The 53,416-nt window shown below is 38.2% G+C and overlaps 6 protein-coding genes and 2 long non-coding RNA genes across 11 annotated transcripts in view; 5 read left to right on the forward strand and 3 right to left on the reverse strand.

Annotated features, from left to right (window-relative positions):
• The window catches only part of LOC104725653 (23.5 kDa heat shock protein, mitochondrial), a 934-nt gene extending 14 nt beyond the window's left edge, over positions 1-920 (forward strand). The window contains exons 1-2 of the mRNA XM_010444340.2: positions 1-274; positions 414-920. The exon at positions 1-274 is cut by the window's left edge and continues 14 nt beyond it. Of these exons, the coding sequence (XP_010442642.1) occupies positions 79-274; positions 414-850 (633 nt within the window). The 5' untranslated portion in view covers positions 1-78 and the 3' untranslated portion in view covers positions 851-920. The remainder of the gene's footprint in view (positions 275-413) is intronic.
• Positions 921-1,306: 386 nt separating this feature from the next.
• Positions 1,307-6,075, forward strand: LOC104725655 (E3 ubiquitin protein ligase RIN3). Of its 2 annotated transcripts, XM_010444342.2 has the most exons (13): positions 1,307-1,464; positions 1,754-2,078; positions 2,510-2,593; positions 2,885-2,971; positions 3,067-3,188; positions 3,477-3,573; positions 3,680-3,785; positions 3,911-4,068; positions 4,180-4,317; positions 4,396-4,463; positions 4,552-4,770; positions 5,002-5,368; positions 5,567-6,075. In XM_010444342.2, the coding sequence occupies exons 2-13, from the start codon at positions 1,842-1,844 to the stop codon at positions 5,624-5,626; spliced, it is 1,743 nt and encodes a 580-aa protein (XP_010442644.1). In that variant the 5' UTR covers positions 1,307-1,464; positions 1,754-1,841; the 3' UTR covers positions 5,627-6,075. The 2 variants fall into 2 exon arrangements, with proteins under 2 accessions (XP_010442644.1, XP_010442646.1); XM_010444344.3 differs by lacking the exon at positions 2,510-2,593.
• Positions 6,076-6,248: 173 nt separating this feature from the next.
• On the forward strand, positions 6,249-6,699 carry LOC147935249 (uncharacterized). The gene is made up of 2 exons (XR_015571692.1): positions 6,249-6,387; positions 6,508-6,699. It is a non-coding gene; the product is annotated as an uncharacterized LOC147935249 (long non-coding RNA).
• A 7,072-nt stretch (positions 6,700-13,771) lies between these two features.
• On the forward strand, positions 13,772-17,660 carry LOC104725656 (trehalose-phosphate phosphatase A). Of its 3 annotated transcripts, XM_087470903.1 has the most exons (12): positions 13,906-14,181; positions 15,101-15,528; positions 15,627-15,770; positions 15,879-15,950; positions 16,035-16,157; positions 16,244-16,300; positions 16,386-16,487; positions 16,574-16,651; positions 16,758-16,827; positions 16,911-17,077; positions 17,165-17,240; positions 17,538-17,660. In XM_087470903.1, the coding sequence occupies exons 2-11, from the start codon at positions 15,241-15,243 to the stop codon at positions 17,213-17,215; spliced, it is 1,152 nt and encodes a 383-aa protein (XP_087327029.1). In that variant the 5' UTR covers positions 13,906-14,181; positions 15,101-15,240; the 3' UTR covers positions 17,216-17,240; positions 17,538-17,660. The 3 variants fall into 3 exon arrangements, with proteins under 3 accessions (XP_010442651.1, XP_087327029.1, XP_010442648.1); XM_010444349.3 differs by lacking the exon at positions 17,538-17,660 and having other exon boundaries at positions 13,772-14,181; positions 15,630-15,770; positions 17,165-17,511; XM_010444346.3 differs by lacking the exon at positions 17,538-17,660 and having other exon boundaries at positions 17,165-17,511.
• Positions 17,512-18,149, reverse strand: LOC147935250 (uncharacterized). Its single transcript, XR_015570415.1, has 2 exons — positions 18,027-18,149; positions 17,512-17,785 (listed from the first exon to the last, which is right to left on the reverse strand). It is a non-coding gene; the product is annotated as an uncharacterized LOC147935250 (long non-coding RNA).
• A 964-nt stretch (positions 18,150-19,113) lies between these two features.
• Positions 19,114-22,685, reverse strand: LOC147935251 (uncharacterized). Its single transcript, XM_087472919.1, has 7 exons — positions 22,680-22,685; positions 22,421-22,624; positions 22,228-22,347; positions 21,379-22,152; positions 20,783-21,327; positions 19,424-20,583; positions 19,114-19,310 (listed from the first exon to the last, which is right to left on the reverse strand). The coding sequence occupies exons 1-7, from the start codon at positions 22,683-22,685 to the stop codon at positions 19,114-19,116; spliced, it is 3,006 nt and encodes a 1,001-aa protein (XP_087329045.1).
• Positions 22,686-33,173: 10,488 nt separating this feature from the next.
• On the reverse strand, positions 33,174-33,646 carry LOC104728797 (uncharacterized). The gene has a single exon (XM_087472920.1). The coding sequence runs from the start codon at positions 33,624-33,626 to the stop codon at positions 33,174-33,176; it is 453 nt and encodes a 150-aa protein (XP_087329046.1). The 5' UTR covers positions 33,627-33,646.
• Positions 33,647-45,792: 12,146 nt separating this feature from the next.
• LOC147935252 (uncharacterized) lies at positions 45,793-48,053 on the forward strand. The gene is made up of 5 exons (XM_087476502.1): positions 45,793-45,857; positions 45,950-46,047; positions 46,122-46,196; positions 46,261-47,601; positions 47,678-48,053. Exons 1-5 carry the CDS (start codon positions 45,827-45,829, stop codon positions 47,858-47,860), a joined length of 1,728 nt encoding a protein of 575 aa, XP_087332628.1. The 5' UTR covers positions 45,793-45,826; the 3' UTR covers positions 47,861-48,053.
• The last annotated feature ends 5,363 nt before the right edge of the window (positions 48,054-53,416 follow it).

Raw genomic sequence — 53,416 nt, forward strand, 5'->3', positions numbered from 1 at the left:
TCTAGCAACTTTTTGTTCCGTTCAAAGAGTCAAAAAAATATCTAGAGCACTCGCTTATTCTTCTTCTAATCTGGAAAAATGGCGTCATCGTCTCTAGCTCTCAGGAGACTTCTCTCTTCCTCCGTCGTCCCTCGCTCCTTAAGAGCCGTTCGTCCGGCGGCAACTTCTTCTCGCCTATTCAACACCAACGCCGTCAGAAACTATGAAGACGGTGATGAAAGGAACCACCGCTCAAACCGACATGTTTCTCGTCGCGGCGGCGATTTCTTCTCAGGTAAATCGTCTCCTCCGTCCAATTTCGCTTTATAATTTCCCGATCTGGTACATGTTTCCGATTGATCCACGAATAGATCTAAGTTTCCTCGCGGAGATATTTGGTAATCTGAACATTTTGGTACGTTTGTTTCACGCAGACATGTTGGAGCCGTTTACTCCGACGAGAAGCTTGAGCCAGATGCTGAATTTCATGGACCAGGTGAGTGAATTCCCTTTGGCGTCAGCAGCTACGCGTGGAATGGGAGCTTCAGGAGTTAGACGTGGCTGGGACGTGAAGGAGAAAGACGACGCGTTGCATCTAAGGATCGATATGCCTGGACTGAGCAAAGAAGATGTGAAACTTGCTTTGGAACAGAACACTTTGGTGATCAAAGGAGAAGGTAAAACAGAGGAAGGGGACGGAGATGTTTCTGGAGATGATGGGCGGAGGTTTACGAGTAGGATTGGGTTGCCTGAGAAAGTTTACAAGACTGATGAGATTAAAGCGGAGATGAAGAATGGTGTGTTGAAAGTGATGATTCCTAAGATTAAAGAGGATGAGCGTAACAATGTTCGTCACATAAATGTTGACTAGAGTTTTTCTTGGTGAATCTAAAGCAAAATTACATTTCTTCAATGGACATCTTAAAAGCATTGCACTTTAATTGCTCCCTTATAATTCTAGACTTTGATGTATATCACTCAAACATGCCGAGCAACAGAGCCACGAACAACTATGACATTACATGATTTTATTAACTTCTAACAGGGTATAATAGATGATCCACCAAATTTTGAGGGTGCTAAATAGAGTCAAACAATTCAAATTGTTGAATCTCAGAATCTGCGTAAACTTTGTCAAACTAAATGATCAATCAAGTTCTTTTCATTCATAAAAGTGTTGTAAGATGATGTAACAATGATAAACTAACACTACTTTGGACAGCCGTGGGCCATTCTTTAGCGACCATAGCACACGGCGAGCCGTCGTCGTCATAAAATTTTAAGTAACTTTTTATTTATATACCGCGCGGTCTCAAAACTTTCCTTTACCTCTATTATTTTATTTTCGTATTTATTTCCTTTTATTTTAAAATAATATTTTTTTGCTCTTTTTAACATTTTTTTTTTCCTACTCCATCGAGAAAGAGGACGCAATTGCCGGTTCTGAAGAGAATTTTACAATCATCGACGAAGAGAATTTTACAGGTTTGATTGAAATCTCTTTCTGCAGACTCAATCATTGTCGTCTTGTTTGATTCTATCGGCCTCGATTTGTTCGTTGAATCATTTCATTCTCTCCCACCTCATCTCTCTCCTTTTTTTGTTAATTAATTCCCCAGTTCCTTCGATTTTTAGTAATTTTATGTTTATGTTTCTCAATTGCTCGATCTTGTGAACTTGGCGGATCATGTTTGTGAATTGTACTTGCTCTGGTTGACCTTCTCGGAGCCGACGTTATAATTGTCCTGCTTACATAAGCTTCATGTTGATGCAGGGGAGTAAGGGGACTTCATGCTAATTTTGATTTAAATGAGAATTCTGCGGGTTAAGTCTGAGTGAGAAGGTGCTGTAATTAGTTTCTAATGGGGATAAGATATCTGCACATATCTGTGGCAACAACAGCTTTGAGCTTTGTGGGTTTACAAGTGTGGAGTGAGTTGTCTCTTGATAGACATAGAGCTGATGGTTTGATCACCAAGAACGTTTCTTTAGGAGATTCTGATGATGCCCTTGAGCTTCTTCTGGGTTCTCACATTACTATTTCCTTGCTGACAAGTTTTGTGCTCAATGTCTACATTCTTCTTGTTCTTTATCTCAAGGTATAACTGGTTCCGAGGTTTAATATTAAGTTATTTTCGTTGATTTGCTTTCTATAAAGTCTAATCAGTGTGGCCTTCCCACAAATTAGTGAGTTTTAACTTTGGTCTTACGTTAGTTAGATGTCTCAAGTGCTTTCTTTGAATGTGCGTGTGTATGTGTCTTTTCTTGGAATGGAATTCAGTCTATAGCTCTTAGTTTGGTTTATTAGAAACAGCATGAAAAATGTTAGTTTTCACCTGCGAGTTTTGGTGTGTGAAGCAAGTAAATCTGACGCGAAGGAGTTAAGACTCTAGTTTTTTCGCTAGTTATGAAACGAAATATATCTAGTAGTTGGAGCTCCATACTTGGAGGGTAACAATAGACTAGCTTTTTCTGGGAATGTCTTTCAACCATTTTGTGAGGATCTAATAGCTTTTTAAATTCCCTGCAGACTTTGTTTTTCGGGGATCTATATGCCATTGAAACTAAAAAGCTGGTGGAAAGACTTGCCAATTACATCATTTACAAGCTAGTGGTTTGTACTTTGATGAAAGACAGTATATTGCAACCCAAACCAATCCACATTTTTTTATCACTTACATAGTTATATTATATCTGGGATATTCTGTTGTCTCCTTTCGGGATATCTGAATTGTTGCAAAAAAGGACGTAGCCGAGATTCTACTTAAAATGACAAGCAGTAATGTAGAATAACAACTATTTCCACCACTTTATTTGATTGGCATGTTTATTCTGTTTGTTGTAACTTGCAGATGTTTGCCTTTGTTATGTTAATAACTAGAGTCCTCTTTATTCCTGGGTTTAGGGCACTTTTCTGCCGTTGGTGGTTCCACCAACTGTATTTCAGGGGGTCCTATGGACAATATGGTTGACTGTTCTATGTACTCTTAAGGTATGACATACTTTCGTGTGACTTTCGAAACTTATGATCAGAAAATGCTGAGTTGGATATTTTAGACACCTAACGAGTAGTGAAATGTTGTGTAGATGTTTCAAGCTTTGGCTAGAGATCGGCTTGAACGATTGAATGCATCTCCTTCTTCTACTCCTTGGACATACTTTCGTGTGTATTCAGCGCTGTTCATGGTTCTCTCTGCTGTTTTGTTCTGGTATATCCTAAACTTTGTGGCACCATGTGAAATTATCAGTTGCGGCTTTTTCATCCCATTTTTTTTCTTCCAAAATATGACTGTTCTGACGGCGCATATGCCAGGCACTATTATATTGAGCGGAGGAGATGTTGTGTCTAGAGTTCTCACGTTTATTAGACTGCAATTCAATTAGAAGAATAGTGATATCTTTGATTCATACACCAGACCTCTGGTGTATGAATATCTGTTCTAGTGATTGAAGACTGAGCTTGTTCTGCTCTGAATGATTTTTGTCCTATCTTGCAGGATAAGGCTTTCCCTTATGATATACAATAGAATTGGTTCATCTCTGTATTTGTTGTTACTTTTTGAGCCATGCAGTGTAGCTTTTGAGACCTTGCAGGTACTTGAGTAAGATTAGCTGTATTCATTGTTTATGTTGCCCTTCTTTGTAACCATGCCTGACGAAAATAGAGGTTTTATCAATCGCATAATGAATAATTTTTCAGGCATTGTTGATTCACGGGTTTCAACTCCTTGATATGTGGATTAACCACTTAGCAGTCAAGAATTCAGATTGCGAAAGATCAAAGTTTCTTGATTCTATGACAGCAGGTTTGTCTTGTTTTGGCGTATGATTGTACTTATGTCTTCTGTTAGACTGCACACATGTCTCTTGGATTATCCTTTGTGTATTTGATGTTTACATTACTGACTTTGACCTCTTACCCTTTAAATAGGCTCATTATTGGAATGGAAAGGCCTACTTAACCGGAATCTTGGTTTCTTTCTAGACATGGCTACCTTGGTAATGGCCCTTGGTCATTATTTTCACATCTGGTGGCTCCATGGAATGGCCTTTCATATGGTGGACGCAGTTTTGTTTCTCAACATACGTGTAAGTCCCTTGATCGACTTTCTTCGTAAAAAGTGCCATTCTACTGGTTGCTTCATATGCACAGATCTAACTATTGAGTTCTTTGTGTGTTTTCCCGTCTGATTTTGCCAGGCCCTGTTAAGTGCAATTTTGAAACGGATAAAAGGATACATTAAACTGCGAGTAGCTTTAGGTGCTCTTCATGCAGCTCTTCCTGATGCAACTTCGGAAGAGCTGCGGGCATATGATGACGAATGTGCTATATGTCGGGTATGCTTCTGCTAGGTAGTTATTAGCGTCGTTGCATTTTTCAGTAGCTAACCAGTCTTTGATTATTACGAATGATAGGAACCAATGGCTAAGGCTAAAAGACTTCACTGCAACCACCTTTTTCATCTTGGATGCTTGCGATCATGGTATGCTAGCTCTTTCAATGCTGCCAGCTTTGTGCTGTTACGATTCTGTGAGAGCTGTTAACCATAATGATATTTTGACCCCCGGCAGGTTGGATCAAGGTTTAAATGAGGTTTACTCTTGTCCTACATGTCGTAAGCCACTTTTTGTTGGTAGAACTGAAAATGAGGCGAATCCTAGCAGAGAAGAAGTCTTAAGAGATGAACAGTTAGCCCGTCAATTTGAGAGACAAAACAGTTCTGTGCATGCACGAACCACTGGGATGTTTCCAACCGAGACGCCAAATTCCACTGAAAGTGATCCTTGGAGGTTGGGTTCATTGTTTTCTTCATAAGTGCATTAAAGTAACAGTCTGTCCATAACAACATCATCCACTTCCTGTGATTTTGTCTGGCTAAAATACTATGCATTGTCTAATTATACTTGGTTCTTTTGATAGCAAGTAATCGTTGGTTTTTGAGAGAACCAAGCTTGTGTCCCTATGGGTTTTCTAACTAAAGATTGGCTTACTTAGAATCACCTTTTTCTCATGCCATATAGGAATTCAGGACTGGACTCAAGCTGGTTACAAACATGGTCAGATCAGGGTGTTGATGTCGCGGGTCCCTCTGCAGGCTCCAGATCCGTTGGACTGGGGCAGGTTCAAATGATGATGAGACATCTTGCATCTGTTGGGGAAGGTTATGCTCAGAATGCACTTGACGATGCTTCTTGGGGTCTCTGGCCAATGAATCCTTCGCAAGTATCGATTCCATCTTCAAATGTTCCTCCTGCTGGTGGTGGAAGAACAGGTGGTCTGCATCTGAGAACTGTCTCTCGTGCAGAAAATAACATGGCGAGTATACCAGCTATGTTTGAGACAGTGAGAGAAGTCCTGCCACATGTGCCTGATGAAATAATTTTCCAGGTATATATTAGATCCGCAGTCGGTATTTCTGCGTACTTTGATGAGCAAGCACTATTTCTGGCTGAATTAGTAGGTCATTTCTGCATCTTCACTTGTTTGCACAAGTGATTAATGCTACGACATGCCAAATTGTGTTAGTTGTAATATTGTTTTGACTTGATATTAATTGAAGCCTACTACGATTCAATTTTCTTGTAGGACCTGCAAAGAACAAATTCCGCTGCTGTCACAGTGAACAATCTTCTCCAGATGTCATGATGGTTTACCTAAAAGTAATGAGCACTCATATTTCGAGCTCAGGTTTTCCAGCACAAGATAAACGGATCGGGCAACATCCTTGTCTAGTTATCTTTCACTCTCCACCACACATTTAGAAGCGTTGTTCTTCTGTAAATAGGAGGCATTCTTGCAACAGACTTTGCAAGAGGAAGAGACTCTAGAGTAGCTTTTGTTCATTTGCTATTGTGTGATAAATAAAGCTCTGATATTTGCAGAGTCCTGGCGGTCATGAAATATTTTGTTGGAGGCTTCGTTCTCTGGAGATAGAAACCAGTCTATGTGAATGCACTTCTGGACTGATGCTACCTTCAATTGTATTAGAGCGTGTAATATTTTACAATAACAAATAGAAGTAAACTACAAAATGGATTGTTATAGATCCAATAGATTTTATGTGGTATAATCAATTGCTCAACTGTTTCCTTAAAGCTGGGTCCTCCTGTCTACACTACACTGGTTTGCTTAGGTTGAAGTTGCAGCCTTGCAGGTTTGATGGCTTCTTGGAACAGAAGAAAGACATTCTCAGGGAACATTCTTGGTCCAGATGTTGGGTTCTTGGTTCTTGAAGCACTTTTACTTTGAACTAACATGTGTTATTTGTTTTAGAAACAGGCAGGATTTGGGCAATTCAAGAGGACTTTTTGGAGACAAGATGTCTCGGGGATCGTGTCAAAGCTCAAAAAGTGGTGTTAACAGTCATCGTCAACCTCCAAATTCTCGAGGCAGACAAAAACATTAAGGTAATTAAAAACAATGCCTTCAAAAAGTGCTTTAAGTTTTTCACATATCATATAATAATGATACAGTTCGAAACTAGCTTGCATTTTCTTAATAGAATATTTACCTTGGTGGTCGGTAAGATTTGGGGATTGTTCTCAAATGAGATGGCATGGAGACATGAAGCAGTAAATCACTCGTTTTTCACCGAGGTTTAAATGTCCTTTTCCTTTTGTTGTTTCTTTCTCTCTTTTTTGACTCATCTCTGGCTTTTCCCATGAGCTTTTCCAGAACATTCATTTGGATTGATAAAAAAAATAAACACTTTTTTCAAATACTTAAGTGTGAACTTGCTCTTATTATATAGTGTCTACTACCTACCAATTGCTTTTAACGTTCCATAACCCTTATAGTCGTTAAGCTTTGTGAACTGTTTCTGTTGTGACCAATGAGCTCAATTGCCGCTTCAATCCTTCTTTTGTTTCTGCTCTTGCACCTTTCTGATTCTCGTCACCTCGACAATGTTCACATCACTGCCAAGGTTCTTTTTTGATCCACATTTCAATTTACCAGCTTGTAAAATACTTTCATGTTGTCCGTATTACCGGAGTCTGTCTTTGCACACCTTCTCATAACTAAAGGCTTCTTTTTTCTTTCTGTGGTTCAGGATCAAAATGTTGTCTCTGGTTTGACACCTAAAGAACCGGTAGAGGTTTCTCGGTTTGTGCCGCGTGCAGTGAAGCACCGCCGTCATCGGTCGCCGCTCTTATTCGCAGATTATCCGAAGCCGTCCACACGGCCTCCGCGTCATAACTGAAACCTCTCTCTTTTAGTTTACATCTTTAGAGTTTTTTTTGTATGTGAGAGAGTAAATAGGTCCTTGACAATTTTCTTATTATGTTTCTAAATATGGAACTTTGTTTTTTTTGTGGAGTATAATAGATTCATATGTTAACAAAAATCTACCTATTTTGAGTAAGTTTTCCGAAAAGAGATGCATCCATGACTGCTCTCAAACTATCTCGAATCTGACTATCTGGGCCTATTTACTGGGTTGAAGCCCAATTTTGGCTCATTTACAGTCGTCTCCTATCCTATCAGTTTTGTTTCCAGTTTTTTTGATTATTTCACTTCGCAATGTTTGTCCACAACATGAATGATTAATATTGTGTTCTGTCTTTAAGTGAAACTTGTTTTTATATAACCAGAATAGTTCGAATAAGTTTTCAAACGTTATAATCACAAACTATATATTTATTATATTTTAAAAATAATAATCGAATTTTGACACAGCTATAAATTACAGCTGCTATAATAACTTCACTTAATAGCAACGTCTTTATTGGGTGCTGGTTTTAATCGTTTTCGTTCCACTTTTGTTTTTGTTTAACTCCATAAAAAAATGTATCACTCGAAGATTAAGAATAAGGTGACCTTTTACATTGCCTTGATAAGAATGTGAGAATAGAATATTAATCCGTGTGAGTATACATATATATATATATAAATATAATACATGATTCTGTTTTTAACAAAAATAAAAATACATGATTCTGTATCTTTTTGCACGGTTGTTTTTCTTTTTAGATTCTACTCCAAATTCTCTAAAATATTATATAATTAGATGAGGACCCGCCTTGCAGGTTTAAAATTATATAAATTAAATTAAATTTAGTAAAAATATATTAAAATTTGTTGTATGTTATTTGTAAATTTTATTTTTGTTATGATAGACTGATTTATATCTACTTACAAATCTTTTATGTATGATACTATTAAAAGTATATTTTTTACACCTACATATACTCTATGTCACAAATATATTTTTTATCACCACCTAAAAGATGTCTATATAAACACATTAACTCAACTATTTTATTTTCACTTCTGCATAGTTTTTTAATTACTAAAATTGTTGGTTCAAAAAACATTTTTAATAAAAAATATATTATATAATATATTAATCAATGATGTATCATCACAATAATGTATGACCACTATGGAGAAAACCTCGGCTCCGTTCTCATCTCTTATGGAGAGAACTTTGCGTCAAACTTCCTCCACCATGGAGAAAACCTTGGCTCTGCCTTCCTCCCTTGGGGATAACCTTGCGTCTAACCTCCTGCACCTTCTTCACTTGAGGAGATAACCTTGTGTTCAACCTTCTTCACCATAAAGAGAACCTCGGATCTGCCCTCCTCCTATGTGGAGAGAACATGTTCATGTCCTTTTGCTATCTCAAAATGGCTTGCTCTGACAACCAATGAAAGTAAAAACCTTTTTCTAACGTCACAAAATCTTTTGATAGTAACTAATGTTAAATTTTCCAATGTATTCGTGATAGTAACTATGCCAAAGTGAAAGTAAAATAGTTGGCTTAATGTATTAATATATTATATAATATACTAATCAATGATGTATCATCATAATAATGTATGACCGCCATGGAAAAAACCTCGGCTCCTTCCTCATCCCTTATAGAGAGAACCTTGCGTCCAACCTCCTCCACCATGGAAAGAACCTTGGCTCCACCTTCCTCCCTTTGGGAGATAACCTTGCGTCCAACTTCCTCCACCTTCCTCCCTTGGGTAGATAACCTTGCGTCCAACTTCCTCCACCTTCCTCTCTTGGGTAGATAACCTTGTGTCCAACTTTCTCCACCATAGAGAGAACCTCGGCTCTGCCCTCCTCCTGTGTGGAGAGAAAATATTCACGTCTTTTTTGCTATCTCAAAATGGCTTGCTTCGACAACCAATGAAAGTAAAAACTTTTTTTTAACGTCACAAAATATTTTGATAGTAACTAATGTTAAATTTCCCAATGTATTTGTGGAAGTGTCTTTGACACACCATGACAAAGCCTCTGTCTTTGTAACGCCTCAACCGCCACATTGCTTAGTGAGCCCATGTCCACTCTCAGTACATTGGCCCACCTTCCTAAGTGTGCCTTACATCTATTTTCGGCTCGTGAACCCACCCATATTCGATGGCCGGTTTGTTACGTATGAGAGGCTTTGAAAACTTGTTTACCGAAATTACAAATCAACAACTGATATTTTCCTATGTTTTGTCATCACTCGCACAGTTCCGACAATCACTTACAGGAAGGTCACCCATCAAGAAGTTCTCTGAGGACCTTTGACCAAAAAAATAAGTGCATTTTGGTGACGTATATGGCCAAATCAATTCTTTTAAACCTTTCTGCAAACCAGGGTGTCAGAGTGTTTGAGCTCTTATGGATCTATCAACAACGATTTATCTTTTTCCAATCTATCTATCTATGCTTGTTGTACGCTTGTGTTTGATTAGCCTATTTATCCATTCATTAGGTTGATGAGCTTCTACTTGTTATCTTCCTTTGTGATTGAATGAATAATAGTAACAATTATGTTTGCCAAAAAAAGAAGGGTTTATGACCAACCAATCAAGGTTTAAAAATTAGAAAAAAAATTAAATTGGCATAATTAAAGAAACAATAGAAAATTATAAGCATGGTAATATATGAATCCCAAATAATTCAATGATGAAAATATAAATTAAATAAAATAATCTAAAAATACTACAATAAATTTTAAAATATAGTATTAGGAAAAGAAGACGCATATATTAATCTTTTTTTTTGGGTCAATATATTTATCTTACTTATTCCCAAATGAGAAAGGAGAAAGTATGAGAAAATTTTGGTATACAAAAATAAGAAACATTTACTTTCCCTTTAAAAAAATTTCCAATTAAACAAAGTGGAAAGCAATGTTTTTTGAATAAATTATTTAAATATGAGACAATATATGTTTATATGGATGTGAGTATTTCTAATATTTAGAATTAATAATTATCTATATATTTTCCTTAATTTTTTTCTATATTTTTTTTGTAGAATTAGTAATTTACAATTAAAAATAAGGAAATAATAATATAACTTCGACTTTTATGAAATATATATATATATAATCTCCTTATAATTATTTTAATAAATTTTGTATTTTTTTTATAAATTTTGTAATTTTTGATAATTATCTTTTTACATTATTAATATTTTTTAAAAACAAAATATTTTTTTTTGTAATCAAATTTTTCCTATTAAATATTAACTTTTACACATGTCAAAATCTGAGATTGATAACTTGACACATGTTAAAATCTTGTTAATGACTAACTTTCAAAACCCAACTTTATATAATAAGATTCATTTTCTAGCTACATAATTAACCCAAAGTTCCATGACTTCCCTAAACTTATATATTAATAATTATTATGACATGAAAGAAAAAAAAGTATATGGGCAAATTGACGAGTTCGAGTTCGATCGACTTCTACACATTTTTGAGAGACCGATTCAATGGGGGAAAAAGGACGAGCGCATAGGACTTGAGCCGCATAATGAATAACATTCTTGCAAAACTGGAGGCGCAATAAAAAAAAGCGGACGAACTTGTCTGAGCATGTGTTGTACAACTTAGCTGGCGAGTAGTTTGTATTTAGTCAAAAAGCTAGATGTTTTTTTCCATTGAACTAGTTTATTGTTTTTTCTTATCGCAACAATAAATTATTAACTATTCAAGTGATTAGTAATTGAACAAATTAAAAATTGGCAAAAAAAATATCCAATACAACCACAATTAATTATATCTATACTAATGAGAACTACCTTTACCTCTAAAAATTTGATCGATTCATAATATTAGTTACTAATTAGGTTATATCTTTTTAAAAGATTTTCCTAGGATTATTTTTTGTAATTGGTAGATTTTTTTTTTAATTTATGTAGTTAATTCTATAGTAACTGTATATGTGCAATATATACCAAAAATTTATGTTTTATTTTACATTAGAGTCTAGCGTATGGATCTAAAACCAAATTAAATCGTACTATTTACAATTACAAGTGAAATCTTTTAAATGTTTAGCAAAGTTGTGAAAGTTGTTACTGCATCGTTTGCATGTTGACCCTTATACAATGAAATCTTAATTGATACTAGTACTACATTAAAACCACTATAAATTAATAGGCTGGAATTTTATAATTTTATTAATTTATAAAGGTTTTAATTTATCGATAAATTATTAATTATTAATTAATTAATTAATTAATTAATTAATAAATTTTATGAACAGATTTTCTTTTATAGTTATAATTTTTTTTTAAAAAGAGAAAGATTAGAGATAACTTCCAACAATAAAATTTCATTTTATTAACATAGTATCTCCACTATTTTGTTGATGCGATTTGAAAAGACAACACCGTTAATTTTTGATGCAATTAGAAAAATTAGAGTTAAGTTCCAAAAAGAATGTAAATTCAAGAATAGATAAACAACACTAGAGTCATATGTCACTAAATTTTCTTAGATATAAACATATAAATATATTTTAGTTTCTATCGTTATTAATTCTATCACTATAATTATTTGTTATTAAAAAATATTATTTTATTATTTTGTTGAATTATATCATTTTTTATATTAGTTCAACTTGGGAGTAGAAAAATTTATTAATTTGATAAAAATATTAATTTGATAAAAATATTAATTTATAGAAGTTTTATTGTAATATTTATATAATATAATTAAAAATTCTAAAAAGATCCTCAAACTAAACGAAATTAATATTCAAGAAAAAAAAAAGAGTTGTTGAGACACGAGGGGATGGTCAAAGGGAGGAGCAGAAACAACGGCGTCAAACGAGAAGATTCTGACTGCTAAAATTTCAATTTCCAAAAGATCTTCTTCCAATTATTTTATTAATACTCTACTACTAATAGGATTAAACAATAATCTATATAAACATAATTTTGTTCATTGATAGATTTAATCAAAGATTAGTCGGGAAGCAATGAGAATCCAACTGTGTGAAGTGGTCCTACAACTTTCCCTCAATTGGTACCGAAGGCGAACGAACCCTTACACCTCCTCGAAAAGCCAAATCTCTTTTTTTGTTTTTCTTTCCCATTTCAATTTTTTTACAGTCTCTCGTTTTCGACTTCCAAATTGGTTCCTCTAATTTGTCGTCTTCTTGTCAGAATCTTTGACCGTCTTCTTCTTTGTAGTATATGGCTTAAATTTTACACTGCCCTCTCGTCAAAACTAAGTTTGAACCAGACTTTTTTTTTTGTCAACACTTGAGACCTTCGGCTGTTGTATTCATTTGGAGTTGTTTCTTTTTGTTTTATCATCTACTTTGGTCAAGTTAAGTAACACGTTAACAACCATATTTTTTAGTGGTTAAACTGATTATTCTTTTAGACCCATCAATGATATCTTTAATGATATTGGTGACCACATTATTTGATTTGGACTGACTGATTCTTTTTATTTTATTTTATATTGAATTTCCCAATATTGCTAGTAAGTTATGAAATGAACTGAACAACAGGTACACCAAGCAGTCAAGCACCACATCACTTCACATGTTTGCTAATCTCCGAGTATCTATAATTTAGTAAACTGATCGAGAAAGTAGATATGCCATGTCTTGGAGCTAGGTTATTTTATTTTATTTTTTTTTTTATCTTGGAGCTAGGTTTACCACCCTTCAACAAAGCCTATAGTGAAAACATGAGTTAAAGAAATTTGTGTGAGTTAAACACACACACAAATTTGAAGTAACGAAATAACAATGTGAACGAACGATTCGTTATCCTTCATCGTCATGCTTATTGATGATATAAAAGTACAAAAGTAATGGTAAATCATAAGAAGAAAGAAAGTAAAACATAATAAAACACGGGGGTTGATCGATGCTATTGCTACTAAACTAATCGCACAACAAGCCACGAGTATCCCGTCACGTAAGCGAAATCGTATGGTCAGTATTACATATTGCTCAACGATCCACGTGGATCCTATGGAGAAGAAAATGACTTTTTATTATTATTAATTAAAGAAAAGAAAAGAAACAAACCGTCACCGACCTAAATGCCACCAACAGCTGTGTCCGAGAGCGACCGCACCCAACACGAAAGCCATCTCATCAACAACATCTCACGGTGGCGGGACCATCACCAACCCCAATTCAATTCGACTTATCCACGTCAGACCTGACTCACGCTTTTATAAACCCAGCCGCCACGTGTCTTCCGCCTTTGTTTTGAGATCCACTTATGGGCCCCCATTTTCATCGGCGGTTTCTTTGGAACTAATTTATTAATCATAATAAACCCAATTCTACTTAAACAAATATAATTAGGCACGTTAATCTAATTAATTAATTTAAATTGATTAATAACGAACCAATGTAGTAATGTAAACTTAACCAACCACAACACCGTGCGAAGAAACTCTTTTTTTTTTGTATATCACGGCGTCACTACACGCGCTAAACATTTAATCTAAATGTCACGCGCGGTTTTCATTGGCTACATGAAGTACACGTATACGTCACCTGTTTCTCCAAAATTTTCTGGCGAGTCAACAACCGTCGGGAGACAACAACGACAAAAAAAAAAAAACTTTCTTTCGTTCTGTTTTTTTTTTTTTTTTGTTTTTTGGTTACATTCTTAGATTTTATACTATAATTTTACTAATACCACAGAAAAATTTGGACTTTTATATATTTTGGGAGATAGTTCTCTGCGATTTTCTCGGGGCACTTATATTCACCATTTGGGTTCTTTTTGGCAAATCTTCTTCTTCCCCATTTATTTTCTGTGTCCCTTATTTGGTTGCCGAGAAACCGCGAGAATTAGAAAAAAAAAAAAATCAAACAAATTCGAAGAAGAAGAAGAGAGAAAACGAAATTAAAAAAAAAAAAAGTCTCTGTCTTTTAAAAATCATTCTTCGTTTCCGGTTTCGAAACTTGTTGTGTCTGCATTTTTCTCAGGTAATTTCTTAACTCAAAAGCTTCGTCTTTTATCCCATTTTGCGCATAAATTAGCCATTTTTACAATCTGTTCTTCGTTATGAGCTGGGATTTTTCAGTTTTTTTTGGCTCAAGGGTTATTGTAGTTTTGTATTGGGGGATGTTTGTTTGTCGTATGATTAAAATGTATGAACTAGTTTTTTTTTTTTTAATAAGAACAAAAAAAGACAGGATTTTGTTTTCTGGGTTAAGGAATTTGGTACTTTGTTTCTTTTGGGTTTGGAATTTTATGAGAGAGTGACAATGATTTGTCAAGCTTTACGAGCAACACATTTTGAATTTGGTGGTGGTGGTGGCTGGTGGGTCTAATATGTTTTTCAGTTTGTCTATTCTGCAAGTGTGTGTGTTACTAAAACTTTTAATGTTTCCTTCCATACCATACTCTGATGTGTCTTCTTTTGTTCTATTAGTGGCAATTTGTCTCTTTTTTTTTTTTTACCATTTTCTGAAATGTAGTTTTACAACAGTAGTTAGTTTCTATACAACCCATTTGTATCTCTGATGCTTGAAAATGTGGGGTTTGGTCAAAAATTGTGAATGATGAGAGAGTTTCTGTGTATCACTCAGAAACTCTATCTGGAGATTTTAGTCCCTTGAATTGACATAGAGGTTGTTCTATATTCACCATTATGCCATATCTCTCTCTGGCAATACTACAAAGTAAAGTCATTTCATGAATAATGTGTTTTCTTGATTACCCTTTCGTACAACTGTCAGCTAAATAAAGACAAAGAAATGTTACAAACATTTTGTTTCTTTCTCTTTGGATAATAGCTTTCAGGTCAATGTGTATTAGCTTTGGTATCCAATGTTTTCCTGTTTTAGCTTCAGAGACTTATAGTGATCACACCTTAACTGGTTCTTGGCATCTACATTTCAGGGTCCAAGTTTCTCTGAGGAATAGGATTCTTTAAAGAATTTGAGTATATAAGTGAAGTTGTAGAGCTTCTTCTATCTGAGAATCCTCTGAGAAACTTCGATATATTATACAGTTTGCTTGTAACAACATTTGGTGTTGTTATGGACATAAAATCTGGTCACTCATCTCCTGTAATGACTGATTCTCCACCGTTAAGCAATGCAAGATTAACCATTCGTCAGAACAGAATCCCTTACTCATCAGCTGCAGCGCTGTCACAGAACAGTAACCTTCTTCTAACCGTTCCTAGAAAGAAAACTGGTGTCCTTGATGATGTTAAGTCTAATTGTTGGCTTGATGCAATGAAATCTTCTTCTCCTCCTCCAACACTAGTTAACAAAGATAACATCAGCAGTGAGGCCACAGATATGACTTATCGCGAATGGATGGTTTGTCCCTTACTGTCCCTCTTTATATTCTTTTCTGAACATTAAGTCGTTATTTTGATCTTGCTAATCTTTTCTTTTGTCTTGTAACTATGTTTTAGCAGCTCAAGTATCCATCAGCACTTACTTCTTTCGAGAAAATCATGAGTTTTGCAAAGGGTAAAAGAATAGCATTGTTTCTTGATTATGACGGGACACTTTCGCCTATAGTTGAGGAACCTGATTGCGCTTACATGTCAAGTGCTGTAAGTGTTTGACTTCCCCCTACTTAACTCAATTGCTAAAACAGATCAAAATTTTGCTTCATCATTCTAATGAATACTATATGGTTTGACGCCTTTTTACATGTGTAGATGCGTAGTGCAGTGCAAAACGTTGCCAAGTACTTCCCAACTGCGATCATAAGTGGAAGAAGCCGTGATAAGGTTAATGTTTTACTTGTTACATTTCCATCATCAAGAACAGTTTCTTCTGTAATCTAGTGTTTTTAATAATCCATTTTTCTTCAGGTGTACGAGTTTGTTAATTTGAGTGAACTTTACTACGCTGGAAGCCACGGGATGGACATCATGAGTCCTGCAGGAGAATCTTTAAACCATGAACATAGCCGTACTGTATCAGTCAACGAAAAGGTTTATTTTTCTTGCCTTTTGTTTGTTTTCTGCAATATCTGTATGCTATACATCAGATTCTTGAATGTGATTTTGGCATTTGTCAGGGGAAAGATGTAAATCTATTCCAGCCCGCTAGCGAGTTTTTACCAATGATCGATAAGGTATATTTACAAAACATCTTCTGATGTATACATATATAGTAATAGCGACATCATTTTTGATTGTTGAGTGAAATTATCTTCTTAGGTGCTTTGTTCTCTTATAGAGAGTACAAACGATATCAAAGGGATCAAAGTAGAAGACAACAAGTTCTGCATCTCTGTCCATTACCGCAATGTAGAAGAAAAGGTTTGAATATCTCTCTATTCAATAACCGGTTTGCTTCCTTTAAAACCAATACACTTTTCTTTAAAGAGTTGTTATATTTGTTACAGAATTGGGCATCGGTTGCACAGTGTGTTGATGATGTTATCAGAACATATCCAAAACTACGGCTAACACACGGTCGGAAGGTAAAACATCTCAATTTTTCTTGAAAATTTCAAGACAAAAACAAATTTGAAACGTTTTCAAAGTTTGATTTTTTTTGTTTCTTGGTTGGTTTGTGTTGCTTTAAAGGTTTTAGAGATCCGACCAGTGATTGACTGGGACAAAGGGAAAGCTGTGACATTCCTACTCGAATCTCTTGGTAGTTAAAAAAAACACTTTCTTCTCTGCTTCTGTTATGAAATCTTGGTTTGGTCATTGACTCTTGAAACATTTTTTTTTAAGGCCTAACAAACTGTGAGGATGTTCTTCCAATATATGTTGGGGATGATCGAACAGACGAAGATGCATTCAAGGTATTACGAGAAGGACCGAATCATGGTTATGGTATATTAGTCTCTGCTGTACCCAAAGACAGTAATGCCTTTTACTCGCTTCGTGACCCTTCTGAGGTAAACTAATACATCACTCTACTGAATACTCCAGCTATGTCATTTTGATCTATATGAGTTTTGATTTGTTTGTAATCTATCTATCAGGTGATGGAGTTTCTGAAATCATTGGTCACATGGAAGAGATCAATGGGTTAAGTAGAAGAAGAAGTAGAAGAAAATGGTAAACGTTAATATATATATATATATATATATGATTACAAATATGGAAGAAGTTTTGAGGATTATTATTGTTACTTTCGGCTTTATACAAATACCGTTGAGATTTAACTTAACGGTATCGGATCGGAAAAGAGATCACATGAAGGCTTCAAAACATGCCGGAGATCCTCTTTTTCCGATCAATCTCTTTATCTTCTACAACTGTAAATTCTTCTTTTTATCTTGGATAAACTGTCTTTTAATCTCCGGATTAATTCAAATCATTTGTCTCATTTTGGTTTAATGCTTTTATGTGAAGGTTTATTAATAGGACAAAAAGGCACATAACTTTTACATTCTTCTCAATCAAAACTTGAGTTAACATATTATATAGTAGAACTTACTATTGCTAAGGAGGTTTACAACGTCTTCGGGAGCCTGGTATATCTGATGCGCCTGGACTTCTGGGTGGCCCTTTACCACCTGCACGTGGTGAACAACTTCCACCAACCTCAGCCTTGATCTCTTTAATCACCTTTAGATCCCAAACCCCTTCTTCTCCTATTTCTTACCAAAAACAAGAAAACAACAATTTGAGTATATATTTAGAGTAAAAATATATATATATATATATATATATATATCATTTTATATGATGTAGTAGTTGAACCAATCCTAATCATTGTATACACTATACAAAAACTAGTACAAAAATCTAATGGAAAGAAAAAACTAATTTTTTCAAGTTCGATTTTCTTAAATTAAAAACTGAACTACAAAATCGTATTGGGCATATATAACCACTTACTGGGGTTTGGAGATTCGTATGGTAGTACTCGAGCCTCTGCTGTGTTTAATAATCCAGAGAGCACCAGAAAACTCAAAGTTAGTAAGCAAACCTTATACATTTTTTGAAATAATTTTAAAGGATGAGTTTTAAAATGTGAATGCATGAATATATATATAGAGAGCGAAATGAACTCATGTTGAGATGTAAATTTCAATGTTTTTTCTTAGAAATGAAATAAGGTCATTGTTGAAAAATGCTAGTTGACTCTTGAAATGTTTTTCTCTAAATATTAATTTTAATTTGTTTTAAATTCTTCGGGAGAACAACTTATTTGACTATCATTAGTGGAAGGAACCGTGTAACATTAACATTAACATTAACATTAACATTAACATTAACATTAACATTAACATTAACATTAACATTAACATTAACATTAACATTAACATTAACAACTTGTTTCATTTTCTTCATCTAGAACGTTTTCTTGTGTGGTCAAATATAACATCCATGTCATCATGTTTGTTACGCTGAATATTAATCTTCTTTTGCTTATGTTAGGAATCTTTGTTTTGTTCTATGAAACATCTATTCAGGCGTAAACAATTGTGACTCGATCTATGTCGGGGGATGATCGAAGAGAGGCAGATGCAATTAAGGTTTACTCTGATCATAACCCATTTAGCTAAAACACTTAGTTAAGAAATAGTTTTGACTAAAGGTGGAAGTAATGTCACGAGATGGACGAATCAATATTGCATGCCTTTTACTCGTTTCTTGACCCCTCTGAGGTAAAACTAATAAATCACTCATATTTGTGGTTAAACAACAACTATTAGTGTATTTTAACCAAAAAATTAAACAATGTTATACATGTTCTTCTTCAACAAAAGGTTTATCACAATGAATGTTGGTGTTATTCTTGTATAATCTAAAACCTTAGGTTATTAAGATTAGATAATTAATTAAATGTAAATACATGTTACGTATGTTTTGTGTAATGGATATTTTTGATGATTTATGCAATAAAAAAGTTATATAAAAATTCATTTAAATAAATTTTGCAAACAAGATTTTTTTTTTTTGTCAAATCTTAGATTAAAACTTAATCAAATGTTACAAAGGAAAGAGACATCAGTGCCTCTTTAGCTGCCGTATCGGCTCGAAAGTTGTTTTCACATTTTAGAAAGATGAAATCGCAAACTAAGAAATCGAGAGATAGAGTAAGGATGTCGTGTTGAATCCCATAAAGTTCCTTCATATGGAACTCCGAATTGAGTGCTTTGATCAACTGCTGTGAATCTGAAGAAAAAGAAAGTTTCTGAAAACCAAGCTCTCGGGCATGACGGAGAGCATGAAGCAAGGCCAAAGCTTCCGCCACTAGGGGGAGCTCACATTCGCCGCCACCGCTTTACCTTGTCTCTCAGAGGAGGGAAGGTGTTGCTCAAACAACCATCCAAAACCCGCTTGATTTGTTTCCTTATTCCACGCTGCATCAGAGAAACAGCGGGTAATGTCGGGATTTGAAGAGTTAGCTTGGGTCGGTGGGGTTTGGGGATTGGGGCTTCTGGGGTAGATCTGAGCATTTACCCAGTTTCGGGCTTGGCTGATCACCTGAGTGGCAACCTCTCGACTAGGTGTTTGGATCTGCTCAAAAATTCGCCTATTTCTATTGGTCCATATCGCCCACAGGATCCAAGGGGAGATGACACCTTTCGGCAATCCTGTCGGAGGTAAACAACTTAGTTTATTCGCCATCTCTAGTCCTTGTTGGAAGCTTAACAGATGGGAGAGATTGAGATGATGCACAACTGGAAGCAAATCCCAGATTTCAATTGCAACAGGACACTGAAAGAAGAGGTGCAAAAGCGATTCCTCTTGATCACAGTGTGGACAGAAAGCCAACTGGTTGATGCCTCGGATCTGTAGGTTCGTTCCCACTTGTAAGCCGTTGTTCATAGCTCTCCAGAGAAAGGTTTTAATCTTTGGTGCGCATTGTAGGTTCCAAATGTCTTGAAGCCACTTAAAATTAGGATGGGTGGGTGGTTGGGGTGGTTGGGTTAGAGAGTCTTTCAACATTAATGTTGAGTGGTATCCTGTCTTTACACTGTACTCACCATCCTTAGTAGGCAACCATAAATGTTTATCCTGAGCCCCCAATTTACTCAGTCGGAGAGAGAGGATATAGGATTCATACTGAGGAAGGTTTTGGCGTATAAGATTTGAATCCCAATCTTTGGAGACAGGACACACCAGATCCTTAACAAGCATCTCTCTATTATGCTTTGTAGGTGGTCCTACTGGTATTAATGGGGAGGACACAGATAGCCACAGATCTGACCAAACCCTAGTAGTGTCACCTGAGCCTAAGCCAATCCCCAATTGAGATTTGAGTAGATCGCGTCCAATACAGATGCCACGCCAGCCGTGAGAAGCCGTGGAGGAGACTTGGCATTCAGGAAGGGTGCGGTGGTACAGTACTTGCCTAAGAGGATTCGTGCTAGCAAAAACGTCGGATGTGTAAGTATTCTCCAACTTACTTTTGCAAGAAGAGCATCGTTGAAAGCTGAGATATCTTTAAAACCCAAACCTCCATCCCTCTTAGTTTTTGCCATTTTTGACCAGGCTATCCAAGTCATCTTCTTCTTGTCTAGGGAGGAATCCCACCAAAACCTGGTTAGAGCTGATTGGATTCTTTTACACAGGGAGACTGGGAGTTTGAAGCAAGTCATTGAGTAAGTTGGTATAGCCGATAGCACAGATTTTAACAATACGGTTTTCCCCGCAGAGGACAGGAATCTTCAGAGCAACTCTTAGCTCTTTGGTTTATCCGAGCAATGATTTGGTTGAAAAGATCCCGTTTCTTTCTTCCAAACATTTCAGGAAGCCCAAGGTATTTACCTAAGCCTCCCACTTTTTGTGTAACAAGGATTTGTTGGGCCTCTTGTTTGATGTGTTCTTCTGTCTTGACTGAAAAAGTGACTACTGATTTAGCTTTATTTATCATCTTACCAGATGCCTCTTCGTACTGATGTAGTATCTTCATGAGGACTCGACAACTCTGAGCGTCCGATCTACAGAAGAACATGGTATCATCTGCAAACAGGAGGTGGTTAAAGCGGGGACTGCCCATGGCGACTCTAATGCCAAGTAAGCTTCCATCTAGTTGAGCTTTTGCACACATTCCTGCTAGTACCTCAGTACATAGGATAAATAGGTAGGGGGACAAGGGGTCGCCTTGTCTAATCCCCCTTGTAGGTAGAACTAAACCCTGAGAAGAAACGTTGAGTAGGAACGCATAGGAGACCGTAGAGATACACTGCATAAGCCATCATATCCAAACTTGGTGAAAGCTCATTCTCTCCATTACCAGTTCTATGAAATCCCATTCAAGTCGGTCATATGCCTTACTCATATCAGTTTTTACCGCCATGTAGCATCTCTTAGTAGCACCAGAGGTTTTGAGATAATGCAGGGCTTCATGAGATATTAGGACATTGTTAGAAATAGCTCTCTTAGGCTCAAAAGCAGAATGAGTCTCCGAAATAATGTTTTGCAGCACCGGTTGGAGTCTTCTCAAAATTAATTTGGATATGATCTTATAAAAAACAGAACAGAGGGCTATTTGTATGTAGTCCATCATTCTTTGAGGGCTTTGGATCTTAGGAATCAGTCTGATGTGTGTTTTGTTAATGCTATGTTGTAGGCACGACGAGGAGAAGAAGGATTGGATCTCCAAGACCACATTTGGGCCCATGTTTTCCCAGTTAGATTGAAAGAAACTGGCAGAGAAGCCATCGGGACCCAGAGCTTTCTCTGCATGAATAGAGAAGCAAGCTTTTTGAATTTCTTCTGGGGTTGGATGAGCTATAAGACTCTGATTGATTTCTTCTGTTATACACGGTGAGATTGAGTTCTCTACTAAACGACGTCTCTCTCCCGGCTTGGTGGAGAATAACTCAGTGAAATAGTCAGATATCACCTTCAGGATAGCTTGCTCTTCATAAGTAGGTTGACCCTCCTTATCCTCAATTACTGCAAATTTATTAACCGTGGTTCTCCCTCTGGTAATGGAGTGGAAATAGCTCGTATTCTTGTCCCCCAGAGCTAACCACAATTGTCTACTCCTTTGTTGCCAGAATTCCTACTTCGCTTTGTAAGCTAACAGCAGTTTATTGTTTATCGAGGATATCAAGGTTTGATCAGAAACTTGGCTTACCGTAGCTTCCTCTAGCTTTTCTTTAAGTTCCTCAATAACAAGCTTACTATTTTGGTGGTTTGTCTTAGTCCAGGAGATGATCTCAGTCCGACATCGGCTAATCTTTTCTTCCACCAATTCCTTTTCATCAAAAGACTAGGCCGCTTTAATTAACTTCGTGATTTCTTCATTTTCTTTAAGGTGCCTATCGTACATGAACACTCCCCTCTTTTTCTTTTTTTGTCAGGTCTAGATGAGTAAGGAGCGATCTGTGATCTGAGCCCTCAATATTCAAGTATGCACTTCGGCTCGAGGGGTACTCTACAGCCCAAGCAGCATTGGACATTGCTCTATCCAGACTGCAGTGTACTAGGTGATCATTTCTTTCCCCCTCCAGGATAGGAAATTGCCAGAGTGCCTTAGATCAAATAGGTCGCATTCATTCATAAAGGTTCTGATGTCAACAAAAGTACCCTCATGTCTGTATGCTCCTCCTTGTTTCTCTGAGGCATCAATTATATCATTAAAGTCACCAATTAGGAACCAAGGGTCGTCTCTGTCTTTGCCCACAGCTGTTAATTGATCCCAAATAATCTTTCTTTTGCTTATGTCAGGTTCACCGTATAAGAATGTGGCAAAGAAACTCTTACCATTAACTCGTATTTGTGTGTCTATGGTTCTGGCAGCTTGACAGCACGGTAAGTTCCGTTTCCTGATTTCAATAAAGTGCTAAACCGCCTCCACCAGGGCTGTGGGGGGAGATTAAAAGTTTATTAGGGTAATGGAGCCAATCTAACTTCTTTAGGACAGTTTCATCAGGGTTCTTGGTCTCCATGAGGAAAATGATTTTCGGAGAGTCCTTGGAGTGGATCTCTCGAAGCCGCTGGACTGTTATGGGATTCCCCAGCCCACAACCGTTCCAGCTCAGGAGCTTTAAGGAAGAGGAGGAGGTGGGTTTTGAAAATCCACCTTCTTCCTTATCATTGCAGGTATGAGGGCATCCTTCCTGTTTGGGCAATTTTGCTGTTTTTGCACGTCTCCTTGGGGAAGGGATAATCATTTCTTAGCTGAAACTCTGTTAGGACCTTCACTGCTTTCTCCCCTTTTATCGATACCCAAACTAGCATTGTCATTGGTCTTAGGTGAGCTTTGGAGTAGGAATTTGTTTCTCTTGCATGATTTCGCACCGTTTAAATGTAGAGGGCTCCTGTTTATCTGTTTTGCCAAAGGAGGTCGACCTCTCTTTTTCTTCGTAGCGGCCACTAGTGTTGCCTCTCTAGTTGCAGGATGAGGGGGAAGGTCAACGTTTTCCTCTAAAGGAGCATTATGAGGAGATGAATTGTCAGCCAAATGGCTTGGTTAGCCACCTTTGCGGCCTCAATGATTTGAGCTGCTGTTTCTGCAGTGAACCCTTTTGCCTCTTCTTGAATAACTCTACACTTTCTAGCAGCACTTTCGCTTGGGTTGGAGCAGCTTATGTATTGGACAGTGACCTCCCTTAATTCTTCCAGAACTTCTTCAGTTGTTGGGATCAGAGGAGGGGGTGGGGTTGCAGTCTCTACAGAGGGTAATGATCTCTCTAAAGGGGGTATTCGAGGGCGAGAGGATTCAGAGCTATCAGAGCGGGTGATTACAGAACATGTTGCTCTCTCCCTCCATTGTAAATTTGCTAGGTACGATCTCTCCTTAGTCATGTTATGAGCATTTCCAGACACATCTCAGGGCGAGTAGTAGGATCTAGAAACCTGACCTCTGGAAAGTGAGGGTCTATGTTCTTCTTGTCTGCTAGGGTATCTTTGGACCTTTCGGGTTAAACCTGACCTCTGCAAACATGATTTTAATATGCAAATTATATACAAATTCAATTTAATTCATATAGCAAAAAAAAAATTATGAATAATTTTGTGAGGAAATTAGCCACAAAAATTTTATAACATTTTATAACTACAAGTTACTGATATAACTGATGCAATTTTTAACTGATAGGTAAAGGAAATGTAACAATTAGTAGCAAATAGCGATAAATTAATTTGTATCTGATTTGTGGCAATTTGCGACAATTTATTATAAAAAGTTATTTTACGACGACAAAATAGTTACTAATTTTTTTGGTCTCAAATCTGTAACAATTTTTTTTAGCTACATAAATCTAGTTATACCTACACATTTTTTAGTAACTATACAAATCTTTTTTACTAGTGGTATCACAACATCACCTTCACAACAAGTAGTACATTGAGAATTCAATCTATATTTAATGGTTAGTATTATATTTATTATATTTTAATGAGTCTTTTATCAGAAATATTGGTTTACTCTAGTTATCCAATTCGAAAGTGTTATTCTAGTTATTTTTACAAAGATTTGTGTAAAATTAGGTAAATCTCAGTTTTACATACCCACAAGGCCACAACTAAACATAAAAAGGTGCATCTTATTTTACGGGTTCATTTCGAAGTATTTGGAATGTGGTGGCATTCCAATGAGAAATAGGCATATTAATTCCTGGATACACATGAATTGGATAATTAGACTAATTAAGTTGAGAAGTTTTGTTCTAAGAAACACATTAACAAAATGAGTAAAAGTGTTTATCTCTGCCATGGTTAAGGAGGTTCCAACTATTCCCCGAGTCTCAAGTATTGACATCGAGAACTAATATTAATAACAAAAAATACAGCAACTAATTGACATCTAAAATGTTGAAAGTATATAGTATACCAAAAAAATAGTTTAAAGAATTAAGTTACCACTGTATTTTGAGTTTTTGTTAGTCAAATGAACATTCAATGATAAAAACAAAATAAACTACTACATTCTAACTAATGTATTCCATCCTATGCAAAAGCAATCTTGCATGCATTTGGGGATGCAATGCTTTTAGAAAATAAATGTTATCTTAAAATATTTATTTTCTAAAAATAAAGAGTATTTAAATGTAAATTTGGATATATCTAATTTTTTTTTTTGGTCAAAAGGATATATCTAATATTAAAAACATGATAGTTATTAATTATGAGTTTTTTGTTAGATTGTTATTTATATCTATTGGAGTTTTATAGTTGAACACATACAAACAAAATTAATTGTCACAAAAATCGATTTTAAAGTCTCTTTTTTTTTGTCGTCTATTACATTTTCTAATCGATCTTAACGTCATAGTGCTCCATGCCTCCACCATTCATAACTCAAAAAAAAAAGGGAGTATTTAACATAGATATATATGTAAATGCAAATTCTGAAACAACTCGCTGTGAGGAACAAGTCGTTGTGCCGAACAGAGCCTTGTGTCAATCAGGAAACTGCATCAGATCACAGACGCCTGAGTTTCTGACATGGATGTGTGAGCTGACGTGGCAAAACGTGAGTGGATGTGATGATGCGTCAAAGAAGGTTGTTGACTTGGCATTGAAGATAGAGACGGGATTGCACTTGGACATATGAAGAATATTCTCTACGAAAAATAAGGAAAGGATAAGCTTGAGGAGCAAGCAGTTTCCTTATCCCTTGATACTTGGAGATTCGCCTTCTAGGGTTTCTCAAATCGTGTATATATATTTTAGGAGTAGGCCACGAGCCAAGTTGAGCACTCTAGAATATTGATACAGTTGTAAACTTCGAAGCCACAAATATAAGGCTTAGAAGGGGTGTTCCCAGTTCTCTGTGACGTTAATCAGGGTAGTGATTAAGTGCGCAAAGAATTGTTTTTTCTTTCTCTTAGATCTACATTGGTGAGAGTTTAGATAGAAAAGAGAGAGGGTTGGTTTTTGTCTCTCATAGATAAAAAGAGAGAGGGTTGGTTTTCTTCTCTTAGATCTATACAGGGTGTTGTGTTAGATAGAAAAGAGAAGTTTCAGATTCATTCTTAGTCGGGATCAATCCTATTGGGTAGAATAGGTTGAGTAAGGGTCGAGACAAAATTGTATCATTGTAAGAGATAAATTTTGTTAATAAGATTGAAGAGAAAAGCTTTGGCTTGGCGCGTTCCAAGCATAAATCAGTGGGTTGTGTATCTCTATACCTTAACAATTGGTATCAGAGCAGACGCCTGATAAAAGAATTGTGTATCATTTCAACAGGTGAGATCTTGAGACGAGGTATGGAGAATCCACAATAGTTCGTTGATGAGAACAATCCACTGATGCTTGACGCTGAGCATTATGGTGATTGGAAAGCACAAACCAGACAGATGATTCAGAGTCGTGATATGGAAGCCTGGTTCGTTGTTGAAGATGGTTGGTCACTTCCAACACTTACGAACATGAGAGGAGAAACTGTAATAAAGCCCTGTAAGCTGTGGACGTCTGAGGAGAAGTTAAAGGGAAAACAGAACACTGATGCGCTATCTACTATTTTTAGCTGCTTGCTGATGGATCTGTTCGCAATGGTGCAAGGGTATATGTCGATGAATGAAGCTTTGGATCGTTTGGAAGGCTTCTCTAAGGAGACCAGAAGGGTGAAGAAGGTTTACAAGGATATGAGGTTTGTCAAGGAATTTCTCAGAAGCTTATCACATGGATATCTTTCTCACAAATCTGATGGTAAATGTGCTTTAAGTTCTGGTGAACAGAAGGTTGATCCGTGTGTGAAATTAGTTCAGACAGATGAACTGCAGATGAGAAAGAATGATCAGAAGGCTGAGGAATCATTCACTCTGAAGACTATAGAAACTCAAACTCAAACTCAGACTATAGAATCCTTCAGATGAGAAAGAATGATCAGAAGTACTGAGCAAGAAGTAGTTCAGAAGGCTGAAGGGTGTACAAAGTCAGTATCGATCTTCATCATCTAGATCTGGTGCAGAGAAAGAATCTCAGAGTTCTGATTATCATGGTTATTGACACTTCCAATCAGAATGTTCTGCACTTGAAAGAAGAAGCGTGTTGAAGTGTTATAACCGTCAAGGCTGTGGTCATACAAAACCTTGTTTGATATGGAGTGATATTGATTCAGCCAAAGAAGATGATGAGAATCAGAAGTCTGGTTTGAAGCCTAAGGTTGACGTGGGTGGCTTATCTGTTGAGAAACAAGTCATCGCTCTATTTAGGGATCTGATTCTGCAGAAGAAGGAGAATTATGATCTGATGTCTGAGAAGGAAGAGTTGTTTTGTAGAGTCTTTACTCTTGAGAAATTGTTGTCTGAGGAAAAAGGCATTTCGTCTTTGTTGAGACAACGCCTTGAGGATCAGCTAAGGAATAACAAGAAGCCGAGTAAAGGAGCAAAAGATCTGTGCAGGGGGTTGATCACTCACAAAGGTACTATGATTGCAAAATGTGGTATAAGGAACCATGGAAGAAACTCAAGCGGTGTCACGACTGCAGTTAATGGGTCTTTGAATGGAACAGAAGTGCTGCAAAACAGAGGTGTTGCTGTCAAACAGGTGTTTGAGTTCAACTTGCAGAAGACTAAACATACGATTGTTGTGAACAACCTGAGAGGGAAACTGCGTCGTTGTTGGTATTGTGGAGTGCCGAAGATCTGAACAAAAGATCATGTCATTGTTACTATACAAGTCAGAGCCTCCACAAAGCTGCTTGTTTCAGGTGTCTGAATTGTACTATACCACTCACACATCTGAAGGAGTGTCACAATGATGTTTGAAGATATGGGCGTGTAAACATTAAGAAGTGTGTCATGACCTGTTATGTTGCGCACACTGTTGATGATCAACAGAATATTGCGTTCAAGCACTGGTTCTTTGATAGTGGTTACTCAAGGCACATGACTGTGAATCAAGGAAGGCTACACAACTTTGAAGAAGGCTTAGTTAACATGGTCACTTTTGAAGATGAAGCTGAAGGTAAAATTAGAGGCAAAGGTGCATCTCTTTGTAAAGATCAGCCCACTTTGGAATTTGTCTACCTTTTCGATGGTGTAAAAACCCTATCTGAATTGCAGCAGTTGGGTGTGAGATGAGGAGTTAGAGGTTACCTTCACTAAGAAAGGATGTCAGGCGGTTGATGAGCGCAACAATATTCAAGTCGAAGGTCAGCACTTGGATAATAGTTATATATGGAAGTCATCCAATCCACAAGCAAAAGAGCTCAATCAGCAGTGTTCTATGATGCCTAGAGACAAGATCTCAGAAGGAGTGGTTTAACTAGTTGTTAAGTGTAAATTGCAGCAGTCAGGAAACATTGAGAATCACATCCATCAAGAAGCTGCTGGAAGGATTCAGGAGGGCAGAGTAGTTGTGTCTGCTGCTACTACACAGAGTTGTTCGGAGGCAGATTAATGGCGGGCAGATTAATGGTGTGACAAGTCAGAGCTTTGCAAATGGATTCAAACTGCAACAATGTGATATATCTTAGACGGGCGAAGCTATAGAGGTGGCACCTAGGTTAATAGACGTCGTTGTAGGTCATACTCTGGCTGATAAAACCATTGTGCTGAACGAAGTCAATTGTCTGTCGGTCTTCAAGAACAGAAGAGACAAACGTGGACAAGTTGTGGAGAACAAGGCATGAGTGCTCATACAAAGCTCTAAGGAGAGTTTGCTAGATGCAACACCTGCAATTCAACACGAGGTAATCAGAAACCTGATAGGTATTGTCCGTGTGCATAACTTCATGCTGTATCAGATGGATGTTAGCAGGATTGCTAGGAATGGATTCTTTCAGAAGACTGTTTACTTGGAGCAACTGCAAGGTTTGAGGTATTCATATACCAATGCAAGTATGACAAAGGTTTGATCAGTGTATGAGAGTTACAAAGAAGTTAAGATGAAGCCACACCCATGGGAGTTGGAAATGTTCTATCTTAGAAGATGCTTCAAGAGATTGTGTAAATGGTAACTGGCACGGTGGACTGATTAGTCGTCTGAAGATGTGTTGTACCAGCAAACCAGTCATCACCGTGAAGGATCTCGTGGCTATTGTCTTTTGGGAACAAAGCTGATCTTATGCTACGCTCAGAAGCTTGTTAGTGTACCTTGTTCAATTGTTGAATCTAAGGTTAATGCCTTGGGAACCTGTTTCAGTCACCTGATGAGGATCAAACAATTGAGAACAGCGTACGGTACATTCTTAGACCATGCTTCAATTTTTGTGTGATAATTGTTTGTTTGCTAATATTGTTGTAGATCATGTATTAGATACTAAAATTAAATTACCGAACCCAGAATATCAGTTTATTCATAGAGTAGTGTGGAGAAACTGATAATAATAGAACATTAGAGCACTAATTTGCAAATTGCTGATTTGTTTACAAAACCATTAGACTTGGATTAACACATGTTTCTGAGAAAAATCATTGGTGTTTGTGAGATCTAATATGTTCGGTGAGTTGTGTTGATCAGATACAAGGACATGCATCAAAACAGGCCAAGGGATTCCTAGAGTGTATAAAAGATCAACACTCTGTCTAAGCAAGAGTCAGTGGAAAACAACTGCCTGTCATGCCAATTCATATTAGTGATCTCGTAAAACGTTTTCGTGAAGGAGGAGGTCAAAGAGCTGAGGAGAGACATTATTATGCATTCCATTCTGAAAGAAGTACCGGTGGTTTGTAAGTTAAAAAAAAAAAGTAATGTGGCTGGTACGTCTGACAGAACCCTGAAGAATAATAACAAGGGATTGCACAAATATCCGCGGTTGAGAAGTCAAGTGATATCGCTGATAGAAATCAGGAGATTCAGCAGAAGATCGTTCTTATCATTAACTGTGAAGATCATTCATGTCTGTTGGATCTAAGCTCTAAGGTAGTGTATCATGAAAAGTCAAAAAAAAAAAAAAAAAAAATGACTTGACACACTCATGTCAATGCACTCTCCAAAGGAAATTCCAGCTGCCTACTTCCCGTTGATAGTGAACCATGAGAATCAAAGGCATGCCAGAGCGAAAGACTAGCCACTGATCATAGAGTTGTTCTTTGAAGATTCACAAAAGGTTGTGGTAGTTTCTGGTGAAGTTCCTAACAAGCAGTTAACACACATCATAGAACAAATCTCAAGGTATGAAAACCTCTTGCTTTAAGAAGTAAAAATTAATAGAAGAGTGCTCTTAATGGTCTATTGCTTCTTTGGTTCCCTCATTTCTTGTGTTTAACTATGTTTGGAAGTCTGAGATCGTGTGTAAATGGCTGAAATGAAAAATGTGTTGTAAAATCAATGTTGTGTAGTTAAAATCAGATGATTGATTGATGTAACACAAGGCTGATTATAGATATTGTTGATGAAGAATGCTTGTATGTTTTCAGCAGGTGTGCGCTAATGTGTGTTAAGTGTTTTCAGGTTTAAGCTCATTTGTTTCAGCTCACAAGAATGATCATGATTCTCTAAGTGGTAAAATCCATAGAGCAGCAATTTATCAAGGGTCTAACTTTTTGAACGACGGATTGATCATGTAAGTAGGATCTGAGAGCTGCGTGTTCATATAAATATTTGGGTATACCAGGAATATTGACGGATTGGAAGTAGCTGTTACTGAAACTCACAACTTGGCTCTAGTGGTGAAAGGGCTTTAGGGATTGGTGTTGAGTCATCATGCGTCTGAAGACGATTCGAAAGACTGATACTCATTTTGTATCGATATATATGTAAATTCTGGAACAACTCGCTGTGAGGAACAAGTCGTTGTGCCGAACAGAGCCTTGTGCCAATCAGGAAGCTGCATCATATCACAGACGCCTGAGTTTATGACATGGATGTGTGAGCTGACGTGGCAAGACGTGAGTGGATGTGATGATGCGTCAAAGAAGGTTGTTGACTTGGCATTGAAGATAGAGATGAGATTGCACTTGGATATATGAAGAATATTCTCTACGAAAAATAAGGAAAGGATAAGCTTGAGGAGCAAGCAGTTTCCTTATCCCTTGATACTTGGAGATTCGCCTTCTAGGGTTTTTCAAATCATGTATATATATTTTAGGAGTAGGCCACGAGCCAAGTTGAGCACTCTAGAATATTGATACAGTAGTAAACTTCGAAGCCACAAAGATAAGGCTTAGAAGGAGTGTTCCCAGTTCTCTGTGACGTTAATCAAGGTAGTGATTAAGTGTGCAGAGAATTGTTTTTTTTTTTCTCTTAGATCTACATTGGTGAGAGTTTAGATAGAAAAGAGAGAGGGTTGGTTTTTATCTCTCATAGATAAAAAGAGAGAGGGTTGGTTTTCTTCTCTTAGATCTACACAGGATGTTATGTTAGATAGAAAAGAGAAGTTTCAGATTCATTATTAGTCGGGATCAATCCTATTGGGTAGAATAGGTTGAGTAAGAGCCGAGACAAAATTGTATCATTGTAAGAGATAAATTTTGTTAATAAAATTGAAGAGAAAAGCATTGGCTTAGCGCGTTCCAAACATAAATCAGTGTCTTGTGTGTCTCTATACCTTAACAATATAAACAAAAGATCATTTATTATCAGTTTTTTGTTAGATAGTTATTTATATGGGTTTTGTAGTCGAACACATACAAAAAAATAGTGATTGTCACAACAATCGATTTTATACTCTCTTTTTTGTCCTCTATTACATTTCCTAACTCGTTCTTAATGTAGTAGTACTCCACCATTCACAATCAACAACAAAAAAATGGAGTGTTTAACATAGATGAACCTCAAAACAAAAAACAAAAAAGAAAATCATCTAAATTGATTTGATATTAGTTTAGTGAAACTTTCGATTTTAAACTAAATTAGAATTGAAAAAAAAAATTAGAATTAAAATTAACTCAGTACTTAACCGGACCATATTAGAGTCGGTTTAATTTTGATCATGATGATTACACATATGTTACTTTCGACTTTATACAAATACCGTTGATTTAACTTAACGGTATCGCCGAAGGCTTTAAAACATGCCAGAGATCCTTTTTTTTCCCGATCAATCTCTTTATCTTCTATTTATTAATTGGCCACCAAATGGCACATAACTTTCACATTCTTCTCTCAATCTGAGCTCACATATTATATAGAAGTATATAACTAACTATTGCTAAGGTTTACAACGTTTTGGGGAGCTTGGTCTATTGGGTGCCCCTCTTCCACGTGAACGCCCTCTTGCATGCGGCGAACAACTTCCATCTACCATAGCCTTGATCTCTTTGGTCACCTTTAGATCCCAAACCCCTTCTCCTATTTCTTACCAAAAAGAAGGCAACAGCAATTTGAATACTGTATATATCTAGAGTAATTTTTTTTTCCTATAATCTAGTTGATCCTATCCAAATCGAACAAAAATTTTAATCAAAATCCCAGTACAAAAATCTAATGGGAAAAAAAAAACTAAAATCAAACTGCCAAAAAGGGTTAAATTTATTTTCTTTGAATATTCTATTATTTTGAGACATGCTTTTGCTAAATTTGGAATTGAGATCAAAAGTATATAAAAGTAACCGAAAATAATAATTGGTTGACATTCAATATTTACATTTTGTAAATCAAAAAGTTGAACTACAACAAAACCATAATCGGATTTGGCATATCTAAGCACTTACTGGGGTTTGTAGATTGGTATGGTAGTACTCGAGCCTCTGCAGTGTTTGATGATAATCCCGAGAGCAACATAAAACTCAATGTTATACATTTTTTTTAAGAATGATTTTTTTCTTTTCTTTTTTTGAGTGTATTATTAAAGTATGAGTTTTAAAATGTGAATACTTGAATATATATATAGAGAAAAAAACGAACACATAATTGCGATGTTAATTTCTATGTTTTTTCCTTAGGAAATAAAAGAAAGTTACACGGATTTGTAAGATGGAGCTCTTGTTTTTTTCTTTTTTGAAAATGCGTAGTTTACTCTTGAAATGTAGTATCACGTCTTTCTCTAAATAATCATTTTAATTGTTTATACTTATGGAGATATATATAGAACAACTTATTTGACTACTTCCCAACCGCTATCATTTTAGTAGAAGAAGCCGTGATCAGGTTAATGTTTTTACTTGTTTCATTCTCTTCATCTAGCCAATAATTAATTATGTAATTTTTTTTTTTTTGACCTATGACCGAGCACCACCAGCAGATGTGCTAAGCCGACACAAGGTACTGTGGATAGCTATACTTAGCTTTATATTGTTGGCTACTTTTTGGATTAAAATTGAAAGATATTGTCAAAACCAGATGATTATTATAACCTTTCAGACCGAAGAAATTAACCAGATGAACCTGAGACGTTAAACGAAGTAAAGGACCAAGAAACATCCAGTGAGACATATTCAATGAGATAAAGTAAGAACATTTGCCAAAAACGACTTCCAAGTAGCAAGTATCAGGAAGTGTTCTCACTGCATCGCAACATTCTCTAGATATCCATCGGAAATCTCCATCTGCCACTAATTTCACCGCATAGAAACATCCTGGCACGTTATCTATCGCTGTTGTGAAACATAGGTTCGTATTTCGCGCTTCCGATGGTCGGAAACTCAATGTTGATATTAGGGCCAACAAGAAAAACACCACTATGGTTTGTTGTTGTTTCATTTTTGAGAAGGTTTTTCTTATTAATTTTAATTTTTAAAAGTGCATGGTTTTGTGGGTTTGGATTGTGTAGAGATAATGAGATATTAAAGTTAAAAACTCACCAGATTTTGTGTAACACCCGCGAACCAAACGCTGCGTTTTGGGGTGGATGTCGATCGACACCACCCTTGGTGTTGGTCGACACCACTAAATTCTGGTTCGACCAGATTGCTTCAATTGTCGATTTTGGTCAGTTTGGTTTAAGAAAAACCATTGAACCGAGATACTTAAGTGGAAATCGACGAAAAGAAGGGTTTTGGCTTTTGTTTTTGGTCGCCGTTTATCGTTTGTGAGAGGAAAAAGAGAGAAAACAAGTGTTCTTGAGATTGAGAGTGAGATTGGGATATTCCTTGGCTGTTCTTGAGAGTTTTGGAGCTAGGAAGGATCTAGAGGCTTGCTAGGTGGGTTGGATTCGTTGCTATTGGTCTGAATCTTCCTGCAAAGAGGTGAGTGCATGATCATGGCTTATCTAAGCCTTTGATTCCTTGTTCTTGCTTGTTTGTTGCTGTGTTTGTGTGTTTTTCTTGCTGGGATTGATTACTACAGGTTCCCACGGAAGAATATGGCTTGGGTTTTGAGTATTGGGCGATTTGGTGGAGTTGGGAAGCGAGATTCGACTCTCGTTTTCGTTTGGATCGTGGATGTAGAGGGAGTGTCGATCGACACCACTTGGTGTTGGTCGACACTAGTGAAGCAAGCATCGATCGACACTGTGGGGTAGTGTCGGTCGACACCGTTGAGCCAGTGTCGGTCGACACTTGGCTGGTGTCGATCGACACCTCCCTTCCAGCGAGTCGGTGTTCGTTTTCCTGGTTTGTTTGCTTTGTGTATTGATTGTTTGGAACATTGTAATCACTGTTGCTTGTGTGTATAGCCCAGTAGATGGGAGGATTGCCTCACTGAGTGTTTATCAAATACTCATGCCTCTCAATATGTGTTTGTGGTGCAGGTAAAGGCAAAGTGTGATCGTGGAATCAAGGCGATGATGAGGAGGATGTTCTAGTGGTTCGCTTGGTTGTATGGCTTCTGTTAGGTTGCTAGAGTTGAGTCCTAGAATGTTGTTTAGGAATGCTGGTTATTTGATTTATGCTGTTGGATCATTAGTTTATGATTAGTATTGATATTGGTTATGATTGGATATTGGTTATTTATTTTATTGGATATTTATTGGATATTGGTATTGTTATTCCGCTGTTGATTGTGACTGTGGTTAGGTGGCTAGTGGGTATGGGACCACTAGTTGTAGTTTATTTATTATTATATTATTACTTATTATTTTTTTTTAAAAACGGGTCGAGTCGTTTCAGTTTAGTATCAGAGCCCTTACGGTTCTAGGTTTGGGTTCGCTAGGCTTTGTGCTGTAGATGTTTGGGATTTGCATGCTTTGATTGATTATGTGAGTTAGTCAACTGTGTGTGGCATGGAGTCCTAGAACATCCTTTTCGAGCCTATTGTGTGATTCCACAGTGAGTTTATGTTTCTGTGTTATAATAGAAATTTGTTTGCTTAGTCGTCTGTTCGTGGTAGTGCAGATGGCTAGAGGTGGTGCTGTCGCTGGTCGTGGACGCGGACGTGGTCATGGACGCGGACATGGTCGTGGTAGGGGCAGAGTCCCAAAGGCTAGTGAGGCCGAGGACCAGAGTGTGACAGTTGAGGGTGGTGGCGAGTCGCAGGGTGTTTCGGGGGATTCTGTGAGTGTGGCTGGAGGGGGTGGTGTTGATGCTCCACTGGCTGGTGGTGCTAGGGTCCCGGGTGTGGGAGTCCCAGCGGGTGGAGTCCCTAGTGTTGACTTTGCGGCTATGCTAGCACAAGTGTTAGAGCGGTTACCACCAGTGGTACCGACTCAGGCTCAGGTAGTGCCACCAGTGGTGACGGAGGAGCGGCAACCAGTGGTTGCGGATGTGGGAGCACATGGACGTTATTTTTCTATGCTCAAGGAGATGAAGGGTCTTTTGACTGAGCGGTTTTTGGGTGGTGTAGACCCTACTGCCGTAGATGCGTGGAGGACGAGTGTGGAACGTAACTTCCATACTCTGAGATGTCCTGAGGAGTTTTGGGTGGACATAGGGGTCCATCATTTGTTTGGTGATGCTGAGTTGTGGTGGAGATCAGTGGCTGCTAGGAGAGTGCAGAGGGAGATGAACTGGGCTGACTTCGTCTTGGAGTTCAACCGCAAGTATTTTCCTAGAGAGGCATTGGACCGGTTGGAGGTGCACTTCCTTCAGTTATCTCAGGGGACGCGATCAATGCGGGAGCTGGACTTGGAGTTCAGTCGAATTCTATGTTATGGGGGTCGGGCTATGGAGTCTGAGGAGGCTCAGATCAGGAGGTTTTTGAGGGATCTACGTGATGATTTGAGAGTTCACTGTAGAGGGCGGAGTTATGCTACGCGTGCAGAGCTGGTTGAAACTGCAACAGGGATTGAGGAGGATATCCGGCCACAGTCAGTGGCAGTTAGTCCAGCAGTTCAGCCTAGTAGGGCTCAGCAGCAGGGTGGTTCTAGCAGGGGCGGTAGGCCTGCATAGGGAACCAAGAGGAGGTGGGAGGCTATGCAGAGGCCGAGTGGTGCGAGTTGCTTCAGTTGTGGGAGCAAAGATCACAAGATTGCTAGTTTCCCCAAGAGGAGTGCTCTGACGGTAGTGGCTCGTGTATGCTATCATTGCAGGGAGCCAGGGCATATCAGGCCCATGTGTCCCAAGTTACAGCCGGTGGCAGTGGCAGCATTGCAGCAGGTGCAGCATGGAGGTCAGCAGGTGGCACAGATAGAGCAGGCGCCACGGGTTTACACGACTGTAAAGACTGGTGGAACCAGTGCCGGGGCGATCACATGTATAATTTATGGTACCTAAACGTTGTGAATTTTAGGTTCAGATTTTATATTTTTCCTGTGATAAAGTGTTAGGTTCTCAACACATAAGGTTTGTGTAGGGACCTTGTTGGTGGGCGGGTTTAAGTCCCACGTTATTTTTGATTCTGGAGCTTCTCATAGCTTCATTACTCCGGAGAGTGCAGAGAGCGCGGGAATCAGAGGGGATCCCGGGGAGCGTACTGGAGTTGTCAGAGTTGTGGGAGGCAAGTTCCTGAGAGTTATTAGACGAGTTGATATTCAGATCGCAGGAGAGTCATGGCCAGCGGATTTGCTTATCAATCCAGTGGAGTTGTATGATGTTATTCTCGGGATGGATTGGTTGCATCGGCATATGGTGCATTTGGATTGCTATCGGGGTAGAGTGGAGTTTGAGCGTCCAGAAGGGAAGTTGGTTTTTCAGGGTATTAGATTGACTTTGGGGAGTCTCGTGATCTCGATCATTCAGGCTGCGAAGATGATCGAGAAGGGCCGTGAGGCTTATTTGGTTACTATATCTATGCCAGAGTTAGTGGGGAAGTCTACGGTTAGCGATATTCCGGTAGTGGAGGAGTTTGAGGATATGTTTCAGTCTTTGCAGGGATTACCACCATCTCGGTCGGATTCTTTTACTATTGAACTGGAACCGGGGACGACGCCGTTATTTAAGGCTCCTTACAGAACGGCTCCAGCAGAGATGGCAGAGCTGAAGAAGCAGCTAGAGGATCTGTTGAGTAAGGGATTCATCTGTCCTAGTGTATCGCCGTGGGGAGCGCCGATGTTGTTTGTTAAGAAGAAGGATGGGAGTTTCCGGTTGTGCATTGATTATCGGGGTTTGAACCGGGTCACTGTGAAGAACAAGTACCCTCTTCCTAGGATCGATGAGTTGTTGGATCAGTTGAGGGGTGCTACTTGGTTCTCCAAGATAGATCTGGCGTCGGGTTATCATCAGATACCGATAGATGAGGCAGATGTGAGGAAGACAACTTTCAGGACTAGGTATGGGCCTTATGAGTTTGTGGTGATGCCTTTTGGGTTGACTAACGCACCAGCAGCGTTTATGAGATTGATGAACAGCGTATTTCAGGAGTTTCTGGACGTGTCAGTCATTATTTTTATCGACGAAATTTTGGTCTACTCTAAGAGTCCTGAGGAGCATGCAGTGCATTTGAGGGCATTTTTGGAGAAGCGGCGGGAGCAGTAGTTGTTTGCCAAGTTGAGCAAGTGTAGTTTTTGGTAGCGTGAGATGGGATTTCTGGGTCACATTGTTTCTGTAGAGGGGGTTTCTGTAGATCCGGAGAAGATTCAGACTATTAGGGATTGGCCTAGACCGCAGAATGCCACAAAGATCAGGAGTTTCCTTGTTTTGGCAGGTTACTACAAGAGGTTTGTGCAGGGATTTGCGAGCAGAGCACGTACGTTGACTAAGTTGACAGGGAAGGACGTTCCTTTTGTGTGGTCACAAGAGTGTGAGGAGGGCTTTGCAAGCCTTAAGGAGATGTTGCCTACTACGCCAGTGCTGGCTTTACCTGAGCAGGGAGAACCCTATGTGGTTTATAATGATGCATCTAGAGGTTGTTTGGGTTGTGTGTTGATGCAGCATGGAAGGTGATTGCCTATGCTTCGCGGCAGTTGCGGAAGCATGAGGGCAACTATCCTACTCATGATTTGGAGATGGGTGCTGTAGTTTTTGCTCTGAAGATTTGGAGATCTTATCTTTATGGTGCTAAGGTACAAGTGTTTACAGATCATAAGAGTCTGAAGTATATATTCACTTAGCCTCAGCTGAATTTGAGGCAGAGACGGTGGATGGAACTTGTGGCAGACTATGATTTGGAGATAACCTATCATCCTGGTAAGGCTAACTCAGTTGCAGATGCTCTGAGTAGGAAGAGGGTAGCTTCGGCTCAATGGCAGGAGATGGAGTCTCTGGTAGGGGAGATCGGTGCGTTGAGTTTGTGTGCTGTGTCTCAGGAACCGTTGGGTTTAGAGGCGGTTGATAGAGCAAATCTTTTGAGCAGAGTGCGGTTGGCTCAAGAGAAGGATATGGGGCTGGTGAATGCCTCAAAGGATGTGGATTCAGAGTATCAGGTCTCAGATAATTGTACTATCTTGGTGCACGGTCGGGTTTGTGTACCCAAGGATGAGGAGTTCAGGTAGGAGATTCTGAGAGAGGCTCATGCGAGCAAGTTTTCTATTCATCCAGGAGCGACTAAGATGTACCGTGATCTCAAGAGGTACTATCACTGGGTCGGGATGAAGAAGGATATAGCTAGTTGGGTCGCGAAGTGCGATGTGTGCTAGCTAGTGAAGGCTGAGCATCAGGTTCCTGGCGGTTTACTGAAGAGTCTACCCATTCCTGAGTGGAAGTGGGATATGATCACTATGGATTTTGTGGTAGGATTGCCAGTGTCACAAAACTTTGATGCTATTTGGGTCATTGTGGACCGGTTGACTAAGTCAGCACATTTTCTGGCCATTAAGAAGACTGATGGAGCAGCGGTATTGGCTAAGAAGTATGTGAGAGAGATAGTCAGATTGCATGGGGTGCCAGCGAGCATTGTGTATTATAGGGATTCTAAGTTCACTTCGGTGTTCTAGAAGGCATTTCAGGCAGAGATGGGCACTAAGGTGCATATGAGTACAGCTTATCATCCCCAGACTGATGGACAGTCACAAAAGACGATCCAGACGCTGGAGGATTTGTTGAGGATGTGTGTGTTAGATTGGGGTGGCCATTGGGCAGATCACCTGAACCTGGTAGAGTTTGCTTACAACAACAACTATCAGGCGAGTATTAAGATGGCTCCTTATGAGGCTTTGTATGGGAAACCATGCCGTACACCATTATGCTGGACTCAGGTGGGGGAGAGGAGCATGTTCGGGGCGGATTTTGTTCAGGAGACCTCAGAGAAGATTCGGGTTCTCAAGCTGAACATGAAGGAGGCTCAGGATAGGCAGAGGAGTTATGCTGACAGGAGGAGGAGAGATCTTGAGTTTCAGGTAGGAGACAGAGTGTACCTCAAGATGGTCATGTTGCGGGGTCCGAATAGGTCATTGACAGAGACTAAGTTGAGTCCGAGGTTTATGGGTTCGTTCAGAGTGATTGAGCGGGTGGGACCGGTAGTATATAGGCTGGAGTTGCCTGAGGTTATGCATTCGTTCCACAAGGTTTTCCATATTTCTATGTTGCGGAAGTGTCTCCATGAGGATGATCAGTTGTTGGCTAAGATTCCTGAAGATCTTCAGCCTAACATGACTTTGGAGGCGAGACCAGTGAGGGTTCTCGAGAGGAGAATCAAGGAACTTCGGATGAAGAAGGTTCCTTTGTTGAGAGTCCTTTGGGACTGTGATGGTGTGGAGGAGCAGACTTGGTAGCCTGAGGTGAGGATGAAGGAAAGGTTTAAGAAGTGGTATGAGAAGCAAGCCGCAACTTGAACTTGTCTAGCCTAGTCCCATATGTAATTCGTGGCTGGAGCGGGAATGGAGTATTCCAGCCCATCTCTCTTGTTTACTCGGTCGCTTGGGGTGGTTGGTTGTGCGACTCAGTAACAAGATGAGGTGGTGCTCGAGGTACAAAGTTTCCATAAGGCGGGATTTTGGGGAAAAGTTTTCCCGGAAAGGAAGTTTCCAAAAGTGGAAAGTTTTTCCAAAATGGTAAGTGCTAAAAATGGAAGTTTTAAGTGAGATGGAATTTGTCCATTTTAATGGCGGAAAGCCTTGGAGGGGCTTGTGTGGCCTTAGTGGCGGAATTTTTAGTCGGTGTGCCCGTGTGTGGTGGTCTTTTTTAGACATTGTGTGGCCTTTGTGGCGGGTTGTTTAGCCGTGTGTGGCCTTTGTGGTGGGCTGTTTAGCCGTGTGTGGCCTTTGTGGCAGGCTGTTTAGCCGTGTGTGGCCTTTGTGGCGGGGTTTTTAGCCAATTGTGTGGCCTTTGTGGCAGGCTGTTTAGCCAATTGTGTGGCCTTTGTGGCGGGCTGTTTAGCCAGAGTGCATGTTTAGACGGTCCTTCGGGGTAGATGGTCTTTGTGATGGTCCTTTGGGACGAGTGGCCTTGGTGGCGGTCCGGTTTAGGACATTTGTTTGGCCTTGGTGGCGGTCCTGTTTAGGACGTTTGTTTGGCCTTGGTGGCGGTCCTGTTTAGGACATTTGTTTGGCCTTGGTGGCGGTCCTTTTTAGGACATTTTGTTTGGCCTTTGTGGTGGCCCTTGTGGCACGTTTATGATCCTTGTGTGGTCATGAGATATTCCAGTGAGGGAATATGTGGTTGGTAGGACATTGAGATGTTTTACACGAGCCCCGGGAAGGAAACCTGGATAGGGATAGGACTCAGACGTGTTCAGAATTGTTTGCTCGCGACTCTTGGAGGACTTAGGTTTTCCTAGTACCGCCATATTCAGAGACTTTGTGGCTTAGGAGTATGGTTGGTATATCGACTTCGGATAACGATCCGGGGGCGCGCTGTAGGGTGGCAACCCGAGAGACGAGTATTGGATTTTCCTTATCTATTATGGCATTCGGGTTTAGGCCCGATGAGGAGCCAACATAATGGCATGCAGACTTAGGTCTGATGAGGAGCCAATAAAAACTCAAGGTTTAGGCCTATGAGTAAAGGAAAATCCAAAAGTCGAGAGCAAATGACGCCTGGAGCGTGAGTCTATCGCCTAGAGGTGACCTTCCGTAGATCGGTTGGAGGAATGCTGGCCGTGGAGACGGTGGCACGGGAGTCCTTGGCTGATGGTTGTTCGAGATTCGAGGACAAATCTAGATTGATGGGGGAGAACTGTAACACCCACGAACCAAATGCTGCGTTTTGGGGGTGGGTGTCGATCGACACCACCCTTGGTGTCAGTCGATACCACTAAATTCTGGTTCGACCAGATTGCTTCAATTGTTGATTTTGGTCGGTTTGGTTTAAGGAAAACCATTGAACCGAGATACTTAAGTGGAAATCGACGAAAAAAAGGGTTTTGGCTTTTGTTTTTGGTCGCCGTTTATCGTTTGTGAGAGGAAAAAGAGAGAAAACAAATGTTCTTGAGATTGAGAGTGAGATTGGGAGATTCCTTGGCTGTTCTTGAGAGTTTTGGAGCTAGGAAGGATCTAGAGGCTTGCTAGGAGGGTTTGATTCGTTGCTATTGTCTGAATCTTCCTGCAAAGAGGTGAGTGCATGACCATGGCTTAGCTAAGCCTTTGATTACTTGTTCTTGCTTGTTTGTTGCTGTGTTTGTGTGTTTTTCTTGCTGGGATTGATTGCTACAGGTTCCCACGGAAGAATATAGCTTGGGTTTTGAGTATTGGGCGAATTGGTGGAGTTGGGAAGCGAGATTCGACTCTCGTTTTCGTTTGGATCGCGGATGCAGAGGGAGTGTCGATCGACACCAGTGAAGCAAGCATCGATCGACACTGTGGGGTAGTGTCGGTCGACACCGTTGAGCCAGTGTCGGTCGACACTTGGCTGGTTTTGGTCGACACCTCCCTTCCAGCGACTCGGTGTTCGTTTTCCTGGCTTGTTTGCTTTGTGTGTTGATTGTTTGGAACATTGGAATCACTGTTGCTTGTGTGTATAGCCCAGTAGATGGGAGGATTGCCTCATTGAGTGTTTATCAAATACTCATGCATCTCAATATGTGTTTGTGGTGCAGGTAAAGGCAAAGTGTGATCGTGGAATCAAGGCGATGATGAGGAGGATGTTTTAGTGGTTCGCTTGGTTGTCTGGCTTGTGTTAGGTTGCTAGAGTTGAGTCCTAGAATGTTATTTAGGAATGCTGGTTATTTGATTTATGTTGTTGGATCATTAGTTTATGATTAGTATTGATATTGGTTATGTTTGGATATTGGTTATTTATTTTATTAGATATTTATTGGATATTGGTATTGTTATTATGCTGTTGATTGTGGTTAGGTGGCTAGTGGGTATGAGACCACTAGTTGTAGTTTATTTATTATTATATTATCACTTATTATTTTTTTTTTAAAACGGGTCGGGTCGTTTCTTCTTGACACGTGTCAATTTTAATGATTAAATATTCAAGTTAGTAACTCATCATATTGTGACACGTGTCGATTTTAACGATCAGAAATTACAATTTTCAAGCTTGGTAAAACAAAGCATAAGATAATTGTAATCTTATTATATTTTTAAAAAAACTGAGATAAATATACTATGTGCCATCCATATCAAAGTTTTTCTATTACAAAAATTCTCAACAACTACATGGTAAAATAAATATACTATGTGCCATCCATATTTGGTCGTGTAATTATACTATATAACCTAACATACTAAATTTTATGTCTTTGTTTGCACCAAAAAAAAAAATTATGTCTCTTAGCCAATTTTGGACAGTGAGTACTGCAACAAGATTTGTGAAGGCACATGCGAAGAAAACAAAGATAATGAAGAACCGATTAGCAATCTTAGGAAAAAAGCTTGAATTGAAGTCCGAAGTAATCTTTTTATTATATTAAAAATTTTATTATATAAAATTGGGTTTTTAAATTAGCCATTAACATGATCATGACACGCGTCAAGTACACTGATGAGATGTTGACACGTGTCAATTTTTTTTTTTTTTTCAAAATAGCTAACTAAGAAAATATCATTGAATCAAAATAAAATTTACATGTTTATATCTAAAAAAAAATTCTAAATCAAAAAGGAAAATTAACAAAACTAAACTATTTTCCATTGTATGTTACTTATATTATACGTGTTTTCTTAATAAGTTTTTGACATGTATAAACAAAAAAGTAATTCACTAAGCATTTATATTATTATTAATAAATAAATAGTGAATAATAAATTTAAAAAGAATAACATAAGTTATGTCAAAAAAATTATTTTTTTTTGAAACATAATAGGACAGCTAATTAAGAAAATTTTGCCGATATATAATATTATATGTTTATGTCGAAAGCTTTGATCTTTGATTTTTTTTTCTGATATAATTTTTCCGATCTATTGCGTGGGTCTTTGATTCGTGCGGGTTTTTTAATGGAAGCTATCAGATGCAATGAAATGAAATCGAAGTATATAATGCCCGCTAATTTAATCGAGGATGGAGACACTGATAGAGGTTCCAAAAGTGATTCTACAGCTAGTAGCATTATAAGTTTGGAAGATAAGTCGGTGGTTCATGTTTTTGATCAAAATTTAGAGTTGTCTTTTCTGAATAATGTTGATGATTGCGGTAATGAAACAAGAGCTGCTTGATCGAGTAATTGAGAAGCGGTTTTAAATTTGGGAAGTTGGAACGGTAAAACCATTTTAAAATTTGTTTCAAACCAGATTTATGTGGTTTTCTATCGGATTAGATTCGTAAACCGTTTAAACAAGGTATATGGAGAAATATATGATAATTTTTGATTCGGGTATAAATAAGTTGAGAATTTATGATTCGAGAATATTTGAGACGAGGTCATAGCTTTAAGTTGTTTTGGTACAATTGGATACTTCTGAAGAGTAAATAGGTCGTTTATCATTAATGTGATTATGACATATGTCATGTTTTGGATTGTATATAAAGTTTCTATTTTGTATATCTGAATTATCTAAGACTTATATATACCATCCTGATTATGATTTTTAAATTTTTATTTTTATTATATTATATTAACTTCTTTTCAATTTCTCAACTTTTATTGGGTTAGTCATAAAATAGTTGTAATCGAGTAGATAATTTTCACCAGTCTTATAAGTTAGTTTTTTTCTATTGCAATTAAAACATCAACTTATTATTTGATTTATTTCAATACAATGTTTTTTGTTATTTAATAAAAGAAATATATTTGATTGTAAACAACAAAACACACAATATTTATTTTTAATATATAGAAGATAGAAGATCCAAAAATTTGAGTTTCCAAAACAATATATTTGACTGTAGAAAAATTAATATATATATATAAATTTAATATATATATATATGAATTCAAAATAATTATTAATAATTTTTATTTAACTATTAGTTTAGCTTCAAAATTAATATTACTAATTATAAGAATGAATACATTAAAGATGTAAACAAATTGTTTAGTTATATAATATAAAATATGTCTTAAGTTAAAAAAAATTATATAAACTATTTCAGATAGCAATTTATGTTTTTGGTTTTTAATAGTATACATAAAAAAAAGAAATTTGGTCAATAGTCAACACCGGAATCAGTTAACCATTGTACCGGAATTGTATGTTTATGGTGTTTACAACATGACGTCATATAGTTCATGCATGTGGTCATGCAATACATCTATTTCGTTTAGTTGAGAGTACAATAGTATGCTTGACATGTGTGACCATGCGTTTTGGCATACTTCTTATAGCTAGCAATCTTTTGTCTTTATTTTTAAGGGAAATCCAACAAAAGTGTTATCCTATTAATCCAAACATTTCTTCCCTATGTTACGCTAATTCTGAAAATTTCCTCAAAATGCTGTTTTATTTATCTGACTAGATTTATTGATTTGTGAATTCCAGCTCTAATATGTAGTAAGTTATTCTTGACCTAAACATAAAAATAAAAAGAAAAAAGAGGAACTATATAGAAACAGCAGTAGCGACGTAATTTTCTTAAAATGTGTAAGTACCTTTTGAGTTAAGAATTACTTGTACCAAAATTTAATTTATTTCAAGATTTGGGCTGTGGAATGGAACATATAATTATGGAGTTTTTAAGGAACTTTTGTGGAATAAATAAACATGTTACATCTTTGTGGGATTTTTGACGCTTTATCACAGAGGTCACACTAATTTTATTTATTTATTGAATTTATTCTTCTTTTTTTTTTTTTTTTTTTTACCAAAAGAAACTGAGTAAATTTCATAGATTTGATATGTTTTGTATTTTCATGTATTTTAAAATTTATTTATGGAAAAACTAGACAAATAAAAATTATTTGTAACAACTTATTTTTGATATGATAGTTATGTTGTAGTAAGCTTATTAAAAATATTAGCATAGGCTATATAGGCGAATATTTTAAGCTTAACATTGGTTGACTCCTTTTGCATGAAAATATTAGATCATAGGCAAATATTATTTGTAACAACTTAACTTTGGTTGACTCCTTTTGCATGAAAATATTATTTGTAACAACTTAACTTTGGTTGACTCCTTTTGCATGAAAAAATTAGAAAATCAGAGGCAAATATTTTAAGCTTATTGAAAATTTTGGGCTTTTCGATATATATATTTTGGTGGGCTCTCGGACTTCACTTTTAGGCCTTTTATTTCTTAAAGAAAAGAAGAGAGGGAGAAACAAAAACCCTGATCGGATAGTGTAGAACCCTAGATTACCATAATCGTTGTTGATATTCTTCTATGGAGAACAACGAAATCCCAATTCGGCTATGTAAGTCCCTTCTATTTCTTCGTTTTTTTTGTAGATTTTAGTTAGTTTTTTTTTTCTTTTCTTTTGATATCGTCCTTTTGCTTGCGATTTAGTATGTGCCGGAGCCGATGGTGTAAGCTTAGACGATGTGAATCGGATTCGTGTTGAAGGGTTCGAAACAATCAACATTTTTCTTTCCAATACGAGGCCGGTAGGCTCTTTTCCTTGTTTTTCCTTATGTTTACACTTTTAAATCAGAATGATGAACTGTTTTCATTGAAACAGCAACTCGTTGGAATCTTCCGTGGAAAATTGAGTGAGAGGAAGGTTAAAAAGATCTTCCAAGTAGCTCAACAAAGGGTTAGAAACTTTTTCTGTTGTTACATCTTGTGTCTATTGTACATCTAACATTAGTTTGTTACAGATGAATGAAAAATCTGAAGCTGATGCATTCATTGAGTCATGCGTGAGGAAAATTGATCGAGCTATGGAGGCTACAGCAGATAGATATGCAGAACTCCAATATGTGTATGATGAGCTAAAGATATGTTTACGGAAATGTTTCACAATATATGAGATACAGTCTCATTTGGAGACTTCTTTTGGCGTACCTGGAAACGACACTGAGGAGTTAATTATTCGGGCACTTCGTCCGTTTCATACGGCTTATCATCTTTTTGCCAATGATGCTTCTCAACAGCGACAAGAAATAAATGCTGATGATCAGGTTGGGAATGAACGTGGAGACGAGACTGATGATCAGGTTGAATTAAATTCTGGAGGGTTGGGGGAGCATGTTGACGTAATTGTTGGAGGGTTGGGGGAGCATGTTGACGTAATTGCTGGAGGGTTGGACGAGACTGATGATCATGTTGACGTAATTGCTGGAGGGTTGGGGGAGCCTGATGACGTAATTGCTGGAGGGAATGAAGGTGGAGACGAGACTGATGATCAGGTTGAATTAAATTCTGGAGGGTTGGGGGAGCATGTTGATGTAATTGCTGGAGGGTTGGGGGAGCATGTTGACGTAATTGCTGGAGGGTTGGACGAGACTGATGATCATGTTGATGTAATTGCTGGAGGGTTGGGGGAGCCTGATGACGTAATTGCTGGAGGGAATGAAGGTGGAGACGAGACTGATGTTGTTATTGATGCTGAGGATATTTTAAATCCAAATCCAGTTCTAAGCCGAAATCAGAGGAAAACACAGAGGAAGAACCAGAGAAAGCAGGAGAAAAAGATCAAGCAAGGGAGGATAGGAAAGGGAAGAGTTGGCTCAAGTCAGCCCAGGCGAGGTGAGGGGAGGAAAAGAAAGGGACGAGTTGGCTCAAGTCAACGTGAGCCAACCAATTTTGGTGAGACTGTGACAGCCAACGAGACCACCAGTGTTGTTGGTACAAATGAGCCAGCCAATGTTGAGACCACCAGTGTTGTTGGTACAAATGAGGCAGCCAATGTTGAGACCACCAGTGTTGTTGGTACCAATGAGACTGAGACAACCAACGAGACTGAGACAGCCAACGAGACCACCAGTGTTGCTAAAAATGAGCCAACAAATGTCGGTACAAATGAGCCAACAAATGAGACTGAGACAGCCAACGAGACCACCAGTGTTGGTAGAAATGAGACAGCCAATGTTGGTGGTGAGCTAACCAATGTCGGTATTCTTTCTTCTCTTAAAGAAGTTATGGAATCTGTTGAGATTCTAAAAAGTGAAATGAAAGGAATCAAAAGGGACTTGAGTGTACTAAATTCACTCCTGGAGGTAAGTTTGATTTTTAATATGTGTGTTATTTACTGTGTTTAAAAAACTCTTGATTCATTTGTCTCTTTTGTGGCAGATTCTTCATATGCATAATGAAGTGCTTAAGATTATTCCGGATTTGCGAACAAAGCCCGAACTAGAGATGATCGAGTCTTCTTTGAAGAGGCTTGACAGTCCAATAGTTTCCACTTTGGCGGAAGCAACCGTAAGAGCAATTGGCACTGGTATTTTTAGTCTAGGAGGCGTTGAAAGGGTTTGAAGATTCTGTTGCGGAAAAGGTCACGTCAAAGTATTTGCAACGCTCTTCTTCTCTCTGATCGTCTCTAGATGTTCCTGTTTTAGATGTTGCTGTTTCAATTGTCTAGGGTTTTACATTTTTTCACTCGCCTGGAAATCTATCGAGTTATAATGAAATACTCTGTTTTTAGTTGTTTTTTAAAAATTAAGAAGTTTGGGCCATTGGATATTAATCTAAGCTACAAAATTGTCATATTTTTTTTTCATCGGGTCAATAGTTAAAAAAAAGATCATTAGATGATATTGTCTAAAATAAACCACGGAGAAGAATGAATTTGAGACTTCTCCTTAAAAACATTGAAGAAAACAACTACAAAGCCACATTTTTTTTCTTGCGGAGTCTAAGAACAAAAGAACCTTAGGGGTAGAAGAAACGTTGTAAATTCCTATATAGTCTATAGATGTTGTGTAACTGTGAAAAATGAAAAAACAATTCGACATCAAGTGTTACTTATCACATTTAAGACTTCTCTGTACAGCCTTCCCTTATCATATTTTCGAGCTTATGATAACCACTTGAGCTGTAACTCATCCCACCATACGTTTTCTTGCATTTAGAGACCACCAAACTTGGCACTTGCATTACTGTGTCTTTAGACCCTAGGACTGAAACTCTGCAATTGCTGGAACTTCCTGCAAGTGTTTTTCACTAAGAGAGCTTTCTCCAAAGACTACCTTTTGATGCACACTAATAAAACCAAAATTCCCCAAGTGTACTTGTCTTCTAAATGCAACTTGTTATTTCGTGTATTCGAATCTCTTCTAGGGCTTCTTCTTTTCAGTTGTCCTGTGCTTACTTCAGCCTTGAGATGAGTCTGATACTTAATGCATGACACTTGCACCTTGTTGACGTATATGAACTTAAAAAACATTTCCTGCATTACATCGTTCTGAGTTATAGAATATTAGTGAAATCATTGTTATTTAATTTTTTCAAACAATAAAAAATTAGATTGAAACCAAACGAAAATCAAACTATATACTCAACTGCTATGAGTTCAAATTTAGATATTATATTAAATATATTTATACAAATATTATCTCGCATGTATGTCCGAGAAAACATTCGTTGTTTGACAGGAATTTGAGACCATGTACGTATAAGACATAACAAATATTAGGTCTCTTTCCAAAATATTTGTACTATTTGTTTCAAACAAGGTTTAGTCTTTTCAGACTAGATTTAATCGTTGTGAACATGTTTATATTTAGTTTTACAGTTCATGTGTTTAATAGATATGTAACTGACAATTAATGAGGTTAAGATTTTATTTTGGTATGACCCCTAGGTCATTCCTAATTTTAATTATTGATGAAACTATCATTATTTCATAAATTTAAATTAAAATATTGTATAAAAAATTATTTACAAACATAATTTGGAGATGGAGATGATTATTCACATATGCGGGTCCGAACCTAGTAAACTATTATTATATAGGACTTCGAGATGATTGAAATAAGAATTTAACCCAAAGTCTTTGTTTTCATTATCGAATCGCACTTCAATATTCTGTTAATAATATCCCAATTGAATTAGGATAGGGCTGTAATATTGGTTTAATTACCGAACTGCACCAAAAAATTTCTCAAGTAGTACTTTCTAGTTTCTACCCGGTTAATACAAAGGGAATACAAAAATGATACACATATTAATTACAATATGCGATTTAGAAACTCCTATCGTGGTGGTCTTGGAGTCCACAAACACCTTGCCGGTCAGAAATCATATGTGCAAGTTCATCAAGAAATGGTAATTTAATATTGCTTCCATGATTTTAACATCCTAAACACTTTGCTTCCATGATTTTAACACCCTAAACACCTTGTTTCCATGATTATAACACCCTAAACACTTTGTTTCCATGATTTTAACATTTCATAATTTCTTTGTAGGAAGAAGAATTGGGCCGTCCGGTATCATTTGCCGAAGTGTTCATGAAGACACATACTCGAGCTGACGGATCGTTTGTTGATCAAAAAGCTAAAAAAGTAGCTGAGACTTATGAGAAAACATTAGAGGAGAGACTGTGTGAAGTGGACGATGATGGTCCAGAATATTCAGGAAATTCTTTTGAACGTTCAACACATCGTACTCTCAGCATTGATGAAAAGAATGATATCTTTTTTAAGGTAACTCCTTAGTTTCTTTATTTTGATGTGTGTATGATTATTCTTAATGGTAACTTTCTTTATTTTGGTGAAAAGAATGAATATTTTCCTTTCTTAATCCATATTTTAGTTTTCTTAATCTGCATGGTTTCTTTATTTGCTGAGCATTTTGATTTCTTAAGACTTGTTTCTAGCCTTGATGTTTTTCTTTGTTTTAGTGTACTCAAACAGATGAGAAGGGAAACCTTTTTGGTCTTGAATCTCTTGTTGAGACACTTAGTGATGTGAGCACGGGATCGGACACGCGTCCAAGACGCTCGAGCCGGACCCGGACACCTCTCGGACACGTGTATCACCCGTCGGACAACTCGGAGCCGGCAATTCTAGGATCATTCTCGGTGCAACCACTTGGACCAAGAGCTCATCCAGGACTCCAAGACATAAGAACAACCACTGCGTCCAAGCGTTCATACAAGAAGACCAATAGATCGATTCGGCCAAGGCAACCATCGGCAAGATCGTCCGTACGGCCTTCGTCCTTACCCAAGGACAAGGGTACCAAAGACATTAGAATCATGACCCGTACTCTTTTTCCTTACTTTGGATTTTTCCCATGTGGTTTACCGGAGAAGGTTTTAGCGAGGCGACGAGTTCTGACGCACAACGCCGCGTTTTGAAGCCAATGACGTGGTTCCCGCGTCAAGCCTAAGGACGTGGCCTATTTTTTCTATTTCTCTAAGGACGAGACCACTTGCCGAGAGAACGATGATTATTGCGAGGATGTTTAGTTGCCGGAATGAAAAGAAGCCGGTGGTTTTTCCGGTTAATGGTGTTTGGGTTTGTTGATGCTGTTCTTCTTCTTTTGGTAAGGTTATGTCGTTGTACGTTGGACCGACACCTCCAGACATTGTTCTTTTGGTTTGGTTTTTTTTTCTTGTTTTCTTGGGAAAATGTGGTGAGAAAATTTCGAGTTGGGAGAGAGGAAGAGAAAAAAGAGATTGAAGAAGTGAGCACGTGGTGGATTATGTAAGAGGTTTTAGAAGACGTGGAGTGATGTTTACACGTGGCGGATTATGTAAGAGGTTCCCAAGACGCGGCCAAAGAATTCCGAGCTGGTCACCATGCGCATCACCGATCAAAAATTCTAGCCGCGGCCGAGATAAAGACAAGGCGAGTATTATGGGATCTCGAACTAAGTCAAGGGAACAAACCTCAAGGAAGCCGGAGCATTCTCCCGGAGCACCAAGTTTCACAGACGAGTTGATCTCTATCCAATCTCAACTCCGACATCTTGGAGAAATGTTGGGCCAAGTAGAGTCATCTTACACCTACGGAGAATCATCGCGACACCAACACCTTGCATCACCACGGACGCTGCATCCGCGAACAAGTTCCAATCCGGACCGTGATGAGATACCAAAGAGACGACATGTTCCGCAACTCCAGTACCGTGAGCTGCCAAAGGAGACGTCTGCGCCAAGATCATAACAAGTCCAGAAGTGCAAGGGACAAGCACCAAGCTGTGCGGCAAACTAGCTGAAGGACCCATGGCAAGGACGCAACCAGATCGAGAACCGGACAATAAAGAAGACGTCTATGGATCAGGAGGGATCATAGAGACGCCAGCCGAGCCGCCAGATCAACAAGCTCATATATTTGGAGGTACAAGTCCTAAGGACATCAAGCAAGCCACGACAAACTCCTTACCACACTTGATCAAGACCGAGCCAACACTCGACCGCAGCATTCGAAGCCGACCAGGGTAAGTGAACCTTCACCCAGGACGTGAACCGAGCCGCTAGACGAAGCCAAAGACGTGTCTTGCCGTGCGATCAGTTCCCTATCCGGTATTCATTTGGTAATGGGGAGTTTCAAACAATATGAGCCACCGGAGATGGCCATTGATGGGTCTTTTCATTCGGTATTATTCATAACTACTTCAAGTAGAATGCTCCATCTGGGAGTCGGCAATAGCGTGACACCCTTCTCCATTCTTAGCGCCAAGACCTTTACCGCACAAGGTCCTATGGTGAGATATCTTTGCAACTTTGGTGCGGATCAAACTTTTGTGTGGCACCCTGGAGAGTCTCAGCAAGCAACCCAGGTTCATGACGGGATAGAAGCGACCAATGCAACTGGCCTTACCGGGGAACTCTTATCTTTTACTCTTAGGGCCTTACTGTTCCTTTTTGATCCCGGTAAGTTAAACCGCGTTTGAACTCTTGATGCTGCTGATTCGGTTTTCCTTTTTGGTCTAGGTGTTGAGTCGAGTTTTGAGGTCAAAACTTCTAGAATAGGGAGGGAATGATGTGAGCACGGGATCGGACACGCGTCCAGGACGCTCGAGCCGGACCCGGACACCTCTCGGACATGCATATCACCCGTCGGACAACTCGGAGCCGGCAATTCTAGGATCATTCCCGGTGCAACCACTCAGACCAAGAGCTCATCCAGGACTCCAAGACACAAGAACAACCACTATGTCCAAGCATTTATCCAAGAAGACCAAGAGATCGATTCAGCCAAGGCAACCATCGGCAAGATCGTCCGTACGGCCTTCGTCCTTACCCAAGGACGAGGGTACCAAAGACGTTAGAATCATGACCCGTACTCTTTTTCCTTACTTTGGGTTTTTCCCATGTGGTTTACCGGAGAAGGTTTTAACGGGGCAACGAGTTCTGATGCACAATGCCGCGTTTTGAAGCCAATGACGTGGTTCCCGCGTCAAGCCTAAGGATGTGGCCTATTTTGTCTATTTCTTTAAGGACGAGACCACTTGCCGAGAGAACGATGATTATTGCGAGGATGTTTAGTTGCTGGAATGAAAAGAAGCCGGTGGTTTTTCCGGTTGATGGTGTTTGGGTTTGTTGATGCTGTTCTTCTTCTTTTGGTAAGGGTATGTTGTTATACGTTGGACCGACACCTCCAGACATTGTTCTTTTGGTTTGTTTTTTTTTGTTTTTTTGGGAAAATGTGGTGAGAAAATTTCGAGTTGGGAGAGAGGAAGAGAAAAAAGAGAGTGAAGAAGTGAGCACGTGGCGGATTATGTAAGAGGTTTTAGAAGACGTGGAGTGATGTTTACACTTTACAGAACTGGAATTTTTTATTTTGGTTTGTCTTATCATTTGTGCTCACACGTTAGTTTAGATTTTATTTAGGCCCAGTACATATAACCCGAAGAACCAAACCGAATTAAACCAAAGTTTTCAGTTCGGTTTGGTTTTGGATACTACGTACGTAAGAACCGAACGATTCCAAAAACCGAATTGAAAATTAGAATACGGTCCGGTTACGCGTATTACATAAGAACCAAATGAATGAACCGAAACCACATTATTGAAATGGCTTAACTAAAAACGAATTAAACCAAAAATCGTTATTGTATCACACGCTATATGTAGTAGAA

This window comes from Camelina sativa, chromosome 11, assembly GCF_030686135.1.
Source record: "Camelina sativa cultivar CO46 ecotype springtype chromosome 11, ASM3068613v1".
Taxonomy (NCBI): Eukaryota; Viridiplantae; Streptophyta; class Magnoliopsida; order Brassicales; family Brassicaceae; genus Camelina; species Camelina sativa.

What these genes read in the sequence shown, in the direction of transcription:
- LOC104725655 (XM_010444342.2), top strand. Translation starts at nt 1,842, where the DNA reads ATGGGGATAAGATATCTGCACATATCTGTGGCAACAACAGCTTTGAGC. An exon ending in CTGTTCTATGTACTCTTAAG is followed by an intron (nt 2,972 to 3,066) that starts GTATGACATACT and finishes AATGTTGTGTAG; the next exon opens with ATGTTTCAAGCTTTGGCTAG. An exon ending in TCTTGATTCTATGACAGCAG is followed by an intron (nt 3,786 to 3,910) that starts GTTTGTCTTGTT and finishes CCCTTTAAATAG; the next exon opens with GCTCATTATTGGAATGGAAA.
- LOC104725656 (XM_087470903.1), top strand. Translation starts at nt 15,241, where the DNA reads ATGGACATAAAATCTGGTCACTCATCTCCTGTAATGACTGATTCTCCA. An exon ending in GCGCTTACATGTCAAGTGCT is followed by an intron (nt 15,771 to 15,878) that starts GTAAGTGTTTGA and finishes TTACATGTGTAG; the next exon opens with ATGCGTAGTGCAGTGCAAAA. An exon ending in ATTCCTACTCGAATCTCTTG is followed by an intron (nt 16,828 to 16,910) that starts GTAGTTAAAAAA and finishes TTTTTTTTTAAG; the next exon opens with GCCTAACAAACTGTGAGGAT.
- LOC147935252 (XM_087476502.1), top strand. Translation starts at nt 45,827, where the DNA reads ATGGAGAACAACGAAATCCCAATTCGGCTAT. An exon ending in TTCTTTCCAATACGAGGCCG is followed by an intron (nt 46,048 to 46,121) that starts GTAGGCTCTTTT and finishes TCATTGAAACAG; the next exon opens with CAACTCGTTGGAATCTTCCG. An exon ending in TACTAAATTCACTCCTGGAG is followed by an intron (nt 47,602 to 47,677) that starts GTAAGTTTGATT and finishes CTTTTGTGGCAG; the next exon opens with ATTCTTCATATGCATAATGA.
- LOC104728797 (XM_087472920.1), bottom strand. Translation starts at nt 33,626, where the DNA reads ATGAAACAACAACAAACCATAGTGGTGTTTTTCTTGTTGGCCCTAATA.
- LOC147935251 (XM_087472919.1), bottom strand. An exon ending in TGTCCTCTGCGGGGAAAACC is followed by an intron (nt 20,584 to 20,782) that starts GTATTGTTAAAA and finishes TGGGTTTTAAAG; the next exon opens with ATATCTCAGCTTTCAACGAT. An exon ending in TCCCTCCTCTGAGAGACAAG is followed by an intron (nt 19,311 to 19,423) that starts GTAAAGCGGTGG and finishes CTTTTTCTTCAG; the next exon opens with ATTCACAGCAGTTGATCAAA.